Raw genomic sequence first — 72,089 nt, forward strand, 5'->3', positions numbered from 1 at the left:
TTTTCCTTTCTTTCCTCTCCTCCTTCTTTTTCTTTTTTTCTCTTTCTTTCTTCTCTTTTCTTTCCTTTCTTTTCCTTTCTTTCCTTTCTTTTCCTTTCTTTCTTTTCTTCTTCTTTTCTTTTTTCTTTTCTTTCCCTTTCCCTCTCCTTTTTCCCTCTCTTTTTTTCCCTCTCTTTTTTCCCCCTTTCTTTTTTCCCTCTCTTTTTTTCACTCTCTTTTTTCCCCTCCCCCTTTTCTCTTTTTCCCGACAGCAGCGCAATTTTACCGACAATATCCTGACAGGTGGGGGGGTGTCGCACCCCCCACACCCCCCCCCTTGGCGACGCCCCTGTTTGCTGGTACTATATGTTTTGGGATTGTTTACATTTTTCTCAAATAACTTGTGCAAAAGGGCTGCTTCGTTTGGGCATTTCGTACTCAACTAAGGAGGTGTAGCACTGCCGTTAACTGACGTCATTTTTAATGAATATTCATGTTTTGATTAAGAGGTGCTAATATTTGTTTAAGTATAATATTTCTGTTTATATGTATACATTTTTTATACAGAGTATTATCAACAAAATTATACTCTGAATCACCATTTATTACAATATACTATGTTAAAGGTATTACAAAGTTGTGGGAAAATTTGAAAAATGGGTGAATGTGTTTCTTTACAATTTTGATATATTTGGATGCCCCTGTGGATGTATTAAAAACACCAGAAATGTTAGCCCCTAAAACACTTCTGCTTTCGATAAAAATTGAATATAAAGATTTACCGGTGCTCCCGGTAAATGTTGATAAATTTCAAATAGCTCCTACGGCCGTACAATGGTAGCTGCGACCATGAAAATCTCAGAGTATGTAGTTGTGGTATATAATTTCCGAACGAAAATAGCTAATTGGTCGATTTTAGTCAATAAACATTGTTTTATAGGTTAATTAATATCTCGACCTTGAGAGGGAGCTATTCAACATAAAGTGTTTATTATTTACAATTTCAAAACAATTTCGATTTCGACCATGACAACGATCACTGAATATTGTAGGAACGTATATGCTTCCAATATGTTCATTTGAACCAAATTCATGACCCCATACCAAAACTTTGTATTACCTTTAAAGGTACTATGTCCCTTTTGCAGCCAACCTCAAATGCTGTAGAACTTTGCAGGAATTATGAATATGTCATGTATGTCCTATCTGTGAAATTTAAACGTTAGCAGTGTCCTCATATTCAAATTATGCAAGGAAACCCGTTTACTTGCTAGACTTCACTGTCAGACACTATTGAGTGACTGACTGGCTTTTTCTCTTCTTTGGTAATAACATACATGAAAAGAGTTGTAAAGGGTACATGAGCATTTGTCTACATCAATAACCCACTTCTTGTGATGGCCAAGATTAAACTGATTGAATCTTTGCGCAGCATGAAACGTATGACCGTTCGGTACAATAATGTCTGAAAGTCAAGACTATAACTTTTGGGCTCTATAGCCCTAAAGTCGATTTGACAACTAATAGTCGTTATTTTCCCAATTGAAGACATTTTCAAGCCCCACTTTTTTTTAGGGAAGTTCTAAATTAGTATTATCTTTCAAATGCAGTTGGAATTTAAACTTTTTCATTTTTTGGGCCTGCAAATGGGACATAGTACTTTTAAGGCATTAATGAGTATTTGATTTATGTTCTTGTTTATTTTCTAATTAGTATTGATAGTGCGTATAGAATGTAAACAATAACCACTTTTTCAGATTCAATGCGTTTTTGTGCATGTTTTTGGCACACCGTCCATCTCTTGCCAATAGTTGAGAGCCCTAATGTTTTGTGCTCTTGGTCATAATTGACTACTTTTTATGACTTTTTCAACTTATCAGTGCCCAAATTTCAGTTTACTACTTCAGTGAGGTGCATAGCAACTCTTGCTTGGGCTGATACGAGATTTATTCAGTTGGACATTTGATCTTCATGTTTTTCAACGCAACTTTTCGTCATAACGATTTCAACCAAGATCTGACTTCGCCTTCGCAAAGCCTATAGGTTATAGGGCCATAGCTTCTTGTCAGTTCTATGTGAGGTGGTTCTCGTTCAACAGTCACTTTGGGCGTGTTCACACCGCAAGGGGGGACCGTGGGCGGACCATGGATCGCGCTATCGTAGCGCGACCCACGGTCCGCCCATTGGCATTCGCCGGATCCACACCGCAGTGAGATAGCGCGGTCTAACTGCACCCCCTTTTTTGAGAGGTCCTGTTGTCATGACGCGTGACGTTCTGAATAGGCCATTTTCGTAATGTAACCAAATGTAATGCATACGTCTTTGTAAAGTGCCTCAATACAAATTATTTCATTCACCTGATAAGAATAATAGTATTTCAATAGACAGAATCCAAACTGCATACATTAGTTGTTGTCAGGTTGGACAAGCATTATGGCTTGACCTACCTATATAGCAACACTTAATATATGCAGTTGCATTCTGACTATTGAAATACTATTGTTCCTATCAGGTGAATGAAATAATTTGTATTGAGGCACCTCACAAACACTTATGCATTAAATTTGGTTACATTACGAAAATGGCCTATTGTACCGATTCAGATTCAGATCGCACCAAAATAGAATGAGTATAAAATTCCCCGCGTGTAGAACGATGAAATCCGGCGTGCTATCGTAGCTCGGGTTCACACCGGCAGAGATAGCGCGGTCTAGCGCGCGCTAGACCGCGCTATCTCTCGTGGACCACCCCAAGAGGTGCTCCAGTGTTGGCTCGCCGTGGCTCGCTGTTGGGCGGACCGAAACGACGTTGTACCTTCCACACCGCAGAGATAGCGCGGTCTAGCGCGCGCTAGACCGCGCTATCTCTGCCGGTGTGAACAGCCTCTTTGTGTGTAGACTTAACTGCATTGTAGCTACATACGCGTACGTGAACTTCATCCTGGGAAGTTTACCATTCAGCAATTAGTTTGTGCAGATTGCAGCTAGATCTACGTGAACTTCATGGAACCTCCACTTTCAACGACCAGAGTAAAGATCAATTAGTGTTTTTCTCCATCGGATTTTCTTCATCGGATTTTCTTCCAGTGTAGCGTTCGCCCAGAGTCAGAGCTTGAATACTTCACGTTCATTACGCTAGCAGCAACTCGTGGGACTACACGCGATCGACACGTCTTTACAGTATTTTACTTAGCGAGAACAATCAAGCCAGCCAGGTTTCTTCGTCTTCGACTACAGTTTGCTGGTTAGTATTAAAAAACATAACATTGAGTGATTCACAGACTCCTACCAGATCTACAGCTACATGTGAAGTAGTTACCATGGTTACACAGTGAAGCATTGAAGTTGACAACTGCTAATCTAACCTGGGTCTATTTTGTATAGACTACCATTGATTTTGTTCTTGTGCATGTTTTTATACCAACAATCACGTTGAATTCAAGTTTAGAACATCCTGATCTAGATCATTTTATGTAATAATCACCATCATTCACGTCAAGAAGAACTTATCTCGTACCCTTGTAATTGTACGTTCACTGTGTGAATCTTGGCATGAAAACTAGAGGTCTTGATTCTTTCTAGATCTAATATAGTTCACAATTCGTTTGTGTCCATTAATTTATTTCAAGGCATTAACCTTCGGCCATTTATATTATAGGCTGGTATCAGACTCAACCAAGGTTGATTTTGTTATTTATCGCTTTCAAGCACAAATTTTTGTGTAATAGTACATATACATTAGCATTGTCCTAGACAGTATACTTTGTATGTTTGCATCTTTTCTTTTACCAACCTGATATCATTAATATTTTCTAGCATTAAGAAAGTGCAACATCAAGGTAATAGTAGTCACTGACTATTGTATTAATATACAGCCATATTTTAAAGGACAGTTTTAGCTTTTTACTTTTAGGTAAAGAGAATATTTGTTTTTTCCTTTTTAGCGACAAGTTGTTTGATTGTTGTTGATTTTATACCACATCCCTACAGGAAGTGTGTCCTGTTATTTTCAAGTTGATGTTTTAGTACACAGATTTTGTGTCTATTGATTAAATATCAGTTATAAATTTCAGTGAAACTTTACATTTTTGTATTCTTTTGTAGTTTAATGAAAGACTACCTTGTATGGTTGAACTTGACTTAATTAGTATAACTTGAGATTGAGAGGTGATAAATGCAGCTTTTTAAATTCTAGTGAATGTTTAAAGATTGATTAGAGTGAGAAATTGGTGTATGTTTACCGGTACATTAATAATCATTACCCTGAAATTAGATAGATCCCCTCAACGCTCGTTTTACTAAAGAGGTAATTGTTCCAGATAATTGCACCTTCAAAAGAAAAGGTCCTTCTTTCATTTTCAGTTTTAACTTTTGGGATGACTAATCCACTAGTATAAGATATTCTATTTCTATAACGATGTGTTGTTGCAGACTGAGTAAACATATCTTGAAGATATGAGGGGGAATTACCGTTCACAATTTAAAACAAAAGTTTACATTTCTGGAATTGCCAACGTTTTCCCATGTTCATCCACTTGAGTTTTTAGAAAATCTTTGAACCTGGGGTAGGAAGATTGATTTGGAGAACTTTCCTAACCATCTATTTATGCAACTCAATCAGTGTATCCCGAAGACCTTGATTACAGTTTGACCATGAGGTGCAACAACAGTCAAACCATTGTAATACCAGGGAGGTGAGACATTATTTTGCTAATAACTTGGCACTGTCTATTGTTATATATTTCCCGAAACGTCTCAATAGTGCCAACCTTGAAGCAATTTTACTGGAAGTATGCTTAATGTGTTCATTCCAGTTAAGGTGCTGGTCCAACCACACCCCAAGATATTTCACATTTTGTTTGCAAGCAAAGACTCTAATTTGACACTCTTTACCACAATTATTTAAGTCTTGAGCAGGGCCTATAGATCTGTCAGTTTATGGTACGTAGCCTACACCGACTGACAAGGGATGTGCCTGCAAACAATCATATGATCGAGTAATATTTGCTCTTTACTATGAAACTAATTATTGTCAAGTTCACAAAGGTTTTTGTTTGTTTAATGAAGCCTTAACAAATAATCTTTTACATACTATTATAATTTGTTTTTATAATTATTTTATATTTTTACATGAAATGTATGCAGAACAATGTACTATATATGCGTTTACCAGAGTCAGAGAGATCGTTTGATACAGACGCGAATCCAGGATTTCTCAGGGAAGGGGGCCCAATTTTTTTGTTTTTTGTTGCTCCCGAAAATTTGAAAATCGCGCCGGCCGAAAAGTCGCTCAGTGGAGGGGGGGGGGGGGGGGGGGGGGGGGGTAGTGAGCTAATTTTTGTTGTTGTTGTTGTTGTTGTTGTTGTTGTTTGCTCTCGAAAATTTAAAATTCGCGCCGGCCGAAAAGTCGCTCAGTGGGGGGAGGGGGGGGGGGAGTGTAGTGAGCACATTTCTTTTTTTGGCCCTCGAAAATTTGCAAATTTGCACCCCCCCCCCCCTCCCCTTGAGCGCCAGGGAGGCCCATCCTCCAAAAAAGCTAAAAATCACGTGTTTTTACAAGTTTTTTTTCCCAGCCGCCCCCCCCCCCCCCCAGGATCCGCCACTGGTTTGATATTGTCATAGCCTAAAAGGCAAAATAACATCCACCAGATTTTTCCTTCATCACAAAACATTGCAAGTTACTTTTTGTTCTCACTATTATTATTTGTTAACATATTGAGACATATTATGTACGAGGGCATGTCACGGACTTTTGCTGTACATTTAAGCCTGTCATACACGATGGCATTGTGTATAGTTCAAATCGAGAGAAATGAACTTGAACGCAATACAAACACGGCTCAAAACCACTATCTCGGCGCAATTGCACAAAATTCATGTCGCACGTGTTTTTACTGTACTTACTAATAAAATAAACATATAATTATCAAGTTATGACGTTCTGTTTAATATATGAGGCTCATTCTTGAAAATAACAGTTATTCCACTGACCATGTCCTGCCAAATAATGAGAAATTAGCAAATACATGTGATGTAACAGTGAAAAACCACGTGTCGCAAGTCATATATTTCATATATTTCCATTTGTTGCAAAAAATGGTAACTGGCCACGGCCCAGAAACTCAATTAATTTTAATATAACTGATAGCTCCGCCAAATTCAAGTAAAATTTTTGGGATGAATTTCTTTTTTTTTCTTGTGAGAATGAAATGAAATGTGTCACCAAATCCATTGAAACATACGTTACCTTATTTCAGATCAAGAATTAATCTATTTCCAACATCATGATTTTCCTTATTTTCATTCATATTAATCACTGAGTATATCATAATAATAGACAGCCATGCAATTTTATTCATGGGTAGAAGATGGATTATAGAAACCGAAATATATATATTCTATAGAAACGTGCGATTTAAGAGATGTAACATACGTTACCATGATTAGAGTAATATGTACAAACCAGTGTTGCTGAAATGCATCCTCTAAGTTAGCGGCGGTAAAATGGAAGTCAGATAGTCCTTGAAATCACACTTACAAAGATTAACTTTTGGTCGGTAGCCATATATTACCCCCATCATGTAACATACGTGATGAAACATACGTTACTACTTGTGTAGGCCTGAACCTTTTTGGAGTTCAAAAGATATATTCTTAATTACAACGGGTGTGAGCCATCTACGGACATTAACAGAAAGCCTAACAACCACTTTCTATGACGTTAATGGCGGGATAGCCCTACCTTCATCTTTAGTTGCATTGGAAGCTGACCAGTATATCTAATTTCATTAACAATTTGTAGGGGTTTTACTCGACTTAATATTTGAGTGTATTCTAGGTGCATCAATGAGCCAGGGCTTCTTAAGAAGTGCTAGAAAACCAAGCAATAGTTTTAACCACTGTTACATCGATTTATTATCCCCTAAAAGTTACTACTAAGAGTAAATGGCAACGTAACGTATGTTTCAATCGTAGTAACGTATGTTTCAAAAGGGAGGTTGTTCCATAGAATGATGATACATGGCAGATTTATTTTGCAAATTGTAGATTGATGTTTATTATAAGCTAGTAACCGAGTTCCTTTCCTTATTAGAGGTGTAACTTTGTTAATAATTAGCTGTATAAATGTAGATCTGTAGATCAAACTATTAATCACTTCAGGTAATATTTATGATTAGTTCAAATTTATTTTCTTTAAATCCTATGAGATAGGAAAGCCCTTGTAAGGGTTGTATATTTTATGAAAACTATACCGTTTTTTTACATTAAAGCACTCCAGTAGTACTAACAATCTGATTGAATTGTAATTGATTGAATTTAGTTTATCACGAAATTCATAGGCTGATAAATATACACGTATGTCATTGTAACGTAAGTTTCAAATGACAGTAACGTAGGTTTCAGGATTCATTACCGAGCTTTGAATACCGGATAGTGATTTTACCCCCAGCCAATTAACCTTTTGTGTTTTCAAGATTTATGCGGGATGTGTGTCTGTTTATTAAATATATTTATTTTGTTTTTCTTTCATGCTTATCTTTACAAACTTTACTAAATCATATTGTTGACATTTTAACACTGGATTATTGAATGCCAACATTTCAAACGCAATTAAGATCTAAATTTATCGACTTAAAAATCACTTAGTGTTACTATTAAGGGTTTTTCTATTTCATTGAATCATTTTGAGAATGTATTTTACTCTTTCAATCTTTTCCATGCATACGATAGTACATGTACGCCAGTATATTGTCAGACTTTGAAAACATGTATTTTACGTTACCTGTTACGAAACCTACGTTACCGCGATTGGTGACACAATTGAAATATCACATGGTGTCCATTCTTAAACTCAATGACTGAAATTAAAAACTGATCATGAAAGGACTTCATGAATGTTAAAAGCATATCTCTGACTTTAAGATATATTGTTTAAAGTAAAAAGATACGATTTGTGATTTTGTCTATCATATTTCTGTGTACATACTGATGTTTTGAAAATTTTGATTTTCCAAAGTGATTTCGTAATAAAACTGAATGAACATAATTGATGACCTGCATTAAATTCGGGCACTATGTTGCATATTTTAAAAGTAACATACACTTACCATTCAATAGAAATATCTTTTACCACAACTTTTGAAAAAGTGTATCGTTCGGTAACGTAAGTTTCACACTCGAATTTACATGTCATAACGAGAACTTGCATATTAAGCCAATCAGCAAACATCACATGCCAACAATTGCAGGATATTGACTGGACCATGTATGCATTCTTTTCATAATAAAATGATATGTTTTGAGCAAAGTTTATTTTTTTGGTATTCTGACTTTCTAATTGCGCCGATATAGTGGTTTTGTAAATGCGTGCTTATCAGAGCGTTTCAAAATTATATGACGTCATCCATTCATGCCTAACAATAATATACAAATATGAACTCAGGGCAAGTCATAGGTTTGCAAGCACCAACGGTGATGCTAATAAGAATATAACGGCGTTATTGTGTGCATACCCGTTAGAAAAATGTACTATTAAGCGACCAGAACCAATTTGCCTTTGCCTATTACGTTACCATGGAAGCTGCGATATGAACCACATTAATTATTGTTGAGGGCATGCACATTCGCTGCAAAATTACAGTGATCGTCTCATCACGTTCATTCAAGTTTACGGCAACCATCCTCGGTATAAACATATTGTGCAGATCTGTTTATATATAGCCATGATGATCTTTTATGTGATTACTCATACTGGTGCACACAAATGATTTTATGCCATTCAACGCGAGGTTTTTGTGATATGACCCTTGGACAGCCTTCCTTTGATCAGGCAGCCAATGTGTGTTTAGTTCTCCATCCGAAATATTGTTGAAACTCTCATTGATGTTGGGACAAGGTATATTGTGCTTTCAGTCTTCATGATCGTGTGCGCCCAACCGAACAGCTTATAGGTCTGTTTCTCCTATGTTCGTTTCAGTGCCAGTGGAAAGTGATCATGGATACAACAAAAAGAATGCGAATCGTTTTAGCAAATACCCCAAATAAGGTAGGTAAAATGTTATTGTGTTATTAACTCTCTGCTCAATGTGAGGGCAATAGAATCTAAATAATATTACCACGTTTAATCGTGTGTCTGCTTAATTATCTGAAATTATTTACAGAAATGTATGCCCCAAATAACTCCCCAACGTCCTTGCCCATTAATTTTCATTCCTGCTCAACAAGTGGATAATTATAATCATGATAACAGAGGAATACTAAATGATCGCATCGCTGCATACCGGCGCGCCGGTCCCGGTGAGATCATTGAAATACATTCAGAGAAAATATTTTGAGCGAATATGCTGAGGATCGTGCATTGAAATAGCTTACTCAACGACTCGTATAACATGTCTTCGAGGGAAACTGCAGGTTAAATAATTAGTGACAATCCGAAAAATGTATTTCCCCATGCATATGTAGAGGTGTTGTGGTCGAGTGGATACGTCGCCGGACTGTCGATCACAAGGTCCGCGGTTCGAGTCCCGCCGCCGCACTAATGTCCTTTGGCAAGACATTGATCTACATTTGCCACACTCCACCCAGGTGAAGTAAATGGGTACCTGGTAGGAATTTATTCCTTGAAATGCTAGAGCGCCGTATGGCAGCCGTGCTAAGGCCAGGGTAATAATCGGGAGCGCCAGGAGGGTCAAATCTGACTGACATGAGCGCTATACAAGAACCCACTATTATTATTATTATATCATCGTTTTTTGCTGCAAAGTTTTAAAATTTGCTACCTACTATTGCTTCAAAACTAATGATGTTGACCAGTTCAAGTACCTTCCGAAGTCCAATTTTAATTTGCTCGAGAAGAACACTGGCCTTTTTAAAGTGATATTTGATTTTGAAGTGGGCCAAACATGTGGATCTATATGTGCAGCACATTGTAACTGCATATGAAAGGCACTTCATCAAAAAGATGTCGGTTTAAAAAGACATATAAATATACATGATTCAAAGGTCCAAGGACCAAAACTGATCATGTTTACAAGTAATACAATAAAGTTATATATACAGTAAATATACTATAGTGAGCCAAACGAACAGGTATGACAAGTACAAGGTGGTAATAAAGATGAAACTTTCCATTCATGCATGTTATATGCCTATTTAATTTTTGTCATTTTTTGCCATTTAATTCCTGTAGTTTTTTTGCCTGTTTATATTACCATATTTTGCTGTCGCTGTACGTAATCATAATCTTCAGCATATTATACTATGCCAATCGTTCCAAACATCTTGCTTCATAAATTGTTTTATTCATTGTGATTTGAAAAATGTACTATGTACAAAATGTTCATGTTGTTACTGATAATTATTGTATGAGGAATGCAGAAATCAATAAATCAATTCAACATCAAATCATTTTATATGGTCAAACCATTGAAAAAACAAATTGAATTCCTTTTTGTCCCAGGATATAATATTTGTTCTCAATCTGTTTATGTTTTAGCAATCTGGTAGAAAATTCTTTTTCAATTGTATAATCAGCGTCATGATAGCGCTCGAACTGTCGTCTTACTGTAAAGGTACGTATAAACTAAAAACGGTTAGATGAAGAGAACTGTATAATGATGATGATGATGATGATTATAATGATGACGAGAAAGATGATGATGATGATGATGATGATGATGATGACAATAATGACGTTGATGATGGTGGTGGTGATGATGATGATGATGATGATAATGATGAATTGATGATGATGTGAAAATCATATTAATCCAAGTGAGCTTGGGGATGTTTGTATACAAAATAAACGTTGTAGCAGTCTGGTAGAACATCCTTTTTGAATTGAATAATCAGTCATGATAGCACTAGAACTGTCGTCTCACTGTAAAGGTACGTAACCAAAAACGGTTTAGCATGACGAGGACGACTACGATGATGATGATGATGATTATGGTGATGATGATGATGATAATTATATGACGTTGATGATGGTGGTGATGATGATGATGATGATGCTGATGATGATGATGATGATGATGGTGATGTTGATGATGATGCTGATGATGATGATAATGATGAGGATGATGATGGTGGTGGTGATGATGATGCTGATGATGATGATAATGATGATGATAATGATGATGATGATGGTGATGTTGATGATGATGCTGATGATGATGATGATGATTATGATGATGATGGTGGTGGTGATGATGATGATGATGATGATAATGATGATGTGATATGATGATGATGGTGATGATGATGATGATGTGATTGAGGATATGACTGTGTTTCTGTTATGCTCTTCATTTCACAGCTCAGTGCTCAAATCCCGGGAAACATTGGAGTTTAATACAAGACCTCAACTACTGAAATCGACAATCTACCCGTGCTCGTGGAAGATTGCTGTTCCAGATGCAGAACGCACGTGGCTTATTCAAGTCCGAGTGGTGCATGTTGATTTAGAATGTTGTTGCGACAGTGACTATTTATTGATAAAAGACGGTAACCAGTCTCTCTCTCTATATTTATATGATTACGTTTCAAAGAGGAATTAGATTGTAAGAATGATTTAATGCATGTCTGGACCATTAAAATGTGGTAATACCACATGTTGAAGTGAAAATCGTAATGCATTTTTGTAATAAATAGTGGAACAATATTTGTAAAAGATGAAATGATAAGAAAGTCCTATAGCTTGGAAAGATCATGTTCACAATCGTAAAATATAATGATTATTTGAACAATTAAACAGTCTCAGATGCTAATCTAAATGGGGGGGGGGGGGGCAGAAAGCTAGGTACGTGTCCAATGCGCTACCTGAAGGGGAAAAAGATTAAATACTGCTATAAGAATAGGAAGGAAATGATGAAAATTAATTATCCTTCAGGTTAAAGCATACAATAAATGGTGTTTCAAAAGGCTTTAGATGCGAAATATTTGTAATAATAATCAAGAAATCACACACAGCTGACAACTATACAGTGCGTCCAAGCAGTGGCGGATCCAGGGGGGGGCCCGGGGGGCCCGGGCCCCCCCCTTGAGAAAAAAATCATGTAAAATCACGTGATTTTTACCTTTTTTGGGGGTTGGGCCCCCCCCCCTGGCGCTCAAGGGGGGGGGGTGCAAATCGAATTTTTTTTGAGGATCAAAAAAAAAAAATGTGTTCACTACCCCCCCCCCCCCCCCCCCCCCCCCCCCCCCCCCCCCCCCCCCCCCCCCCCCCCCCCCACCCCCCCCCCCCCCCCCCCCCCCCCCCCCCCCCCCCCCCCCCCCCCCCCCCCCCCCCCCCCCCCCCCCCCCCCCCCCCCCCCCCCCCCCCCCCCACCCCCCCCCCCCCCCACTGAGCGACTTTTCGGCCGGCGCGATTTTCAAATTTTCGGGAGCAAAAAAAAAAAAAAAAAAAAAAAAAAAAAAAAATTGTGCTCTGTACCCCCCCCCCCCCCCCCCCCCCCCCCCCCCCCCCCCCCCCCCCCCCCCCCCCCCCCCCCCCCCCCCCCCCCCCCCCCCCCCCCCCCCCCCCCCCCCCCCACTGAGCGACTTTTCGGCCGGCGCGATTTTCAAATTTTCGGGAGCAAAAAAAAAAAAAAGTTGGGCCCCCTCCCCTAAGAAATCCTGGATCCGCGCCTGCGTCCAAGAAAAAACGAAACCAAAAATTATCGATGATTTATCATTACTTAATCACATTTATAATTAATAAATGACAAGTATTTGTAAAGCTTAGATCCTCCTCTTTCATTTGATGTAACTCATATGATGCACATTTCACGCATGAGTGATTAAAAACAATTTGAAAAGAGGAAACCAACAAGTTATTTGGCGGGCGGTATCTGAATTTCAAGGAGAAAATCACATTTCTAGAAAGTTCCCTTTCATATGACACCTCAATCAGGAAAATCGAGCCAGGAATAACAAAGTTCTGTTTGTTTAAAGTAGTACTTGCATTTCCATAATAAACGAGTTCGTTTTCACTGGCTGCCTGGCGTAGCAACAAACAGAGTTGACAAAAGACTTAACTCCGTTTCGTTGACGATCAGCCATGAACAAAGATTCTCGGTTTCGTTTTTTCTGGGACGCACTGTATAGAGGTTTTACACGTGTCTGGTACAAGTTGATATCGTTAGCATTTTTCACCTCTCGTTTGTTTGATATGAGAAGAATATATAACTTCACAGCAGAGTATTGATACTAATAACTTGCTTACTTACTACTTATCAAATAGCTAAGATTAAAGAATTTTGAAGAAAAGTTTTGTTGGGGGTTAACCAAAAGTGTACTTGGTCTTGAAATTAGGAACATAAATAATTTAAAAACACCTTGACTTCTCTCTCTCTCTCTCTCCCTACCATCTCTCCCCATCCCTATCTTGTTTTCTACTCTAGGTTCCGATTCCGCTGCCAGATCTATTGTTGCATTATGCAGTGGCGGAGAACTAATTAACCCGACTACAATAACCAGCAGTGGACCCACTCTCTATGTGGAGTTTATCAATGATGGAGACATGACTGGATCGGAATACTCTTTGCAGTTCGTCTACTTTGGTATGCGATTTGGGTATAACTCGACTACTTTTTTTTTTAAAGAACACAATATCATGGGGGAGAAGCATCGAGGATCGATTAATCACATCATAATGACGTCATACAAATGCTGTTCATCATCATCATCATCATGTAGTTAAAATTGTAGAAGAACGTTTGAACATCTGAAAATTTCTGAGGGGGACCCTAGCTTGTAAAGTCGTTGAATGAAACCAACCAATATTATTATCATTTATGATGATGATGATGATGATAATGATGGTGATCTTGATCATTATTATTATCAGTAGCAGGAGTAGTTTTTAGTTCCTTCTTTCTAAACAGATTCAAAAGTGTTCTGTCCCGGCGGTTGGGTTAGCAGACGTGGTTTCTGCTACAAACTCTACCACGAACCAGTACCATGGCAACAAGCAGCATCACGATGCGGGTATGATGGAGGGTTCCTGACATCCATAGTTGATCGAGAAGAGAATGACTTCCTTCTAGGTGAGATAATATTCAACTGTTCTGCTGGTATAGCACGAATGATGTATTACCAGTAAGTTAGCAGCCAGTAATAGTCACGGGGTAGTAGTAGTAGTAGTAGTAGTAGTAGTAGTAGTAGTTGTAGTAGTAGTAGCAGCAGTAGTAGTAGCAGCAGCAGCAGTAGTAGTAGTAGTAGTAGTAGTAGTAGTTGTAGTAGTAGCAGTAGTAGTAGTAGTAGTAGTAGTAGTAGTAGTTGTAGTAGTAGTAGTAGTACTAGTAGTAGCAGCAGCAGCAGTAGTAGTAGTAGTATAGTAGCAGTAGTAGTAGTAGTAGCAGTAGTAGTAGTAGCAGCAGCAGCAGCAGCAGCAGTAGTAGTAGTAGTTGTAGTAGTAGTAGAAGGAGGAGGAGGTGGAGGTTGAGGAGGAGGTTGAGGGGAGGAGGAGAAGGTGGAGGAGAAGGAGGTGGAGGTTGAGGAGGAGGAGGAGCTGGAGGGGAGGAGGAGGAGGTGGTGGTGGTGGAGGAGGAGGAGGAGGGGAGGAGAAGGAAAAACAGGAGCATACAATACCCGACAAAACTTAATACACTCTTTAAGAGAGAAATATAAATACCCTATACTAGCAATGTACATGTATCTCTGGTGTTACTGAGCTGTTTTAATGGAGGTGTGGATGTGGATGAGACGTGTCTAGTTCATTGCTAAAGCCGGGGTAATTATAATTGAGCACCAGGAGAGGCAATATGCCAAACATCAGTCCACTATTATAATAATTATTATTATTGTTTATCTTTTGTTCAGAATCTTTTGGAAATGAGACATCTTTAGCATGGATAGGAATGAACTCCAGCAGGCGTTGGCTTGATGGTTCCAGTTCTCTTCATTACAACAAGTAAGTTGTGGTTTATAGGTTTAAACAGTAGCGGTTTAAGTAGTAGTAGTAGTAGTAGTAGTAGTAGTAGTAGTAGTAGTAGTAGTAGTAATAGTAGTATCAAGGTAATATTATTAAGATTATTATTATCTTTGTTATCTTTATTAGTAGTAGTAGAATTTATTGGATAATTTTGTTTAGCACAGGGCTAATCTGGCACAAGGTCTTTTTTATCATTATCATTATCTTTATTTTGTTTATCATCATTATTATTATTATTATACTTGTATAGTTTCAGATACCCGACGATAAATGAGTTACGATGTTACACTCTTGAACTGGATAAAAACGGAGCATGGTCTGATTCAAATTGTGAACAAGAACAGAACAACTTTATATGCAAGAAAACTCAAGGTTAGTATCACATTTGGCCAAAATCATTATTATTTTTATATTATTACTATTTCCTGTGGGCATCTGTAAAGTGAACCGCAACCTTTGACGTTCAGATATATGTATCTTGATAAATTATCGTTGTCGTTCAGAATAAGAAATACAAAACATCATAACCAACACAAAATATCCTATAAGGAAAAGGTAAGGAAAACGAAGTATCATAATCTCCTACTCGAATTGGTTGCAAAGTAGCATCTATAAGGAGTACGAATTAATTTATTTTTGACGACATCGGGCATAAAAAGAAGGAAAAAATCCCATTAAGATGGAAAATTTACATCATTATAACCCACCTTTCCATTACTCCCTATCTTCATCTGTTCCCTCTTCTCTCTCTTTCTCTCTCTCTCCTCTCTGTCTCTATCTCTCTCCTCTCTGCCTCCCTCTCTGCCTATCTTCCTCTCTGTCTCTCTCTATCTCTCTCCCTCTATATCTCTCCTTTCTGTGTCCCCTTTTCGCCTCTCTCTCTCTCTCGCTCTGCCTCTCTCGCTCTGCCTCTCTCTCTCTCTCTCTCCCTCTCTCCTTTCTGTGTCCCCTTTCGCCTCTCTTTTTTCCCCCTCTCTCTCTCTCTCTCTATCTCTCTCTGTCTCTCTCTCTCTCTGCCTTTCCGCCTCTCTTTCTCTCTCTCTCTCTCTGCCCCCTCTCTCACTCCAGTTTGGCCCGCTTTCACTTCATCTCTACCTCTATGCCTGGTGCTCCGACATATTATGCTCAGGCAACGAAATGCACACTGATTTATCTTATCAAATAAACAGGGATAAGGTTAGGGTTAGTTATAGTGTTTGGTTCGGGGTTGAAATTGAGAATTTATTGTGCAGGATATTGTGTCGGATCATGCGTCGTCCCTCTGTCTAGGTTTATTTTGCTACAAATCCATGTATTCTGTTTTAAATTAACTCTTAGACGGATCTGGAGGGAGATACTGGACTGCCCTTCATGGCCGAAAGGGCGACTCCTCGGGTATCAGCGATGTAAACAAAATCCTCATATGGTTCATCGTGGCAGCCATACTCCTTTTGATAGTTTTCTTCCAAGGCAGGCGGGAAAGCTGCCTATACCCGATCATGAAGGACTGCATGAAAAGCCCTAAAAACTCCTGCGTAGGCTGCATACGCGTAGTGTTGAAACCATGCTCAATATGTATTGAAACTATCCGCAAATGGTACCAGAGGCGGACGACGCGAACATCCTCTCCCTGCTCTAGCCAACCTACTGCTCCTGAACCAACCAATCGAGCTCCCCTAGCCCAGACCATATTTCGAAGAGGTTCGACGTCATCAGAAACGGACGATTATCCGCGCAGAGAGTTCGGGACAACGCAGTCGCCGTCGACCTATAGTGATGATGTGATTTCGGAGGCTCCTCCCCCATCCTACATTCATGCAGTGGACGATCATCCGCGTAGAGAGTTCGAGACAACGCAGTCGCCGTCGATCCATAGCGATGACCATGACGTGAAAAAGGAGGCTGCACCCCCATCCTACATTCATGCATTGGCGCCTACGTTTGACGTTTCATACAATGACCCTAGAGGTTCAGAAACATCGATTAATGCTAGAGAATCAATAGCGGCACCCTCATACGAGTTTGCAGTTGCAGGATTTCAAACTACCATTTGAACATTCATATTACGCAACATTGTTTTAAAGAGAGCAACACGATTTATCATCCATTCTACTTGGCACAAATTCATAATTGTATTTATTATTTGATTCATTTCGTTTTATTTCAACGGGGTAGCCCATCAGTAGTTCAATAAATGTAAACTCAGTAAGTAAAACAAAATCAAGAAAAAATCAAACATAAACAAATTTTGAAAATAATTCCTTTTATCGTAGTAACAGTGTGTCGAATCATAAGTATACATAATTTGTAACTTGTAGGATAATTGTGAGAGACACAGTAATCTGTAATTGGTAAGCACTATATATTCAAGTTTGTGACAGACTCCATATTTGCTTTCACTATATGTTTTGGGATTGCTTACATTTTTCTCAAATAACTTGTGCAACTTCTGCTTCGTTTGGGCATTTCGTACTCAACTAAGTAGATAATTGTTCCAGATAATTGCACCTTTAAGAGAAAAGGCCCTTCTTCCATTTTTAGTTTTAACTTTTGGGATGACTAATCCACGAGTATAAGATATTCTATTTCTATAACGATGTGTTGTTGCAGACTGTTACATTATCTTGAAGATATGAGGGGCAATTACCGTTCATAATATCGAACATAAGTTTACATTTCTGGAATTGCCAATGTTTTTCCATGTTTATCCACTTGAGTTTTGAGAAAATCTTTGAACCTGGGGTAGGAAAATTGATTTGGAGAACTTTCCTAGCCATATGTTTATGCATCTCAATCAGTGTATCCCGAAGACATTGATTACAATTTGACCATGAGGTGCAACAACAGTCAAACATGGTAATACTAGGAAGGTGAGACTTTTGCTAATAACTTGGCACTGTCTATCGTTATATATTTTCCGACACGTCTCAATAGTGCCAACCTTGAAGCAATTTTATTGGAAGTATGCTTAATGTGTTCATTCCAGAATAAGGTGCTGGTCCAACCACATCCCAAGATATTTCACAATTTTCTACATGTCTAATTTGCAGACCATCTTTCTTTATGTCGATTGGTGCCTCAATATGTCGTAGTCTTTTGGGTTTCCCTAGAAGTAAGAATTTGATTTAACCCTGTCTAGATCACTATTCAATGTACTCTCTATGTCCTTTGGGCTCTGGACACAATCGCCGTATCATCGGCATACAACGTCACCTTAATATGTTCAACGCTATCGGGCAGATCATGCATAAAGTGGGTGAACAATAGGGGTCCGAGTATCGAACCTTGAGGTACTCCTGACTGTAGACCTGTAATTCAAATGTTGCCCTTTGCACTGTGTGCACGCACTGATAACGACCTTTTAAGTACGATTCAAACCACGATAGTGTGTTACCAAGTACACCATCTGTGTATAACCTCTCGTGCATCTGGCAATGGTCAACGGAATCAAAGGCCTTCCGTATATCTAAAATACCATCCCTGTTAATTTACCACTATCCATATTCCTCTGCAGATTATCGCTAACATAACTTATGTCAATAATTCAAACATCATAATACTTAATTAAAGTTAATATAAAACTGTTTAATGAAATAATTTATTTGCATTTGGTACTTTACGCACATTGACCTTCAATGTTCTAATTAATGTACGTTATTCTGCTGATAATTATAAACCAATAAATAGTAACTGGAAACTCACTCGACAGTCATATGCTACGCGATTACTGTTGTGATTATTTATTAATATTAATGATCTGTGTACATGGTATTGTGTAAGAAATATACCGAAACAAAATTGGTTAAAATAGTTGGCCTACTCTTTTGGTAAAACCTACGTCCAATCTTTACACTTGTCCCTGTTTCAATAATGATTATAAGATTATGAACAGTCGTGTAAAGTTCATGACTGGTGTACTAGTTGGAATGTTTTTTCACTAATAAGAATGTAATTTGAGATTTGAGGCATCAGATGTTTTCCTCACAAACAATAACTTGTCAAACTAATATGTATCTCAATCCTTTCCTTGGTTGAAAAGTTAGGCATTCAGAATAATGTTTTGCTGATTTTTAGTTTCTCATTGAAGCACAAGATAAGACACAACATATTCGAACTTTCGTTTCTAACGTACTTTCTACATGTATGTCAAAGCTGACAATGTGAAATAAAAACAAAAAACAAAAAGCGATCAATAAATCTTCTGTTGAAGCCAGAAGGTCGTTAACTCATATCATTTTACATCGAAGTAATGCCCTTCTGGCTCTCAAAAATATGGCATGAACAAAGAGCAAGACAGTGTATCATCTGACTTTATGTGGTTTTGTTAGTTTATTGAACTTTGCTTCAGGCTAGCAATAGTTTAGCAAATTGTCATGTTATTTTGTCACCCCCATGTAGTACACACGTACACAACTAACTTTTGTTAATTACATAGGCTTTTATAATATGTTAAGTGGAATAAAAAGTTGACTTTTACAGAATATTTACATTAAGAGTTCAAGTACTCGCACACACTCGTTAAAATTCAAAAGCTACAATTGCTTGATCCGCCGTTGTTGACTTACTAATCAACAGTAGTTTGGTATCATCAAAGATTCGGACACTCAGACTTCAGACTATGAACCTTACTTCCACCACCTTCATTCCTCCATTGTGTACTAGGTCTTAAATGCTCATATTCGTAAAGATTACGTCTCGAGCATGCAAGGAGGACAGATTTCTTGATATCATACCAGTTAAACCCGCCTGGTTGAGCTTGTGAACTTCTATACCGGATAAGGTCGAACGATATGCTCAATGTTAACCACGAGTTCTTTTCATCTTAATTGTTTAAATACGGCACTATCCCTGGGTCTCAGTTTTGGGGAAGACAATAAACAAACTCTTGAACACTGAAATACCGGTGTAGAACCTTTTCATCTGTGGTTCGGATAGTAAAGGTAAGCTAAAGTTGTTTTGGATGTTGAAATGTGGTGGTGTACTTGAAGTGCGTATCAGGACAAATACCCTCTAGACAATCACTTCCCGGAAAATTACCCCCGAGGACAAGCTGAAGTCAGAGAAGGAGAAAAAGGAGAGCTTGAGAGATAGATTAGAGGATATAATAGATGTGGTGGAGTTTCGAAGAATGACGTTATAAAAAAGGTTGAACGAGATAAGGGAAGAAAATCACCTTGAACCATAATGCATGGCCCTACAGAGGAATTTATCCTGTTGGGGACCGGGGGAAAATGCAATAATTTATTGATAATTTTTTAGCATTTTCTTAGTTTTTTTGTATTTGTGGGGGCGACGACGCACAGTGGGCCAGGGAGGAACCAAAGTGCGCCAAAACTCATTTTGGGGGATTTATTTTTTATAAATCCAGAGGAAATGTTGGATTTCCAGGGATTTCCGCTTACATTTTATTACCAACATTTTTTCTGATGTCTAAGCTTTAAAGGTACTATGTCCCATTTGCAGGCCAAACAAATGAAAAGGTTAAATTCCAACGATATTTGAAAGATAATACTAATTTAGAACTTCCCTAAAAAAGTTGGGGCTTGAAAATGTCTTCAAGTGGGAAAATAACGACTATTGGTTGTAAAATCGACTTAGGAGCTATAGAGCCAAAAAGTAATAGTCTTGATTTTCAGACCATTGTACCGAATGGTCATACGTTTTATGCTGTGCAAAGATTCAATCAGTTTAATTTTGGCCATCACAAGAAGTGGGTTATTGATGTAGACAAATGCTCATGTACCCTCTACAGCTCATTGTATGTATGTTATTACCAAAGAGGAAAAAGGGACAGTCAGTCACCCAATAGCGTCTGACAGTGAAAAAAAGTAAATTGCTCGTTTTTATACTATAGTTTTGCTAAGGAATGTAATTTTTTAATACAACAAAACTTCGAAAACCTGTGAGAGGGAAATCACTTCCGTCACCTTCACCCCTCTCGTTCACTATGCTCCCTCGCACTGGCGTACTGATGGGGGAGGCTTGGGGGCAGTTCCCCCCCCCCCCCCACTCCGAGAACGGATGGACCCCATGCGTGTTACCAAAATGTCCTTTTCGTAACAAAAGAAAAAGGTCGACCCGTATTGACTTTACACACCGGACTTTTGCTGAAAGGGGGGGGGGGGGGGTGCTGAAAAAGGCTCGTATAACAAAAGAAAAAGTTCGACCCGTATTGACTTTACACACCGGACTTTTTCTGAAAGGGGGGGGGGGGTCGCTTGGAACACGCATATGCGTACCCTAAATAACACTGAGTGGGGGGGGGGGCGGCCCCCCCCCCCAATACAAATCAAACGTGGTTTATTTCTAATTCGATACCAGTGATTTAGAAATGTTGCTGAAATGGCATGTTTTTTCCTGGGCTTCCGTGTACTCTGCCCCCTGGATCCACCAAGGGCCCTAAGGCCGGCCCATGGTTGCTCATCTGACCGTAATTAAATGCCTCAAAACCCCTGAGCTTCTGGGGGCTCCGCCCCCTGGACCTCACTCCAATTAGTCACCTGCATGCCAGTGTCACAAATATGGTATCAAAGTTATGCTAATCTAACCGTAATTAAATGCCCAAAACCCATCAGCTCCATGGGGCTCCACCCCTTGATCCCCGCCAATTTACGCTTCACTTGCTTCGCTCGCTTTGCTCTATCTGATCGTAAATATGTTAGCCCCTCCCCTCCACTTTGATAAACGTTCCGCGAGGCCTGCATGTAAACATGTAAAAGTGGGGGGTGATGCGGATTTTTTCTTTTCCCCCACCCCCCGCCAATGTTTTTGCTCAATACGCCACTGCTCCCTCGTCCCTCGCATTTCGCCCCCTCTTTAATACCGACAGATGAATTAAACCTACATTAACTACTGTGTTGTTTCCTTTTCTTTTATCTCGTATTAATTCCTGTAGAATTCGAATCATGGCTGATGCATTAAAGAACGTCATTGGTCAGAGTCTGGAGTGTCCTGTATGTCTGAATACCTTCACCAATCCCAAGATCCTGTCTTGTTCTCACACCTACTGCAAGGTCTGTCTGGACAACGTCTTGGAATGCCATGGTAACGATCAGATGCTCCGATGCCCGGTCTGCAGAGCTGAAACCAATGTGCCAAACCAAGATGTCAGCAAATTACCGACAAATCTAGCTTTGAAGTCTCTCATAGAGGATGTGAAGAATCAACATCATTATTGCACGAATTGTAAATCCGAGGACAAACCCCAAGCTGTTGTCTACTGTCAAGACTGTGGTATGTATCTATGTATCACTTGCCTCAACGCACACTCTCTGTGGCAAAACTTCATCAGTCATGAGGTCTTAGCCATGAGTGAGATCGTATCAGGGAAGGTGTCAGTACGTAGATACCGTAAATGCAGGAATCACCCCAAAGAGGATGAGGAGTGCTTCTGTTCCGACTGCAGGAGATTTGCCTGTTTCAGGTGTGTTGTCATGGAACATAAAGACGAAGGACACCGGGTCACCGAGGCAGCTGTTTATGAACGCAGCCATATGAAGAGTATCGAGGACCTCAAATCCAAGGCGGATAAGAAACGCTCTTGCTTCCAGAAATACGTCGATTTCATTGATGACCAGAAGAAGCGTGTGATCAATGTTCAGAAGCAGCGTACAGATGATATCAACAAAGCATATGAAGAATCAGTCCGGCAGTTGACAGAAAAGAAAGAAATCCTCATTGGTGAAGTCAAGGGTAGGACCAAAGGAGTAGAGAAAGAACTGGACGAAATGAAGAAATCGGCCCAGGAGCACATCACTCACTTGACCACCATAGCTAACGTGGTAACCAATATAACAAAGATACCGTTAGATATGGATTCTTTGGCTGCACACGACACTCTATGTCAAGACCTACAAGAGGCCTTGAAACAAGAAGATCCTGATTACAAGCAGCCGATGCAATCGAGTAAGAAAGTAAAAAGTTTCACTTTTTAGAGAAACGCTAAAATGGACGAGCAAGGTCTTGGTAAGATCGTAAGTGCAGTTGCAAAGAACATCGCTTTGCCTACTAAGAATAGCACGAGTGCCATGATAAGTACACCAGACGGTAGGATGGCTGTGGGGTGTTGGACAGGTGGCATAGAGATCTTCTCTGCTGATGGTCAGCACCAGCAGAAAGTTTTCAAACACGTGGGGATTCTTGGAGTAGGATTCCTCTCTGATGAACGGTTTGTTATACTTGATGACTCAAACAATTATATCACGCCATACACACTAGCGTACGCAAAGTTGAATGTTAGGTTTGAGACTCTGGGTTGCGATGAAGGTGGATTTCCTAGCCTTACTGTAGACGGAGATGATCAGATCTATGTTAGCTACAGGAAAGCACAGAAGATCCAGGTATTCTCACCAGCAGGGGGAAGGGCGATCAGGGAGATACCATGTAATGGGTATGAAGTTGTGCAAATTACTAGTTATAATGATTACCTGATCACTGCATCTGGTAACACAATACGATTGATTGACAAACAAGGTGTTGTTAAATATGAATTAGCGAAATTAGGTGGTGATCTACGTGCTGTTGTGTCTCAAGGAAATACAATCCTGATAGCCACCGTGAAGCACAATGTAGGTTTGGTCAGCATTGATGAGTACACTAACGAGCTGAAGCATGTCCAGAACCTGATCATTGATTACAAGATTGAGAAGCCCGAGAGACAGTGGTACCTTCTCCAGCAGTACCGATCAGGAGAGATCGCTCTCTGCACTCCTGATAGACTCTATATATTCGACTGAATTTAACAGATGATGACTCCTTACTTGCATTGTATGACACTGCTAACTTCAAGCCCGAATAAAGACGGGTGGGGTGGGGGGCTGCGACCGAACCTTTTTATTTCACATAATATTTTGTTTTTTAATAGACCACTCCCCGCAGCCCCCCTTTTTTGTCGATTAATTTAGGGCAACACCCTGGCGGTCCCTATCACCATTTCAAATATAATAACGGCGCCCCTGTTCTCAAAGACACAGCAATACAACTTTCAAGACAATGCTCTCTGTATTGAAAAGGGAAGCCCTTTTCTGCTGGTATGTTCGAGCCAGGCCAGAAAAACAGGCCAGTTTTTTTGTGACTTCATAAAGTAAGGATATATAACATCCAGTGGAATCAGTTATATCTTGAACTAGATGAAATGGAGTTTTGATAAATGTTTTAGAAATGATATTCCTAGATCATGTGTATAGATCAATTTGAATGAATGAACCTTTCTTAAATACAAAAAGTAACCTTTCTTTTAATATCCTTCTAATGTGTTTATCTTTCAAGATTTTGTTGTTGTTGATGACTCTACATATGAATGTGACATTTTTGGTAGCTGTTGTAAATATATAAATGATGTAGACACAATTTCATTATTGTGGACTAAAAGATTATTTCACAGTAGGAGGTAATCATCCTAGTAATGGAAATTGTATATATTGCTGTTAAATACATTGAATATTTGTCCTTCATTTTCTACATTGAATTTCAGATCACTGTCCGATTATTCGAACTAGTTTCTATATTTTACCAAGAATCATGTGAGGAAAGCCACTTTTTTATTTTAATTTCTACTTCTAACAATTTATCTAGTTGTGTTTAAAGAGGTTTGTTTTTAAAGCCGACATATTGATTGTATGATATACGTTGCAAAAGTACTGTAAAAGCAAATGTCAAAAATAAGGGTTGATGTTTTCATCTGAAAGACTTTGATATGTTGTTGTCTGTTTTCTTTGTTTACTTTCCGTCTGGCAAGGAAGGGGGAGAAATAGCAGTTTACTTTTGTTTTTGTCAGTAAAAAGTTCATGTTATATTATGTCATGAACTGTGATGTAAATCCCATCAGCCATATTTGAACTGTTTACAAAAAATGACGCTATACACACACATACCAAACACGACAAGCAACACGTGCAAACTATCATCTTCCACTTACCAGGGCCCTGTCTTTTATAAAGAGTCGATATCAATCACAACTATGTACATAAGAGATAGGAGACTCCAAACTTGCGATTGATTGGAGGACTTGCGATTGTTTTGGATCAATCGTAACTCTTTGTAAGACGGGGCCCAGGACAGTTTTCGCCCAAAAATCTAATTCATACACAGGACCAAACTTCTGGACCACCATTGCTCCGAATCTCAAACAGCTTAAGAATTGTGGCAGCTTTAAAAAACATATCAAATTGTTATTATTGAATTCGTACGTGTAATGCACAACTATATTATTTTTTCCCGACCTTGAACATTCTATTCTGAAACTTCCTTTTCTCACTTCTCATTCTTCTTCTGATTCCCATTCTTTACCTTCTCTACCTATTTTTCTTCTTTCTTACATCCAACATCCATATCATTTCATTGTTTTTGTCTGTATACTTTGCTTTTTAATTATTATACTTCTACCTTACTATGAATGACAAAATTATTTTGAGGAACTTAAATTCTACAAGCTATATGCTTTTTATCGAGTTCCTTTTTTTCACATGTAATTTCGAAATTATTTAGTGTAAATGCCATACAAACTTATGCTGTGTAGATGTCTTTATTGTTCACGAATATCAATTTTGTAAATATGCTATGTTTTGTTAATGTATTGTATCTTTCTCATGTGAAATAAAAGAAACTAAACTAAACTGAAACTGAATTATATCTTTTTTAAAGCTCGGTCACTTATAAAGTTTACTGATAGCTACTACCTACCAAGCAACTTTGATATATTTGTTCAAATGTATATACATGTACTCTATTATTTTTGTGTAACATTGTATTTTTTCATGAACACGTATGTATGTTATTCTTTAATAGCAATGATAGATTGAATTGGATCGAATAACAAATATAGTTATTTATACGACGTTTTATAAAGTAAAAATATATGTATTTAAGACATGTATTTACAAAACAAAATATGAAATATGTGTCTACGAAAGGATTTGCAGGGGAGGGGAAGCACAAGTCAAATTACCTGGCGAACACCCCCTAAAAGTAATTTTATCAAATTTAATAGCGGGGGGCGGGGGTGGACGTGCAAGTATGTATTAAATGGGTACTCTAGAGGGAGCTTGTCCAACGTAGTATACCACTGTTATATATGAAATGTACTCCGGTTTCTTATGCAGATAATTATAATGTCTATTGTGATGGAGACGTGATCCCTTCTTCCTCAAAGCCAGCACGACTTTCAATCTTTCTCTTTACTACATGTAGATCCTTTTTGTACGGTAGCCACCCAAACTTTCATGAGTTAATGTTAATACTTTTATATTGCTTACCAAATAAATTTTGATTCACATCGAATTCAGTCTGAATTGTACATGAATTTCATACATCGCACAGTTGAAAGAGCTTTTGTGCAAGAGAGTCGCATTAAAGGGCAATCCAACCTTATAATAGTAAAAATCATATTTTTCAAAGCAAGATTTAAGAGAAACAGAATAGAGAACGTAGATGAATTTGATGTAAAAAAAATCAATAATATGTTAATTTCCCGTAAGTGCCTTCTCCTTTGGGATTACAAAATCTCTCCCTTACTATATCGGAAACGAAACTCCCAAGAAAGTTAAACAGTACAAAAAAGCTTTTCCCATACGCGGGGGCGGCGATTTCTTTTCATGACCGGGGGGGGGGGGACGAAATGCGAGGGACGAGGGAGCTGTGGCGTAATAAGCAAAAACGTTGGGGGGAGGGGGGGGGGAGGCAGAGAAAAATCCACATCACCCCCACTCTTACACATGCAGGCCCCGCGTAACGATTTTCAAAGTGTGGGGGGGGGGGGGAGGGGAGCTAAAGTATTCATGATCAGGTAGAGCAAAGCGAGCGAAGCAAGTGGAGCGTAAATTGGCGTGGATCCAGAGGCGTAGCCCCATCAAGCTCAGGGGTTTTAGGCATTTAATTACGGTATGATGAGCATATTTGTATACCTTATTTGTGACACTGGCATGCATGTCACTAATTGGAGCGGGATAAAGGGGGCGTAGCCCTCAAAATCTAAGGGGTTTTAGGTATTAAATTACCATCAGATGAACATCAAGGGGGCTGCCTTAGGGCCCTTGTTAGGGTCCAGTGGGCAGAGCCCCCGGAAGCTCAGGTTTTTGTATGCATTTAATTACGGTCAGATGAGCATCCAGGGGCCCCCTTAGGGCCCTGGTGGGGTGAAAGGGATGGATCCCCAAGAGGCTCAGGGAAAAACCATGCCCATTCCAGCATTATTTCTAAATCACTGGTATCGAATTAGAAATAAACCACGTTTGAATTTCATTACTGGGGCAACTGCCCCCAAGCTCTCCCCCGCCCCAATCATTACGCCCGTGCGAGAGAGCATAGTGAACGAGAGAAGTGACTACCCCCTCACAAGTTTTTGAAGTTTTGTTTTGGTTGCGATGAAGGTGGATTTCCTAGCCTCACTGTGGACAATTTAAGGAACCGCTATTTATGTAAAGTACCTTGAAGAAGGGAGTATACCATTTGAGAAAGCTGTTTCCAAATTTCATAAAGTTAAGAATGTTTTTTTAGAGGTGGTGTGGTCTAGTGGATACGTCACCGGACTGTCGATCACAAGACTCGCGGTTCGAGTCATGCTGCGGCACTAATGTCCTTTGGCAAGACATTGATCTACATTTGCCACACTCAACCCAGGTGAGAGGAATGGGTACCTGGTAGGATTATTCCTTGAAATGCACTGTGCGCGGATAAAGACTGCCGGAGCTAAAGCTAAGGTAATAATTTCCAAAACTATTCGGAAGCGCAGAGAGATGTTATTTCATAACGTATAATGCGCCATACAAGAACTGAATATTATTATTATTATTATAACATTTTTTTCCTGCATCAATTGAATCATATTAATTATTTTGATTATGACAGAACTTCAATAAACATACTATTTTTTTAAATACACTCTTGTGAATGATACTGTTGCTTACAAGGATCGACAGAATAATAATTGTTCACATCATGAATATTGTATTAATTCATGCTATTGTTAGGTACTCATACGTATTTAATAAATCAGTCAGGCGGTTGGTGGGTTCGAATCTTGATCATTTGGTTAAATACTTAATATTCCTCGACCCGATTAGGAAAATGTAATCTTTTACGAAAAGCCGTTTGAATCATCACCAACCGTAGAACATTTGAAACAGAGTTTATAAGCACATAGGCCTACATGTAGCTTTTCTCAAACCATGCATTCATATAACTCACATTATCACTGCCTGGTGACCATTGTTACTTGTAACTTGTTAATTGTTTTCCCTGACTGTGGAATGGCATATCCGAGCGCTCTCTTTCCAACGGACAAGGTGCTATGTAAATTGCAACTAGTATTATCAATCATTATGAGCATCGTTTGGTTAGCGTTGAAGGAAGATTGGTTGCTCTAGGCTGAAGATAAATCGAAAGGCCGTCTATAATGGCTTCCCGATCCTACAACAGATTCTTAGGACGGAGCTGCCGTCACCTCACCAATATTCAACGACATTCTCGATCCTCGAACGTCTCTGCGTGAAATATCAAACGTTGGATCTAACGCTTCAGAGTAGGATGGAGGCACAGGCTTCCAGTGGCAGATCTAGGGGAGGGGGCGGGCCCCAAAAAGGTAAAGTCTAGCTCGAATATCAACTTCCAGATTCAAATTAAAAAAAAATAGTCATACAGTATTAAAGCGCCAATCTTGCCATTTTATTGTCATACATACAGCTCAGTTATAGGCTAGCTTGTATGTAATTATTGCAGTACGTCTCCATATTCCTTATTCCAAATGTATTTTCCTTTTATTTCCATTTCCTCAAATTTCTTCGACTATTCTTTTTTGCTTTGTAATGTTTTAAAGGGCGTACCCGTTATGTTTTTATTATTTACGCCTTCTCTATTGTGTAAAAACCTAACCCCTTCTTCAAATGGATTGTGTATTATGTGTATTTACATTTTTGTTTAAAGAATGAAAGAAAATAAATGTTACTCTTAATGGAACTGAACTGTTTTGAAGTATTTGTTCAATATATTAGAGCTCCATCTTACGCAGAACCTTCATCCCTATGTCGTGTAGGCCTACAATTATGGAAAAACAGCCCGTTGACAACCTGAAACTTCTTAGCTCTATCCACCAGATGATGAGTAATCCAATAAATGTAAAGATCTATTAAAGATAATGAATATTTTTTTGGGGGATAATTTTCTCCCTTTTTATTTTAATGATATTTTATTTCCTTCCTCATGGATTCACATTACAAGAAATTATCACAATAAGTAATATAAAACATGATCTTCTATACAAGACCCTTCATGAATTACATCAATTAATTAACAATGAACGTAGACAAATCTCAAATTAGACATGTTTGTACATTTTTTCTTTCACATAACAGTTTATAATAAAAATAACCATAGAGGATGGTATGAATTTTACATAGTCCCACCCAATCACACACTCGCACATCCTCAACTCGCACCACACAAACTCATGACACCCCCTCCCCCTCTAGCCCACCGCCCACCCCACACCCCCTTTCACACCAACACACACACTGCATGCAACCTGTTCCGGTTCTGCTGATGTGTTTAGTATGTTTAGCGCCATCTCCGAGATCAAGTTTGTATTGGGCGATCACTTTTTGGACGATTAAAGTCTCAAGCTGCTTGTCTGTCAAAGGTTGTCGGGTTTTTCCAGTACCTAAAAATAGATTGACAAACTGAATACATACATGTAAATATTACTGCTTATGATCAGGGCACCAGTCCATTGTAGAGGCAAATAGCAGTCATGCTTAGTTTACTGATTTATAATAATACCTAGACCGATACGTAGTTACGGAAAAAGAGGTGAGTGAATTAAAATGTCTGTGTCATTAGTAAAAGACATTCGGTAATTGTTCGTTATATTTATGTGTTGCATTGACGTACACTGTATAATATACTACTAGGCCTATATTAGGCAGAGTCCCAGACACTTTGGAGGCTTTGTTTTTATCTGGTTTATAAAAATCATCATTTCCCTTAGACTGAAATAGTTAAACTGGGTCTACATTACTGAACTCTAGCGCTACATACTGTTGAATTCAGTGGTCTAGATGACTCAAAGATGATTAATGAAGAGCGATTGAGCTAAGACCAATATGAGAATGGCGTATGGGTGAGCTCCCTAAAACAAAACGGATCTTTGAAACCCGACCGTAAGACTTTAATGTACGTGATCGTGAACCCGGAAGTAACGTTGGTCGCATTATCATATTTGATTCATACGTATATTAACTTCTCAGTGTTTATTTGTCCTGGGGGAAAATGTAACGATTTGGGTATGTTTGATTTAACACTGTTGGGTCGGGGCAATTAACTCACGTTGTCCCCTTCCACAACTTAAAATTAAATTAATACAATAAGAAAATCAAGACGATTTGTTACTTTTTGATCCGAATTCGTGGTTTATTATACTCAACTCGAGCAACATCTAGTGTTTCTGTGTTTCTGAGTGGTCTAGGCACCGTGCGTTATAAAATTAAAAGATCACTGCGCACGCACGCCGAGTAGCCGAGAAGTCTGTTTCACATCGGGCAAAGCTAGTTTTCCATGCCATCGAAACCGGGCTGACCAGATTAAACTTTAAAAAAAAAAAAAAAAAAAGCAGAAACACGAAGTTGCAAACCATCCAGAGACTCCTAAAAAATTGCGTTACTTTTTAATTATATCATTACAAATCTTTATCCTCAGTTTTCTTATTTATAACTGATTTTCCTTATAAAATTAAAAATAATTATGGCGTATATATTCAACATTGAATGAACGCCAATAAACAATTACCCAACAACAACAACAACATCTGAAATTAGCATATCCCGAATCATCTCATTTGCATATTCGTAACAACACCTATTCTATTGGTTCAACAAGGAAGTTTTTATGCAGATAAAAGACTTCCATAGCAGCATTCATTTCTTGTAGCAGTCAATGAATATAAAGTAATCTTCCAACGTTCATCCATTTTCATTGGCGTCTTTCCAACGCACGTACTGGTCTTCCATACTTACTAACATAATTATGTAAATCAGTTACATTAATTATTATCATCATCGCTTTCCCCCATTATAATGTACATTGAATGAAGAGCGACAATATTATGAAAGAGGTTTTTTATTACTACATTCAGTTGATGAATAATATGATTTATTTTTAATCAAGATGCAATGTATAACGGAATATCTTATTTTGTACGCGTTATATTCTGCAGGGTAAAGACGAGATGAAAATGATAAACACTTTTTGTTAATACCATGAGATTAATCAAAGCTATATTAATCATTATGGGTTTCATTCCTTTTCTTTTATTTCGTATTCCTGTAGAATTCGAATCATGGCTGAGGCATTAAAGAATATCATTGCTCAAAGTCTGGAGTGTCCTGTATGTCTGAATACCTTCACCAATCCCAAGACCCTGTCTTGTTCTCACAACTACTGCAAGGCCTGTCTGGACAACCTCTTGGAATGCCATGGTAACGACCAGATGCTCCGATGCCCTGTCTGCAGAGCTGAAACCCAGGTCCTAAACCAAGATGTCAGCAAATTACCGACAAATCTAGCTTTGAAGTCTCTCATAGAGGACGTAAAGAATCAATATCACCTTTGCTCGATTTGTAAATCCGAGGACAAGCCACAAGCTGTTGTCTACTGCCAAGACTGTGGCAAGTATCTCTGTATCACTTGCAACAACACACACTCTCTGTGGCAAGACTTCATCAGTCATGAGGTCTTAGCCATGAGTGAGATCGAATCAGGGAAGGTGTCAGTACGTAGATACCGTAAATGCAAGAAACACCCCAAAAAGGATGAGGAGTGCTTCTGTTCCGACTGCAGGAGATTTGCCTGCTTCAGGTGTGTTGTCATGGAACATAAAGACGATGGACATCGGGTCATCGAGGCAGCTGTTTATGAAAGCAGTCATCTGAAGAGTATCGAGGACCTCAAATCCAAGGCGGACAAGAAACGTTCTTGCTTTCAGAAATATGTTGATTTCATTGATGATCAGAAGGAGCGTGTGAGTAATGTTCAGAAGCAGTGTACAGATGATATCAACAAAGCATATGCAGAATCCGTCCGGCAGTTGAAAGAAAAGAAAGAAATCCTCATTTTGGAAGTGAAGGGTAGGACTGAAGGAGTAGAGAAAGAACTTGACGAAATGAAGAAATCGGCTCAGGAGCACATCACTCACTTGACCACCATAGCTGATGTGTTAACCAATAGGACAAAGGTACCGTTAGATATGGATGCTTTGGCTGCACACGACACTCTGTGTCAAGACTTACAAGAGGCCCTGAAACAAGAAGATCCTGACTACAAGCAGCCGTTGCAATCGAGCAAGAAAGGTAAAAGTATAACTTTTAAGAGAAACGTTAGAACGGACGAGCTAACTCTCGGTAAGATCGTAAATGCAATTGCAAAGAACATCGCTTTGCCTAATCGCAAGGATAACATACATTCCATGGTTAGTACACCAGACAGTAGGATGGCAGTGGGTCGTAGTACAGGTGGCGTGGAGATCTTCTCTGCAGATGGTCAGTTCCAGCAGACAGTTTTCAAGGATGTTAATATTCTTGGAGTAGGGTTCCTCTCTGATGATCGCTATGTTATACTTGATGGCTCAAACAATATCACACTATACACACTAGAGTACACAAAGTTAAATGTAATGTTTGAGACTCTGAGTCACGGTGAAGGTGGAATTTCTAATCTCACCGTAGACGATGATGATCAGATCTATGTTAGCTACATGCAAGCCCAGAAGATCCAGGTATTCTCACCAGCAGGGGGGCAGGCGGTCAGGGTGATACCATGTGATGGGTATGTTCCTTTACAAATTACTAATTATAATGATAACCTGATCATCGCATCTGCTGATACAATACGATTGATTGACAAACAAGGTGTTGTAAAATATGAATCAACAAATGTAGGGTTTTTTCCAATCGCCGCTGTGTCTCAATGGAATACAATCCTGATAGCCATCGTGAAGCACGGTGTAGGTTTGGTCAGCATTAATGAGTACACTAACGAGCTGAATCATGTCCAGAACCTCGTCATTGATTACAAGATTGAGAAGCCGGAGCTACTTTGGTACTATCTCCATCAGTACCGATCAGGAGAGATAGCTCTCTGCACTCCTGATATACTATATATATTCCACTGAATATAACGGTTGACTCCTCCATTTCTTGCATTGTATGGTACCACCGTCTTCAGGGCCGTATGAAGACGGGAGGGGTGCGATGTGTGCGACCGGACCTCTTTTCCCTGGTCAAAACAGGCACGCTGACAATTTCTGAATTACATATATTATTTCATTGAAAGTGGACCCATCCCTGCCCCCTTTTTTCAAAAGCTTCTAACATGCCTTGTATTTTTGTGACTTCATGAAGTGTATTAGTAAAATTGCTGTTCAAGGGTTTTGGGTGCAAAATATCCATTTAATGTTTTTTAAATATTGCCTTCAGAGGTTTAGATGGCAATACTTTAACCTAAATTTGTAAAAAAGCAGAAATATATGCCCAAATGTTCAATGTTGAAGCGCATTCGCGATATTTATCCAGGCCAGATCGATATGATAATTTACCAAATATATCAATAAGTATAGGCGGTTTCCCGGCCAAATTTGTATCATCACGTATTAGTCAAAACTTATTCTTTCACATGATTGGTAATAGGAGCTTCCATTTCTTTTTGAGAGGGGGGGGGGGGCGTTTCTAAAACTGGTCTTTACCTTTAAAGGTAATATAAAGTTTTGGTATGGGGTCATGAATTTGGTTCAAAAGAACATATTGGAAGCATATGCGATCCTACTATATTCAATGATCGTTGTCGCGGTTGAAATCGAGTCTAAAGTTATGAAATTGTAAATAATAAACTATTTATGTTGTATAGCTCCCTCTCAAGGTCAAGATATTGATTAAGCTATACTAAAATGTTTCTTGACTAAAATCGACCGATTAGCTATTCCCGTTTGGAAATTATATATCAACTACATATTCTGAGATTGTCATGGTCGCAGCTACCATTGTATGGCTGTAGGCGCTCAACTTGAAATTTATCAAAATTTACCGGGAGCACCGGTAAATTTTTATATTCAATTCTTCTCAAAAGCAGAAGTGTTTTAGGGGCTACATTTTCTAGTGCATATAATACATCCACAGGGACATCCAAATATATCAAAATTGTAAAGAATCACTATCCACCCAATATTCCAAATTTCCCAAAACTGTGTATCACCTTTAACATCCAGTAGAATCAGTTATATCTTAAACTAGATGAAAAAAAAATTGTTGAATGTTTTTTTAAATGATGTTCCGAGATCATGTACTGTAGATCAATTTGAATGATTGAACCTTTCTAAAATATAAAAAGTAACCTTTCTTTTAATGTACTTCTGATGCCTTTATTTTACAAGATTTTGTTGTTAATGATGACTCTACATGTGAATGTGACTTTTTAGTAGCTGTTCTAAATGTATGACTGATAAACTGATTTACACAACTTTATTATTGTGGACTCAAAGATTATTTTACAGTAGGAGATAATCATTCTGGTAATGGAATTTGTGTATAATATATTGCTGTTAAATAAATTGAATGTTTTTCCCTCATTTTCGAAAATGCATTTCAGATCACTGTCTGAATATTCAAACTAGTATTTATATTTTACCCAGAAATATGAAGGAAAATCCATTTTTTCCAATTTGTTGTCCTTAATATATTGTTATTTGATATTGTTATCTATAATATGTAAACCCATACAAATGAAATAGTATGTATTAGAAAGGAATCTCACTAACTTTAATGAATGTAGAAACATTAGAAAAATCGGTCTTTATAAATTTTAGAAAATTCTAAATTCTAGTTTACAGCTACTCTATGTTTGCCTTGTACTAAACGTTTAATTAAACATCACCCAGCAATGTTCTTTGTCAAAGCCGAAATTTGAAATTGTAAACATGTTCGTATGGGTCCTCCTGTTTTTGAAAAAAAATACACTATTATCAAAACTTTTAAAAAGCAAAAGATATTTTGGGGACATTTACCATACAAAACTAATGCAAAGGCAATGGCATTTAGAGTTACCTATCTATATAATAGGGGACTTAAAAGCTTTACCATTTACATTCATTTTTTCTTATTGTTTTATATTTATTCCCTTTTTTTTACGTTTTCTTCATCAACTTTATGCATCCCTGTTATTTTGTCTCCCTCAAGTTGTGTATTTATTTTGCCTTTTTTAGATTTCTACTCATACCATTGCTCATACTTAATCTAACAGAATTTGAACTGTGAAAGTTGCTATACGATCATGACATTATAATTGTACATATACTGTATTTGATTCTTAACTTGAAGAATCTGAATTTTTTGTGAACTGAAATCGCTATACACAAAGGTAATTATACAATGCTGATTTTGTTTTAATTTTAACTTTTGGTTAGTATTATGCAGTGGACATCAATTATTGGTGGTTGATTTTATTTTTATTGTCAATAATAAACTCATTTTCCTCGCTAGGTGCACAAGTCAAATTACCTGACAACCCCCTCCCCTACAAAGTAATGTTATCAAATTTAATAGCGGGGGGGGGGGGGTTGGCGTTTAAGTGTATATAAAAGGGGCAGCATTTTTGTTATGCTAAAGGGAGCTTGTACAACATAGTATACTACTGTTATGCAGATATAATGTCTATTGTGATCGAGTCGTCATTCCTTCTATATACCTATAAATTCAGCACGACTTTGAACCTTTCTCCTTACTACATGTAGAATGTACGAAAAGGGAAGAGGTACTTATCAAAAAGCAAAAGGGACACTTGTCTTTGTTAGTAAAAAGGGCACTTATCAGAGGTAGTAAGGAGGTACTGCTGGCACCTGAAAAGGGGCACTTATGATACATGGAAAGGAGAATTAACTCAAAAGTAAAAGGGCACTTTTCAAAGTAAAATGGGCGCCTATCCGAGTACCGCCTCTGACTAAAAATACATTTTGAATAGTATGTTAGTATAGGTCTTCTTTACAAAAGTAGACCCCCAATCTTGTAATTTTTGTCAAATTTACGTTTTTACTCATTTTTGTGTTAAAAGAAATTGAAAAATTGTCCGGCGCTACATAATGTGATTACAACTTGAAATAAAATAATCATAACTTTCTTATATTTTGTCGGTTTGTATTCAAACCTTCATTAGCCTACTTGTCCGATTATTCTGCTTTCTTGTACAGTAGTTTGATATCAAGGTTGTATTGCCCTTTAAACTTGAATGTGCTTTTGGACTAACTAATAAAGTTACATGTTGAAAATGTTTCAGACCAAAAAATTGTCGGAAGATCATAAGAACTATGAAATGAATTCATTTTGTACAGCTTGTAGAGCCAACTTGAGATGATATAGACATAGTAAAAATTGAATATATATATTACGACAAAATATACAGGAGAATTTGAAGGAAAGTACGTGATGTAGATATAAAAAGATAGACTGAAGGAAATAGATCATTTAAGAGAGAAGAAATGGAAGGAGGGATGGTCGAAATAGTGGATGCGTAGAGGCTTTTATGAACATGTGTGTGTGTGTATTAAAGAGAGAACAATAATATTGGTCTATTGTGTACGAGGGGGGGGGGGGGGTACTCACATATTAGGACGTAAGGGTGAGTGCCGCTCCAATGGGTCACTTTTCCACACAAAAATCCTGAAAATGGGTCCCACTTTTAACAAAAATATCATTAAAAATGGGTCCGTTTTTCAAAATTTGCAAAATTTTGGGGTGTTTGCCATGCAAACCCCGATGATGATGATTATGAATGATGACAGTTATCATGATGTTAATAATAAGAATAACAGAACTGCTTCAATTTATACTAATTTAAGAACGACAATCGTTTGTGGCATTAAACCTTACGATTTTAAAGGAAACAAAGCGTAAGAAAAACTCAAGAGAAAAACTAAAATTCAATCAAAATTATTATGTCATCAAGTAAAATAAAAAATAAATATATTACTTTTTCTTCTATCCTGCCATAATGGGCAATCCAACCTTAGTAATAAGTTTTGTTCTTTTAAAGCAGAGAAATAAGAGAAACAGAATGGAGAAAGTTAAACTCTGTTGCTTCTACGTGAAGTAAAAATTCAGGACCAAGAATCCCTAAAGCTGCGCCTAAAATGATTATATTTAAGCCAGATATAACAATATTTGGGGCTTCAAAGTAAGTATAGGTTTACTGGCCCATTTTTCGACGGGCGGGTAGGGGGAAGGTAAAGTCTAGCTCGAATATCAGTCATACACTGTTATAGCGCCCATTTTGCTATTTTATTGTCATACATATAGCTCAGTTAAAGGCTAGCTTTTATCTAATTAGTGCTGTACGTCTCCATGCATATTCCTTATTCCAAATGTGTATTCCTTTTATTTCAATTTCTTTAACTTTCTTCGACTATTCTTCTCTGCTATGTTTTAAAGGGCGTACCCGACGTAAGGCTATGCTTTTATTATATACGCCTTCTCTATTGTGTAAAAACTTATTACGCTCTTCAAATGGATTGTGTCATTATATGTATTTACTTTTTTTATGAAAGAATGAAAGGAAATAAATGTTACTCTTATTGGAACTAAACAGTTTTAAAGTATTTGTTCAATATATCAGGGCCTCATCTTACAAAGAGTTGATATTAATCGCAACGATGTACCCAAGAGATAGGGGAATGCAAACTTGCGATTGATTGGAGGACTTGCGATTGATTTGGATCAGTCGCAACTCTTTAAAGGAAAGGGCCAAGGACATACAAATTAACTATGTTCATATAAATATAATAATAGGCTGTTTGAATTGTACGCAGCCGCCAGAGTCAGGTGACGCTTGCCCGTGTCCGAATACGTTGCTCGATATTTTCAAATTGGGGGGGGGGGGGGGGGGGGGGGGGGGGGGGGGGGGGGGGGCAGAACCTTCGTCCCTATGTCTTGTAGGCCTATACAATTGTAGAAAAACAGCCTTAAACTTCTTAGCTCTATCCACCAATAAATGTAAAGATATTAGATTGAATATTATTTTTACTTTTCTCCTTTCTTTTTTCAAACTTTGTTTAAATTATATTTTATTTCCTTCCTCATAATTTCACCTTACAAGAAATTATGCATGCATGCAACCTGTTCCGGTTCTGCTGAAATGTTTAGTATGTTTAGCGCCATCTCCGAGATCGAGTTTTTATTGGGCGATCACTTTTTGGACGATTAAAATCTCAATCTACTTGTCTGTCAAAGGTTGTCGGATTTTCCCAGTACTTAAAATTAGATTGACAAACTGAATACATACATGTAGTACTGCTTATGATCAGTGCACCAGTCTATTGTAGAGGCAAATAGCAGTCAGTCATGTTTAGTTTACTGATTTATAATAATACCTAGACGTTAGACCGATACGTAGTTACGGAAAAAGAGGTGAGTGAATTAGAATGTCTGTGTCATTACTAAAAGACATTCGGTAATTGTTCGTTATATTTCTGCGTTACATGGACGTATACATACTCTATAAAGCAGAGTCCCAGACACTTTAGAGGCTTTGTTTTTATCTGGTTTATAAAATCATCGTTTCCCTTAGACTGAAATATTTAAACTGGGTCTACATTACTGAACTCTAGCGCTACATAGTGGTCTAGATGAGTCAGGAGATGACTAATGGACAGCGATTGAGTTAACACCAATATGATAATGGTGTATGGGTGCCAGTGAGCTCCCTTAAACAAAACGGATCTTTGAAACCCGACCGTAAGACTTTAATGTACGTGATCGTGAACCCGGAAGTAACGTTGGTCGCATTATCATATTTGATATCGTTCATAGGTATAACTTCTCAGTGTCTGTTTGTCTTGGGGAAAAATGTAACGATTTGGGTATGTTTGATTTAACACTGTTGGGTCGGGGCAATTAACTCACATTTTCCCCTTCCACAAGTTAAAATTAAATTAATACAATAAGAAAATCAAGACAATTTGTTACCTTTTGATCCAAATTCGTGGTTTATTATACTCAACTCGAGCAACATCTGAAATTAACATATCCCGAATCATCTCATTTGCATATTCGTAACAACACCTACACTGATCTATATGTAATTGGGGGGGGGGGGGGAGATGAGTTAATTAAATGTCTGTCATTTGAAAAAGAAATGCGATGACAATTTGCAGTATTTTCGTTTTACACTGCTGTATATAACTCTATTAGGCTGACGCCTAAACATTTTTGAGGCTTCTTATCTGGTTCATAAAATCATTTTTTTCCTTCGGCTGAAATAGGTGGGTCTCGGTCTAAATGTCTTTCAGTTGATAAATGGAGAGCGAGTAAGCAAAAGCCAAGACAAACCAAGTATAACTATTACTTCTTACTGTTCGTTTGTCCTGTGGGAAAACGATGATTTATTTTGGTATGTTGCAGTATTTGTCATGATATATTATTCTTACATGTTATATTGATATAAATGCACATGGTAATTACTTCAGGTTATAATGTGTTTCTGAACATAGCTACTAGAAAATATCAGCTAGAAATTTTGCCAACCAAGGGAAATCTATATTTTTTGTATTGCTGTTGATACTGTTGATATAAAATGTTGCCAACTAAGATTTGGAGTTGTTCAAAGCCTAAACCTCCATGCTAAAAATGATGTATGTTTATCTGCATCATATCTAAAGGTAGATCACGGATCATATTTGTTTTTGTTCAAAGGTCACAAGTTTCTAATACACTGTTGGTCATAATGGTGGAATAATTATGTATAACCCAATTTTTTGAACGATTTTGATAATGATTTATTCCTAATAGATCTAGATAATAATAATATACATTCTCAAATTGCATTATGTCTCCGCTACAAAGTAGCCAGAGGCAGTATGTTTTCGGGTTGTCCGTCCGTCCGTCCGTCCGTACGTCCCGTTCTCGTGATCGCGTTATCTCAAGAACCGATTGCTGGATTCCTGCCAAGCTGAGGTCATGTATGTATCTTGCTGAACCAACGAACTGATTAGATTTTGGGGGTCACAAGGTCAAAGGTCACAGGGCTCATTATGTATGCACAAATAACTTGAGATCGCATTATCATGAGAACCAATAGATAGATTACTATCGAACTCAAGACATGTATATTTATCTTGCAGAGCCAATGAACTGATTATATTTTAGGGTCATCAGGTCAAAGGTCATGTGGCTCATTATGTATGCCTATAAATAGCTTGTGAATGCATTTTCCTTAAACACCGACAGATGGATTGCAATCACAAATTACGTGAAATTGACTCATGTCTACATAAAAACAACAATCAAAGGGCTAGTTGTCGATTACTGGTATTAAGAGATTACAAAACTTTATAAGATACAACCAGATATAAACAAAGCTCATCATAAGGGGAAAATATACAAAGAGCAGACACCTGGCCAAATGAGGAAAAAAAATATAAAACGTAACCTCTCATTCCTACTGACCCTTTATGGTGTTCACAATGCTAAGTTGCTAAGCTTATTGGTAGTATGGATGACTAATTTGTTTGTGCAATGTAATTTTCGACAGATTCGAACGACAACATTTTTTACAAAAGTGACTGAGAGTAGGCTTGTAGCGTCGCTTTGACACCTGAAAAATATATTGTTTCCCTACCAGCAGTTCGAGAGATAGATATTTCTAGACCTACGAGGCTCATAACTACCACGGAAAACATGCATTTCTATTAAAAAGTCAGAAAAAAGCCAAAAAGGGTGCTAAGGTAATTCCAGAATATTGTAACGACATGACACGAAAAAGAAAAGGTGTTCCAGGGTTTCGTGTAACCTTTTACAAAAGGGACACTTTGTATATGTAATTTTGTGAATTCGGAAAAGCCAAGCTTTGGTAGAGATCAAATCATTAAGGATTTTGAATTGTAAAGCTCGTAGCTTTGTATCTATGGTAATACGAAACGGAAGTTTTAAAGATCTATTTGTCTATTTGTTCATGTTGTAGTCCGGAATTTTCAATTAAACTTCAGAAAAAATGAGTAATATACATTCTTCGGAAAATCGGCTGCTTCTCTGGAAATGCTATCGATAACAAACATTGGGATTGATCCTATTAATTTAACGAGAAAGTTTTTATGCAGAAAACAGACTTCCATAGCAGCGGTCATTTCTTGTAGCAGTCAAGGAGTATAAAGTAACCTTCCAACGTTAATCCTTTTTCTTTGGCGTCTTTCCAACGCAGTGGTCTTCCATACTTATCTAACATATGTGAAACAGTTACAGTATTATCATTATCATCATCGTTTTTCCCCATAACCATATACATTGAATGAAGAGCGACAATATTATGAAAGATGTTTTTTTTTTTTTACTACATACAGTTGATGAATAATATGATTTATTTTTAATCAAGATATAACGGAATATCATATTTTGTACGCGTTATATTTTGCAGGGAAAAGACGAGATGAAAATGATAAACACTCTTTGTTAATACGATGAGATTAATCAAAGCTATATTAATCATTATGGGTTTCATTCCTTTTCTTTTATTTCGTATTCCTGTAGAATTCGAATCATGGCTGAGGCATTAAAGAATGTCATTACTCAAAGTCTCGAGTGTCCTGTATGTCTGAATACCTTCACCGATCCCAAGATCCTGTCTTGTTCTCACACCTACTGCAAGGCCTGTCTGGACAACGTCTTGGAATGCAATGGTCACGGCCAGATGCTCCGATGCCCTGTCTGCAGAGCTGAAACCCAGGTCCCAAACCAAGATGTTAGCAAATTACCGACAAATCTAGCTTTGAAGTCTCTCATAGAGGATGTAAAGAATCAACATCAGTTTTGCACGAATTGTAAATCCGAGGACAAACCCCATGCTGTTGTCTACTGTCAAGACTGTGGCAAGTATCTCTGTATCACTTGCCACAACGCACACTCTCTGTGGCAAGACTTCATCAGTCATGAGGTCTTAGCAATGAGTGAGATCGAATTAGGGAAGGTGTCAGTACGTAGATACCGTAAATGCAAGAAACACCCCAAAAAGGATGAGGAGTGCTTCTGTTCCGACTGCAGGAGATTTGCCTGCTTCAGGTGTGTTGTCATGGAGCATAAAGACGATGGACATCGGGTCATCGAGGCAGCTGATTATGAAAGCAGCCATCTGAAGAGTATCAATGACCTCAAATCCAAGGCGGACAAGAAACGCTCTTGCTTTCAGAAATACGTTAAATTCATTAATGATCAGAAGGAGCGTGTGAGCAATGTCAAAAAGCAGTGTACAGATGATATCAACGAGGCATTTGAGGAATCAGTCCAGCAGTTGACAGAGAAGAAAGAAATCCTCATTGGTGAAGTCAAGGTTAAGACCGAAGGAGTAGAGAAAGAACTGGACGAAATGAAGAAATCGGCTCAGGAGCACATCACTCACTTGACCACCATAGCTGATGTGTTAACCAACAGGACAAAGATACCGTTAGATATGGATGCTTTGGCTGCACACGACACTCTATGTCAAAACTTACAAGAGTCCTTGAATCAAGAAGATCCTGACTACAAGCGGCCGATGCAATTGAGCAAGAAAGGTAACAGTGTAACTTTTAAGAGAAACGTTGGAATGGGCGAGCTAACTCTTGGTAAGATCGTAAATGCAGTTGCAAAGAACATCGCTTTGCCTACTAAGAGAAGAATTAATTCCATGGTTAGTACACCAGACGGTAGGATGGCAGTGGGATGTCACACAGGTGGTGTGGAGATCTTCTCTGCTGATGGTCAGCTCCAGCAGACAGTTCTCAAGGATGTGGGGATTCTTGGAGTAGGGTTGCTCTCTGATGACCGGCATGTTATACTTGATCGCTCAAATAATATCATACTGTACACACTAGAGTACACAAAGTTGAATGTAATGTTTGAGACTCTGAGTTACGATGAAGGTGGAATTGCTAACCTCACTGTGGACGGTGATGATCAGATCTATGTTAGCTACAGGAAAGCACGGAAGATCCAGGTATTCTCACCAGCGGGGGGAAAGGCGATCAGGGAGATATTATGTGATGGGGACCCACCCGTGCAAATAACTAGTTATAATGATTACACGATCATCGCATCTTGGGAAACAATAAGATTGATTGACAAACAAGGTGTTCTAAAATATAAATTAGCGAAATTAGGGTGTTTCCTATTCGCCGCTGTGTCTAAATGGAATACAATCCTGATAGCCACCGTGAAGCATGATGAAGGTTTGGTCAGCATTGATGAGTACACTAGCGCGCTGAAGCATGTCCAGAACCTCGTCATTAATTACAAGATTGAGAAGCCCGAGGTACATTGGTACAATCTCCAGCAGTACCGATCAGGAGAGATCACTCTCTGCACTCCTGATAGGCTCTATATATTCCACTGAATATAATAGATTCATTTTTTGCACTGTATGATACCACTGTTTTCAGATCCGTAGGAAGACGGGGATGCGATTTGTGCGACTAGACCCTTTTTTATTGAAATTGTTATGCCTCCGTTACGAAGTAGCCGGAGGCATTATGTTTTCGGGCTGTCCGTCCGAACGTCCATCCGTACGTCCCGTTCTCGTGATCGCGTTATCTCAAGAACCGACTGATGGATTCCTACCAAACTTTGGTCATGTATGTAACTTGCTGAGCCAATGAATTGAGTAGATTTTGGGGTTACGAGGTCAAATGTCAAAGGGCTCGTTATGTATGCAAACACAGCTCGTGATCGCGTTCTCTCAAAAACCGATTGCTGGATTCCTGCCCTACTTAGGTCATGTATGTATCTTGCATAGCCAATGAATTGATTAGATTTTGGGGTTACAAGGTCAAAGGTCACAGGGCTCATTGTGTATGCACAAATAGCTCGTGATCGTGTTATCACGAGAACTGATTGATGGATTCCTGCCAAACTTAGGTCATGTAGACCTATGTATCTTGCAGAGCCAATTAATTGATTAGATTTTGGGGTCACGAGGTCATAGGTCAAAGGTCACAGGGCTCATTATATATTCAAAAATAGCTTGTGATCACATTATCATTAGAACAGATGGACATATTACCATGAAACTCGGGACATGTACATGCATGTATCTTGCTGAGGCAATGAACTGATTAGATTTTGAGTCATGAGGTCTAGGTCAAAGTTAATGGGGCTCATTATGTATGCAAAATTAGCTTGTGATCGCATTATCATTAGAACCGATTGATAGATTACCATCAAACTCAAGACATGTACATGTATGTATCTGGCAGAGCCAGTGAACTGAGTAGATTTCGGGGTCATGAGGTCAAAGATCAAAGGGTCATACATGTTTATGAGAAATCGCTTGTAATCACAATATTCTGAGAACCTGTTAAAGGATTACAATCGAACTTGTTTTAGTTTGTAAAATTGCTCTATGACGAATATTTCATTTTCGACTGCGCGCAGTTGAAGTTCCATCTAGGTTTTCTTCATGATTTTTAAGAATAACATAATATTTTCGTTGAAAATGGACCCATCCCCCCCCCCCCCCATTTTAAAACCTTTTCACAGACTTGTTTTTTCTGTGACTTCATGAAATATGTATCCAGTGGAATCAGTTATATTTTGAACTAAATGAAATGGAGTTTTGTGGAATGTTTTAGAAATGATATTCCTAGATTATGTATAACAATTTGAAAGATTGACCCTTTCTAAAATATAAAAAGTAACCTTTTAAAAAAATACTTCTGACGTCTTAATCTTTCAAGATTGTGTTGTTGATCATGACTCTACATGTGAATGTGACTTTTTTGGTAGCTGTTGTAAATGTATAAAAGATGTAGACACAATTTCATCATTGTGGACTAAAAGATTATTTTACAGTAGGAGATAATTATTCTAGGAATGGAATTGTTGTATATATTGCTGTTAAATAAATTGAATGTTTTTCCTTCATTTTCAACAATGGATTTCAGATCACTGTCTGAATATTCAAACTAGTATTTATATTTTACCCATAATCATAAGAGGAAATTCCATTTTTCGATTTGCTGTCCTTAATATATTGTTAATAGACATTTGTGTCAATCCTATCTAACTCCATATAAATTAAATGGTGTGTATTAGAAAGGAACCTCACTAACTTTAATGAATGCAGAAACATTAGAAAAATTGGTCTTTATAAATTGACAATTCTAAAAATGTGTGAGTTTTCAGCTACTCTATGTTGGCCTTGTACTAAACGTTTAAATAAACATCACCCAGCAATGTTCTTTGTCAAAGCTGTTGCCGAAATTTGAAATTGTAAACATGTTCTCATGGGTCCCCCTGTGTTTGAAAAAAAAAATACACTATTATCAAAACTTTTTTTTTTAAATAAGATATTTTGGGGACATTTACGACAAAGAACAAATGCAGAGGCAATCGCATTTAGAATTGCTCATTTATAGGGGACTTAAAAGCTTTAGAATTACATTAATGTATCTTATTGTTTTAGATTTATTCCCCGTTTCTCACACTTTCTTTATCAACGTGATGTCAGATGGGCTTTACCTTTCATTATGCATCCTTGTTATGTTGGACAGAGTATGCATTAGTGTCCATCAGGAATGCTGTTCTTTCCAGAATGTTCTTATATCCCTATATTCGTATTTAATTTAATCTTTGTCGCTATGTAATTATGTATTTCATGTACCTTTCTACTCGTGCCATTGCTCATACTTGCTCATCTAACAGACTTGGAAATGTGAAAGTTGCTATAACGATCATGACTTTTTAAATGTACATGTATGTTATTCTGCACTTAAGAAATCGCTATACACAAAGATAATCATGCAATGCTGGTTGTTATATTTTAACTTTTGGTTATTATTAAGCAATAGACATCGGTTACTGGCAGTTGATTTTGTTTGCACTGTGCTATAAGTTCAAATTTTAAAAAAAAATGTTTAGCGTCCTATTTTTTGATAAATAGACAGGAGGAGGCCCTTTTTTTTCTTTCAAAATGGCCACTCAAAATGGCCGCTCGGTAAATTATACCTGACAGTCGGGCTATTTTTCAAAATGGGTGGGGGGGGGGGGGGGGGACGTGTTTAAAAAGGAAAAACGGCCAGCAGTTTTAACTCGAGAGGGAGCTTGTGAAACATAGTTGTACCACTGTTATATATGAAATGTACTCCGGATTCTTAGGCAGATAATATTGTTTATCGTGAGCGAGTCGTTATGTCATCCTCCTCAAAATTTAGTAAGATGTTTGAATCTTTCTCCGTACTAGATCATTTTTCTGTTTTCTGGATATGTTAAAACTTACAACAACACAAGAGCCATCCACACTTTTATGAGGTATCGCAATAGTTCATTTTGCTGTACAAATAAATGTTGAGATTTACTTCAAATTCAGTCTGACGTTGAAAGAGCTTTTGTGCAACCGTCGCATAAAAGGGCAATCCAACCTTAGTAATAAAAATGAGAGAGTTCCGAATGTTTAAACTGATATAAGCTCACTAAATCTGTGCAAATCAGCTTGGTCAGTGGATTTGGACAATGACATAGTCATAGACAATTCCCCCGTTTGTCGTTTACAAAAATATCAATAATTTCTTATTTTCTCGTAAGTTCCTTCGCCTTTGGGACACAACTCAAAACAGGGAGCACTTATTAAATAGTAAAAGGGTATCTGAGAAAGTAAAAGAGATACTTATTATTAGAACTGTCCAAGACATTTTAATGTATACTAACTTTATTATGTATTCAAAAATGAAAGTAAATGAAAAAGCAATCTGCAAACTAATCAAATGGCATTTTTCATACCTCAAAAGGGGCACTCATCAGAAATGAAAAGGTGCTCTTCTAAGAAGAGGAAATGCACTTATTAAGGGTAAAAGCGGCACCTGTCATATTTAGTTCACACAGAGGCAGACACACTGAAATACTACATACATTATGATTCAGCTTTTCTAAGAAATACTAACAAAACTAACCGTTAGCATTAATATTATTGTAGAGAAAATGCAGATTTATTGTGATAGGTCTGTCTGACTTTGAACAATGCATAACACATTGCCAACATGACAGAACTGGAATTGAACGCATATTTTGAAACCAATTTTCACTCCACAACATGTTTTAAATAAGAATGTATACTATGTTTATAAAAGCCTCTTACTCTTAAGTTCTCAACAACAAGTAGAGGGGTCAGTGAAACAAAAACGTAACTCCATTTTGGCCATTTTGAGAAAAAGTGGTTTAGGTGTCACTGAGCACTTGGGCCTTCAGGAGTTAAGTCTATGCTTCACTAGCCATTGACTCCAATCGGGGTGTTGGGTGGAGTTAAGTATTTGTGTTAAGTGGAAAGCCCACATTTATCTGAACGTTTTGATATCAAATACACATTTTTGCAAAATAAGGAGTTACGTCTTTGTGTCACTGAACCCTCGAAGTAAAGAAATGGAAGTTATCAGGTTGACATCATTCGTGAATGTATATAAATGCTCGAAACATGACTACCATCACGATCATGACTATGGTACAGACAATTTAGGAAGATTAATGAGATAAAAGCTGTCTCGCCCTTATTCGAAATGGTAGTCGTAACAACAATAAACAAAGAATTACACATTTAAAAGCCAGGTCCATGACGGGCGGTGCCATGAAGAATACAAGTGTGTAATCGGCAGAATGCACATAACAAAGACAAGATATACATTAATTAAATGGAACATGATCGTAAGCACAAGAAACACTTTAAGATGTTAAGGAGAAAGGAACATTAATTTTGAAAGCCATCAACGGTTACAAGCGAGCCGAATCTTTGCACTTTTGTTGATATAAACATTTCGTCAATTTAAGAATGTAAAATTAACTTGATCATGAGTAATTGCAATTGTGCTGTTTATTTTGTAAAATTGGAATTGCCATAGTACTTTCTACCTGCTCATTATTTTTTGAAGAAATGTTCTTCTTCTTAACACTAGTAAAAGAAAGGGAACGGTAGGGGTAATTGATTTTCATAAATTTCGGTTTTAAATCAGACATTTCATTAGGAATATTACCTTTGGTATATGGCCTCTATGAGACAACGACAGCAAAGTGTCCAATTAAATCGAACAGTTATAACATGAAATATTACATCAATTCTGCAGTGTTATTTCTTTATACTTTATAGCAATTCCCAGGGCCCTGTTTCATCAAACTTGTTATCAGTAACAAGTAACAATAGCTGTTATAAGCTACTGAAATCGATACATTTAATTGGCTAAGAGAATATTGGTCATAGAAATTTAGCACTAGTGTTATTGTTAACATGTTACATGAAGCAGGGCCCAGGTACCAACGTACACATGGATACTAGAGATGAAAGAATAGGGACTTTAAGATTTGCACGTCGACATATAGTGGACTGCTACGGGTGACATCCGTTTAGTGTCTTAAAAGGACGTCACACGTAGCAGTCCACTATGTCGACGTGCAAATCTAAAAGTCCCCAATATGTGGCAAAACACAGGACCTCTGGTATGAGAGTAGTCCCTTGAACAATGTACATGTACCACAGTGCTCCCATGCATGGAGGATCGCAACGTCTCTTGGTGGATTTTGGCTGATTGCAATTAACTTTGAGTTATACAATTACATCTAAGACAAACTTCGAGAACTCAAAGCCAGATTTGGAATAGATTAAAGGCATCTTTTAACAATGTTAAATCTGAGATACATGGCCCTACGTGTCAGCAGTGTCTGTGATATGTAATATTGAAGCCCTGAACAAAATTGCGCTTCAAAATGATCATGAAGTGCCTCAAAAAAGTAGAAATCTTTGAGGGACCGGTTTTACCACACTCATTTCCCCCAATAGACTGTAGTGTTATAAAAACCGTTAGGAAAACGAAAAATGAAATTTCGATTTCCAATCATAAATATCTTGATAGTCAGACAGGCGATCGGCTTATAAAAGTCATGGGATTGGGATTCCTGACTGGCCTTATAATGTGATTGCAGCATGAGCTAAATCCAGGATTCTGTTTGAGAACCTGAGGCAATGTAACCGAGTCACTTTAAGTAGTGGGACCCCAATGTTTGGAAGTCTTTTGTGGGCCAAAGACGGTCCTCGATCTTTAGCCTCTAGTTCATCTTTGGAAGATTCTACTCTCTTGATGCATGATAAGTAGAATCCACTTTTTGACGAGTCATAATTTTTGGGAACACTTCCTTCAGAATTAAATCCACTCCAAAAAAATAGTGGATTCCACTCCAGCTATTGGCTGAATTACTCTTTGAAAGTGGCTTTCCACGCCAGTGAAGTGATCCATAATAATAATAATATAACTCCCCAGAAAGTTGATCTCCTCTCCTAAAGAGTAAAGGAAGCTCGAACGAACCGTATAGGTCCTGGGGGTGATTCGCAAAGATCCTAAGTTGAACTTAACTCTAAGTTGGACTTAAATATTATGAAGAGCCTTTCGTAGCCTTAAAATTAAATATATTCAAAGGCACAAAATTAAGTATTTTAGACTTTTCATAAACTTCACATCTAGAACTTGAAATCTCCTTGAAAATACAAAGTATGAATGATTTGAATCAACATTTTATGCGTTTTTAAATAACTTTTTTTACTAAATATTTTCAAAGATGCTAACGGCTTTCCATAATTTTGAAGTCCAACTTAGAGATAAGTTCAACTTAGGATCTTTGTGAAACACCCCCCTGGAGGAACTATACCATCTCTAGGATGAGACGTCCACTAAAATCTATGAAATTATCAAATTATTATAAACTGCTTTAAGATCTAGCTACTGACTCGTAGGATGGGGTTGCTGTCGTCTCATCTCTAATGTTTGTAGGTCGAATATCAAAAGTTGGATCCAAAGCTGCGTCATAGGACGGAGGCGCAATTCTGTTGTCAGGAGGCGGTGACGGCGGTGGAGCTGTTGGCGTACTTTGCGGACGATTAGATGTGACGTCCCCATACGCTGGAGGCGGGTCTGTGTGTGGCTCTGCCGGCGCTGATGGCGTGGCTCGTGATTGATCCTCCGGTCCTGTTTCGGCTAGCGGAGGCCAATTTAACGCTTCTCGAATTTCAGGATCACTGGATGACACACTTTCCGTTCCTTCCTGTCGCCTTTTGCACAGCCCTGCACACTTTAGACATCGATAAAAGCAATTTAACGCTCCTCGAGGTTCAGGATCATACTCATAGGATGATATACTTTCCGCCCTTTCCGTTCCTTCCTGTTGCCTTTTGCACAAGCCTCCACACCTTAGACATCGATAAAAGCATACCTGGATTGCAAGTCCTATAACGCATAACCATTCATATATCCACCCGCACAAACGAGTCGGAATTTTGATTATGCAGCCACACAATCCAGCCAGCATATCGATAAAGCAGCTACAAAAACACTTTCCCACCGCGCCATTTCCTGCCGAGCAACTAGCGATGACCACGAGGGCCACGGTGACGCCAATCCACGTGAGCACAGTTTTGAGTGTGGTATTAGACTTTCCTGATGATCCCTCCACTTCTTCTTCATCGTCGCCGTTTGTAGGAGCAGGAGAGTCTCTTCCACCCGAAACATCTGTAATGTTAAGAAAAAACAGCAGGGCATGCTAATAAATGAAATTAAATAGACAAAACAGTTAAAATCAGTAACCATGTTACCAAACACAACCTAATCAATTGGGAACAGGTATGCTAAAAGCTATGTTTCGCAAAAGGAAGTAGGGGGTAAAATTTACCCAATATTGGGTAGAAACGTATTTACACCAGCTTGAGAAAATGGAGTAGTTCAAACCAACATTAGGTAAAAATGGACAATGCATGTGACCTTTCTACCAATGTTTTTTTGGAATAGTTACCAAACATTGGTGTGTTTGTAGCATGTTTTCTACGTTATCGAAAACAATTTTCCTAAAGGTCATAACCTTTCCATATCGTTTTGTGAAATTCAAGACGTTTTATTTACTACCCCACAACTTAAATACATGACAATATATTTGAATCAGAACTATATTTGTATATATAGCTAAATATGTTTGTATTATGATCGTTTTGAAAATGGATGGTAGGCAAGTCCTATAGGTGATCTGTCCTATAATGTTACTAAGCATTGTGAAGTTATGAACATAGATTGACATCAATTATAACCGATTACTTCATATTTGGTCTTTTTTAAGATCCATCGCAAGCGAACTGGATACAATGATTGGATATACAAATAGAATATTAGATGTGGTGTGTAACTTATGAGACAATTTGGCTTGAATTTGCCCAAATTTCTTCGACACTCCTTTGCAGTTCCGTATGCTATTCGATTTGAATTGTATCGCCTACGTCCAAAGTAATTCCTTTTTTATATACTACCTTGATTGTGTTTATGTTGTTGTTGTCGTCGTCATTTTTGTACTAGGAAAATTGTAAAACTGTAGATTACTTGGAGAGAAAACCTAAAAAAAACGTATTGGCTATCTGCACTTGTTTGCCAGGAGGGATTATACCACCCTGCATGGTCACCGACAGGTGGTTACATCATCAAATCAAGCCCACCATTAACATAAGAAAAAAATTGGACCTTTGGGGAATAATGGTCTCCAATTAGGCATTATTTGCTATATAGAGGGCGCAAATAGCTATCAGTAGTGCAGTGGGGCTTTAAAAACAAGTGTTTTTTTAAAGCACTTTCAGAGTATTTTGTTATTACATTTAATCTGTTTATTGTAAGCGCCTTGAGCACAATGGGTAGATATATGCCAAACATTGTAAATGTCTGCATCATCATTATTGTTATCAGGTGCAATCACCAAATGAAATAAGGATATCTTGATATTTTCGGACAGGTCGGAATGAGGTCATTCCAAGATATTAATAATAATAATAATAACAATAATAATGATAAATATTCATGAAGCGCACTTATCTAATAACTTACTCAAGGCGCTATACAAAACAAAATACACAAATCTCTCTCTGCAGAATGTTAACAACATTATATCATTTGTAACTCTGGGTAAATAAAACCGTTTTAACATGTTTCTGAAAGGTTTCTAGGCATTGAGGCCCGAATTCACAAAGCAAGGTTTGAGCTCAGACCAAGGTTTGAGCTCAAACCTCCATTTGTTTCGCCAAACCTCCCTTTGTTATTTACAAACCAGGTTTGTAAATAACAAAAGGAGGTTTGGCGAAACAAAAGGAGGTTTGAGGTCAAACCTTGGTCTGAGCTCAAACCTTGCTTTGTGAATTCGGGCCTGAATGTTTCGAATGTCACTAGCAGCTTGGTGCACTTGGTGCAGCATGCACAAATGCACGGTCCCCATAATGGGTGGTTCGGGTTCTGGGGACTTCTAGGATGGTAGAGGCAGAAGGATGGAGTGAGTAATGGGATTGCTTTATGGTGAGGAGATCTTGCAGATATTCAGAACAAACCTTTATTCTTCTTGCAGATAAAGTCGAGTCTAGAATCTAGACAGCTTGAGACGTTCCATCTTCCGTTTCTGTCCAGGTCAATCACTGGACAACTATGTGTGTTTAACGTCTCATATCTAAAGCTGTACAAATAGATAATAAAGAAATACAATTCGTCATTCTTCACTGTCGTTAACAGTGTATATTCGCCCATAGAATATGTAAAACATGATCAGAGTCTAAGAAAATAGAGAATAGGAGACCTAAAACCAATCCTATCTATATTAGACTAGGTATTTAAACAAAAAGATAGGGAAATGTGTATTCCGTAAACGGATAATTTCACCGCAATGTTTATATTACATGACATTGTTAGCTAACTAGTTTAATATATTTTTTTCTAATGGAGAGACCTGTGATTCTATAGAAAGGTATCCAAACTAATTAGCAATGGAATGTGATCATAAGAGGGAATTGTCATTTCAGTGATTTCACTTGAAAAATACTCTCAAGTCAATCCAATTCATATTTATTCAATTCATATTGATTTCATTTCCAACAAAAAGATAAACAAAGGTATTTCATATATTATTCATAAAGTATCAACAAAATGCAGGTACATAATTCATTTTTTCTTGGTAACTATACATATACATATACACTATACACATGATAAAATTATTACAAGAAAATTTTGTGGAAATGTACTGGAGTGGAAATAGGGATCACTTTGTTTGGAGTGGAATCCAAAATATTTAAATCCACTCTAAACAGAGTGATTCAATCACTACTATCGAGTGGACTCCACTATAATGTGGAGTGGATTCAACTCCAAAGAATCCCTGATACGCCTCCTACAAGTCGTTTTCCACTCCTCTGCATTCAACGATAAACTTGACTTCTGGTCAATATAGTAAATAGAATTTTACCAAAAACCACCCCGACGTACGTTATCACTAGCCCTTTCAATGGAACCCTCATGTCTCATTGACTTTTGAAAGTTCACCCACCGTAATTTGATCAAAATAGGTTGCAAGCTCGCCATTGCCTATATAACACATGTGAAACAAGTCGAACTTGGGACTCAGTTAGCCAAGCGATTGTAAGGTTTTAGGTCAAGCACACGAAGGATAAGAAGCATGAATTATAATAGATCAGTTCTGATCGGTCCATTATGTCCATTTCAACCAACCCCCACCGTAATTTTTCCATTGAAGATAAGCAAACATTTTGCCGAGGTAATCAAAAACATGAATATTCGATTATTTACAGAGGGGTGCAATTATGCACCACATCAAACTCCCCTACTTTAAGTCAAGTATTTCATTGTATTATGTAATTTGGTAGGTTCATTTTAATAACTGTTTAATTATCAGATATCAATGATAGTTTAAAGATATGGAAAAAGTTCTTGTATTTTATATTTAGCAAAGCAATCTCACATACAAATTCACTACCAAGTGTCGTCTAATCCGCCAATTGTCGTCTACTATATACGTCCAGCAAGCGAAAATGAGACAACCGGAGCAATATGAAAAACCAATTTACGGCAGGATAAACAATCCAGAAAAAATCATAGCAATCTTCTCTCAGAATACGTTTCCCATACCAGAGCTCAAGATTTGCTTTAAAGGTAATACAAAGTTTTGGGAAATTTTGAAAATTGGGTGGATGGTGATTCTTTACAATTTTGATATATTTGGATGCCCCTGTGGATGTATTATGAGTACTAGAAAATGTAGCCCCTAAAACACTTCTGCTTTCGAGAAAAATTTAATATAACAATTTCCCGGTGCTCCCGGTAAATTTTGATAAATTTCGAATAGCGCCTACGGCCCTACAACAATAGCTGCGACCATGAAAATCTCAGAATATGTACTTGTGATATATAATTTCAACACGGGAATAGCTAATCAGTCGATGTCAGTCAAGAACCATAGTTTCATAGCTTAATTAATATCTTGACCTTGAGAGGGAGCTATACAACATAAAGAGTTTATTATTTACAATTCAATAACTTAGTATTACCTTTAAGATAGTAATACATGAGAAGTAAACACTAAATTACACACATCGACTTACTTATTGTAAAAAAGCTGAGAACTTGACCCATCTAACCAGCGCCCTCTCGAGTCCATTCCTATCCATGCTAAACTTGTCAGGTTTCCGAAGGATTCTAATTGAGAAGATCCCAACAAATATATATTTGTATTGATTTATTTTATCTTTATTCGTTCGTTTTTATGATGCGTATACATTATAGTTGGTGTTTAATAAGTAAAGTTTAAAATCATTAAGAATAACTTGTAAAATGATGAATTCAAACTTTCACGATTTGAGTAATCGCAAACTTGAAGGATATTTCATATTGGTATGTAACCTGATTACGGCCTATGTATGTATGTTGAAAATTAATGACGTACACTCCGTCGTCTTTAAGAGGAGTCAAAGTGTAAAATAATTTAAATGATTATTCATATAACTATTACTCGTGTTACTGCAGCTGTTACTACTACTATACTACTACCAATACTACAACCACTAGTATTACTACTACTACTGCTCATCCTCCTCCCCCTCCTGCCCCTCCTCCTACTCTTCTTCCTCCTCCGCTTCTACTCCTCCTCACACTTCTCCGCATCCTGCCCTCTTCTCCTCCTTGTCCTTTTAATATTACATACATTTCCCCTCTTACGCCTAAATGTTACTTGTCGAAGCTCCCAGCAGCAGACCCCCCAAAAAAGTTGAACATCACCTTACCTACAAGAAAGTCATTCTCCTGTCTGTTCACTATGGAGGTCAAGAAACCGCCATCAAAGCCACATTGCGACCCTGCGAGTCGCCATGACAACGGCTCACTATGGAGTGTGTAGCAGTATTCCAGTCGGCCAATCGAACCACTAGGACAGGACGCTTTGAAATAAAGTAGAAAGGATGAAAGAAGGAGGGCAAAATAAAAATCTGATTGTAGAAACTCACTGATCTTCTGTGGTATAGTAAGAGATTGAACAGTCATAATTGAGGAATTAATGAAGCTGAATGAATTCATACCATATCATTATTGGATTCCCTAAAAATTACCAATCTTTGCGACATTCTAAACTTGAAGAAAAAAAAATGGAATAAAACTATATAAATTCACGACATTGATAAGCCATTACCAAAGAGCATCTGGGCAATTAATCATTTTTAATTTTAATCAAGCAGTAATATTGTAAGGCTAATATTAAAATATTGAATTTTGATAAGGTGTCTGTACTATGGTTACTATGGCTAAGCCTGCCGCTCATTATACAATCCTCCTGCGATCCAACTGTGATCCGACTTTACAGGAATGCCAATTATTATAGATCTCGAAATCTAAATCAACATTACCATCTTTTCTTAAGGTTCTAAATAATGATAAGAATACTAACGGCCGGAATTGTACTTCATTTAAGCATTCCAGTCAGAATGAAAGCCGTATCGCCTTTCAATCGTAGACAACCGCACTATTGGTATGATGTCACTACGATTCTCCGCCGATTTAGCTATTCCTCCTCCAAGGAAGCTTGAAATCCCTTGGAATTTATATTTGCTTAAAGATCATAATGATTAGTCAGATCCTTCGTTATTATGGGTGGTATTCTCGAAAGCGAACTAACTTTAGTCCATGGTTTAATCCACCGACTAAGTATGGAATGCAAAGTGTCCATATATGAATATGTTTTTGAATAGTTTAATTTAACAATAAATTAAAATAAAATATAATAACATAATTAATAAACAACAATATAACTATGATATCGTTATTTTACCATGATAATTTAGGGACATATTAATTTAATCAAAAATATATTCATATGGACACTTGGCATTTCATACTTAATCGCTGGATTAAACCATGGACTAAAGTTAGTCCGCTTTCGAGAAAACCACCCTTAGATTTTACATGGGCGAATATTCGTATCAAATGCTATTGCTAATTCTGCTAAATTTGTATCGTAGTAAGATCGTAGTCACATCGTAGTCGGATCGTAGTCAGTGCAATCGGGATTTACATACCTTGACAATGAAAGGCCGGAGCCAGTGTTATTATAATGCATGCAAGGAGGAAGGGTGTCCAAGGAACCTAAACATTATAAATAAAGGTAACAAAGATAGCGTATACATTATGATCGACGAGGAAGTGATAGTTTGCCATATTCTAAAATTAAAAAGGTGATTATTTGCTTTATATTCCACATCTAAAACATTTTAACTACAAAAAGAAAAGGACGTGTATGCATCTATATAAAAGACACCATACCCAAATTCACACCAAAAAGGTTAGTTTAACCCAACCCCTTGAGGGTACGGTGCGCGCATGTGTTTGTTTTAATTGCGCTCGTTGGTAATATAATGCGCGCTTAATTACGCCTGTTTTAGTGCGCTTTTGGATAATCTTCAGTGAAAGTGCGTTGCCCTTTGTAGATAGTACCTCTATCTTCAGTGAAAGTGCGTTGCACTGTGTAGATAGTAGTACTATCTACACAGTGTAACGAACTTTTTGCTTCTCCCATCAATAATGGGCGATCTATCTTTCATCACGTGATTTACTTTTGACCAATCGTAGAGCAAGATTCTTAGTATGTGGAATATAATGCATGAAATGAAGTATAATTGAAATTGTAATATTCCGTTTTCAGACAGTCAACAACAAAAATGTGAGTCCATGTAATTATATTCATTCAAACCTGCTTTATTGACCACCTGTCTACAAAGACCACATTCTTTGTTTCCCTAGCTTGAAAATGGTTTTTCATTGAATCATGTACTGGGAACCTGTACAAAGACCACCTGACTATAAAGACTATGTCTTGTGTCCCTTGGGTGGTCTTTATAGACATTTTTCACTGTACAACTTTATTCTTCATTAGATTTTTGACAGGTCTAAATATTATTGTCGTAAAGCATTAGCGTCACGCAAGCCTATTGTGATTGCGTTACTGTGTACAGTTTGTTCTTGCCCTGGGGTTGTTGCTAGACATCTCGTAAATGTTTCACATTCAATTGTTTCACGTTCAATTTTACATGCCCCTCGATCTCCATAGTGATAATAATGATATGAATGATGATAAAATGATGATGATGATGGTAATGATGACGATGATGATGATGGTGATGTATACTACTACTATGCTACTACTACTACTACTACTACTACTACTTACTACTACTACTACTACTACTACTACTACTACTATATACTTCTACTACTACTACTACTACTACTACTACCACCACCACTACTACTACTACTATACCACCACCACCACTACTACTACTACTACTACTACTATACTACCACCACTAGTAGTACTACTACTACTACTACTACTACTATACCACCACCACCACCACCACCACCACCACCACTACTACTACTACTACTACTACTATACTACCACAACTAGTAGTAGTAGTAGTAGTAGTACTACTACTACTATACGACCACCACCACTACTGCTACTACTACTACTACTACTACTACTATACTACTACTACTTCTACTACTACTACTACTACTACTACTTTACCACCACCACCACTACTGCTACTACTACTATACCACCACCATTACTTCTACTACAACTACTACTACTATACCACCACCATTACTACTACTACTACCACTACTACTACTACTACTACTACTACTATATACTTCTACTACTACTACTACTACTACCACTACTACTATACCACCATCACCACCACTACTGCTACTACTACAACTACTACTACTATACCACCACCATTACTACTACTACTACTACTACTACTACTATTAATAATAATACTATGGTGTAGTTAATTAAGTATATTATCTTCATGCATGCCCTGCAATCATTCCTAGCAATGCATTGCCTGGTAACCATGGTAACCATTTAATACACTTAGGTCGATGATTTGAGAGAAACATTACCTCAGGTCGTGCTATAAATATACCTGCAATCATTCAGACCATTGATAGACTTACAATGAAAATACATAATTATCGTACATAATATCCACACCGAGCACTCACGCCTATACCTGAATGACGATTCCAACAATAGATCGTTTTCCCTCCATATTTCCATCCATGTCGCAAGCACAAGCTATCATAGACAGGCGAAAAGGCAAAGCGGCTGAGAGAAATTTCAGCTACCCAAATCAGCAAATAATTATTTTAATGACAGTCCATTTTTTCAATGACGTTCCTAGCTGAAAGTGCTGGAGACTATAGGCCTATATAAGCCTCATAGTTTGGCATATGGCTGCTGTCATGTAAAATAAAGGTGGATTTGTAAGTATCCACACGCGGGCGAGTACAAGCGTCGCTATCAATATGGATACGCTGTTGCGATCATGAGCAAAACGGGATCAAATTATATCCCTTTTGAATCTAATCTCATTGTTTTATTCCGATTAATGGCTGCAAAATCCAACGATGCGCCACTCTTTATCCGCAACGCGCTTAACACGTATTCTAACACAATAAGCATGTACAGTCTTTTTCAGCGCTTGGTATTTGCACAATACCTACCAGTTTTGTGCTTCCTATTTAAGTCGCTCTTGAGTCATACTCATATATATATATCATAGGGGAAAAAAATCCCTGTACTTGCATATTTGCCCTGTATTAATATTTACAAAGTCCTATTTTTGGCAACACGTCATAACCACGCAGTACCTTGAAAGAGTTTATAAAAATCGAGCATTTTTCCCCTCTCAATTTAATACATGTAATTACATGTAGCATATCGCACTGTGATTTAGTTTCATGCATGAATGCATTGGCCTACCATTTATTTTCCAAGACTATATCTGTGGTGTCTATAACTTACAAGCGGTGCTTAATTTGACCTTTGACCCCTCCATATTTTCAATTTTTCTTTCATTCAATCTTTTCTTTTCAAATCAACACTCCGTGCAATTTAGTAGATATGAGATACGTATCTTCTTTTCTTATATTTGACAATAGAATTCATGTTTGTTCTTTGTACCTTTTATTTTATGTAAACATTGTAAAATTCATTCATGTGTATTATGAAACATAAACATAAACTGAAACTGTAAAGTAAAACTGAAACATGTAAATAGACATTGCTAAAAATGTGTTGTATGATGTATTGCCTAAAAAACTGCCCAAATTTTTCCACTAAACAACGGAATTTGATGTAACAGTAATATGAGTCTTTACTTAAGTCGAGGAATACATATCATTAATCATCTCCACAACAAATTTGACTCTCAGAAAAATAGCAACGATCCTACCGTAATCTGTCTATATATCAAAATGATGCAGAGAAAGTGGTAGGGAGGAGGGAGTGCGTGGAGAAAATTTTTTTTAATAAGGGGGGGGGGGTTGTCGGAGAGATTAGCGAGGAAATTTAATAGTCGAATAGTTCAAACGAACAGAAGCAAATAACTTCGCATTAATCAAATATTCGCCGACATAAGTTTGTCTTTTTTTGCGGCAGGTATATACTGGCGTCTAATTACTATGTAAAAGGCGGCTAGGCCATGATTAATAAAGACCCCTTCTTTGTTTATTCAGATATCATCTCCTTGAAATCAAGGATTAATCTGATGTAGCTGGGGAGTGTTTCACAAACACTAAGATTGACTTTAGGTCGAGCTTAACTATGGCAGGCTGTTCATGCCACGAGTTCATTTAACCATTCCTGGCATTGGTTTCTCACGGGACGTGCAAATCGTGGTCACAAATCTACAGAATTTACCTTGTTGGATAGTTCATTACTGAAGGAAAAAATATTATCTAAAGATCGTAAATGAGAGACCAATAGTGAGAGCATGAGTGGCAAGAACGCAACGACTCAGCCAGCCGAATCCAGCTGAATGCGCTGAATAAGCGGGGGGGGGGGGGGGCCTTGAAATGTCCAAATTTGGCCGACCGATATTTAGTTATTTAAAAAAAAAATTATTAAAAAAAAAAAAATTAGGGGGGGGGGTTTCATCAAAAATCACACACATAAACAAAAATGAGCGCGGGGGTTCAACCCCCAAAACACCCCGCTGCGTAAGCGCCTAGCGATTGATATCAACTCTTTGTAATACAGGGCCCAGGAGTAAATAAATTTATAAGCAGATTTGATTGATAAACGTTTGTTTAAAAAAAATAAGTTCACACGCAAATATACACACACAAATACCACTTATGAATCAGTTTTTCTAAGAAATACCAACAAAAATAAGCGTTAGCATTAATCTTTTCTTAGAGAAAATGGAGATTTATTGTAATAGGTCTGTCTGATTTTGAAGAATGCATAACACATTGCCAACGTGACAGAACTGGAATCGAACGCATATTTTGAAACCAATTTTCACTCCTCAAAAATTTCTAATAAGAATGTATACTATGATTATAAAAACCTCTTACTCTCAAAGGGCAAGTCCGCTCCAAAAATAACTTACTTTCAATAGAAACCTTTTTTGATTGGTTTGTCTTCATTTTCTGCTTCTATTGTGAGTAAGTTATTTTTGGAGTGGACTTGCCCTTTAAGATCGCCTCTTACACAAAGATCACAAAGATCGTTTGAATGAACACTATTTCATTTTAAGTTTTACCTTAAGATTATTTTTTTGAGGCCGCCATCCTAGTCAAGCATCGCTTATGATTGCGGTCTCCTTCACCTTTTCAACAGATAGCTTGGATAATACTTTAAATTTATAATAATATGTTATAGAAATATTAAGCCTCGTTATTATTTGTACATATGTAAAAAATGAAAAAAAAAGACAAAAGTTATTATAGTTTTTATATTTTGTATTATACCTTACGTTTACATGTTCTTTGATATTAAGTTATTATATTTGTTAAAAAAATGCAGAAATCAAATGAAATCAAAGTAATCAACACCAGGATTCAAGATTAAAGATTCAAATAAGGTTTTATTCACGACTTGTCAAAAAGTCCAGAGACTAAAAATGCATGTTTACATCAACCATACAATCATATAAAAAAAAGCATTCAAAAATATATATTTATATATATAAAGAAAACATAGCAAATGGGAAAGAAAAAAAAAATATATATATATATCAATGAAAAAATGTTTACATCAAAACATCAAAGCGGTATAAAAAAAACCGAAACAAAACAAAGTAAAGAAATAGAAATTATCAGGTTCAAATCATTTGTGTACGTGTATAAAATGACTATCATCATGATCATGACTATGGTATAGACAATTTATTAGAAATATTAGTCGTAACAGCAGTACAAAAAATAATTAAACATTCGAAACCGAGGTCCATGACACAGTGCCATGTAGAATTCAGGTTCTAGGACACCTACCCCCTGGACATCCACCCCCAGTCAACAACTCCCCCCCCCCCCCCCCCCCCCACAACTACCCTCTAGGACAAGTCTCCCCCGCACAACTACCCCAGGTGGATTACCCCTTAGGATAGTTGCCCGGGGGGAGTTGTCCTAGGGGTAGTTGTCCTAGGAGGTAATTGACTGGGGGTGGCTATCCGGGGGCGTCTTTTTTCCTAACCTAGCCATCCTAGCGCTCCATATTAATATTAGAATATAGGAAGATTTGCGTTGGCCAGATTTCTGACTAACTAGTATGTTGCAATGATTATGGACAAGTTACGACCTGTGTAGTCTTTTGTTTACGGTACAAGCCTCCAGATTTTCTCGGAATGTCATTTATTTAAAAACATAGCTGTTGCATTTGTAATTTTGGTATGAAATTTCATTATTTTATAAATTATCGCATCAGCTTCTGTGTGAGAGCGTATCATGAATATTTATGATTAGCGCATGACGTATAGATTCCTATTGAGCCAATCGAATGCAGCGGTAGGATGGCTAGGTTAGGAAAAAAATGCATCCGGGGGGTGGGGGATGTCCGGATACGAGAATACAAGAGTGCAATTGGCAGGATGCACATAACAAATACAAGATATAAATTACATGGAACATAATCGTTAAGCACAAGAAACACTTCAATAAGGAGAAGGCAAAATCTGAAAGCCCTGAACGGTTACAAGCAAGCCGAATCTTTGCACATTTTGTGATAGAAACTATTCGTCCATTTAAGAACGTAAAATTAACTTGATCATGAATAATTGCAATGGTGGTGTTTATTTTTTTATAATTAGAATTGCCATAGTACTTTATATTAAACTGCTCATTACATTTTAGAATGTTTCCTCTTCTTAACACTAGTAACAGAAAGGGGACGGTGGGGGTATGTTCACGTCTTCTACTAAGAATATAAAGTAATTGAATAGCATTTTTCGTATAGTAAGGTATGATAAGTATGAGAAATTTATTTCATTCTCACAGACATGGTTTTAAATCAGACATTTCATTACGAATATTACGTTTGGTATATGGCCTATACAAGACAACGACAGCAAGATGTCCAATTAAACCGAGCAGTTATAACATGAAATATGATATCAATTCTGCAGTGTTATTTCTTTATACTTTACAGCAATTCCCAGGGCCCTGTTTCATCAAACGTGTTATCAATAACAAGTAACAATAGCTGTTATAAGCTACTGAAATCGATACATTTGATTGGCTAAGAGAATATTGGTCATAGAAATTTAGCACTTGTGTTATTGATAATATAGTAATATTTACTGCTTTGAGAGACATAGTTGTTTTTATTAGCTCAAGGGGAGGTTACAATCGAGCTAATGCCCGGGGCTTCCCGACGGCAATAGCTCGATTGTAGCCTCCCCGAGAGCGTATAAAAACAACTATTTCTCGAAAATTAAAGCCGTCATTGTTACTGTTATATACTGAAAAAAGAGTCAACTGATGAAACCACCTTGACGTTTCTCTAGTTTGTTGAATAAAATATATAATGGGGTCTTTGACAGCAGACTGTGCAGTGTAAGGGCACAAGGTATACATGCAAATACGTGTGTGGGACTATAAACGGGCTGGATTTTTTTGTGTTACTGAAATGTGCTCAGAATTCAAGTAATTCATCTATTAAATTACTATAACAAGTCAAAGGTAAGGACAAGAATCAGTGTTTATAAGTATAACAGAAATTTTGCATGAAACACCATCAGGAAAGCTATCTAAATTTGTCAGAAATTAGCGACAAACACACCAAATTCAGCGCTGCAATGACGCACACAAAACGGCGTAGAATTCAACTTTTCATCCACCAAATGAATTCAAACACTTGCATTATACAATTTTCAATACCTCTATCACCGTTATCGCAACCAATAAAATCACAATCTAGATCTATAAGACTAATTTACGTACCTTTTGGTGTTCTTGCTGTCTAGCGACCAATTCGCACACACACAATGTATGGTATACGCGCTCGCTCAAACCAATGGGTGTTGCAGCAAGACTGAACTACTTTCCCGGTAACTGGAATTTTGCAGGGATTTTACCCTAGAACTATTACATGGGTTTGGAATTTTTCGTTTATTTACGGCAATGGCTAAAACCATGACTGCAATTTCGACCAATCAGATGGCTGGATTTCTTAAGTGAGGTCTATAACAGGTTATATGAAACGGGGCACAGGTACACCTAGCCTTTTGACGAGGCCTCGTTGACTCTGGCTAAGCGGCTGAGATGAGTCTAGATACCCGGATTGAACGCGCGACCGAATGACACAGGTCTGGACAATTCGCACTGGCGTTCATTCAGGTTTTCGCGATTAGTCTCTTTTTAGTCGCTCGGCGTCTACCAGGCATGTGGCCTTGTTTAAAGGCTAAGGTACACCTGGGTACTAGAGAGGAATTAATGTGTCAAAACACAGGACCTCTGGTATGAGAGGTTAAACCCCCCCCCCTTGAGTTTTTTTTATATGTATATTTTGTGTAAGTTTTTTTTAGGAAACCTCCCCTCCCCCCCCCCTTTTTGACTTTTTTTTTCAATTAAAAAAAAAAAAAAAAAAAAAATTATGGCAATGACTGACCACAAAAGGTGACCTTACCCCCCCCCCCCCCCCCAACGGAACAAAATGTCAAATTTCAGCTATTGGTTGAATCTTTGAAAGTGATTTTCTACGCCAGTGAAGTGATCCATAATAGTACGACTCCCCAAAAAGTTAATTTCCTCCTGGAGGAACTATATATACACCTCTAGAATAAGACGTCCCCTAAAAACTATAACATTATCAAATTGTAATAAACTGCTTTTAAGATCTAGCTACTGACTCGTAGGATGGGGGTTTTGTGGTCTCATCTCTAATGTTTGAAGGTCGAATATCAAAAGTTGGATTCAAAGCTGCGTCGTAGGACGGAGGCGCAGTTCTGTTGTCACGCGGCGGTGACGGCTGTGGGGCTGTTGGCGTACTTTGCGGACGATTAGATGTGACGTCCCCATACGCTGGAGGCGGGTCTGTGTGTGGCTCTGCGGGCGCTGATGGCGTGGCTCGTGATTGATCATCCGGTCCCGTTTCGGCTAGCGGATGCCAATTTAACGCTTCTCGAATTTCAGGATCGTCGGATGACGCACCTTCCGTTCCTTCCTGTCGCCTTTTGCACAGCCCTGCACACCTTAGACATCGAAAGCAATTTAACGCTCCTCGAGGTTCAGGATCATACTCATAGGATGATATACTTTCCGCCCTTTCCGTTCCTTCCTCTCGTATTTTGCACAGGCCTCCACACCTAAAGCATCGATAAAAGCATACCTGGATTGCAAGTCCTATAACGCATAACCATTCGTATAGCCACCCGCACAAACGAGCCCTTATGCAGCTACACAATCGATCCAGCATATCGATTGTGCGTTTACACAAACACTTTCCCACCGCGCATTTTCCTACCGAGCAGCCAACGGTGAGTACGAAGAAAAAAAGCACCGAGAGCACAGATGTGAGTGTGGTATTAGAATTTCCTGATGATCCCTCCACTTCTTCTCCATCGTCGCCGTTTGTAGGCGCAGGAGAGTCTCTCCCACCCGAAACATCTGTAATGTTAGGAAAAATCAGGCAGGGCATGTCAATAAATTAAATTAAATAGACAAAACCGTATCCAGACAACTACCCCCTGGACATCCACACCCGGATAACCACCCCCAGTCAACTACCCCGGTCAACTAACCCCCGGACAACTACCCCTAGGACAACTTCCCCCGGACAACTACCCCTGGACAACTACCCCCAGACAAATACCCCCTAGGATAGTTGTCCGGGGGTAGTTGTCCTAGAGGGTGGTCGCCCTAGGGGTTAGTTGTCCCGGGGTAGCTGTCCTAGGGGGTATAGTCCCGGGGGTAGTCGTCCTAGGGGGTGGTTATCCGGGGTTGATGTCCAGGGGTATAGGTGTCTTAGAACCAGACAAAACAGTTAACATGTCTACAACTGTATAAGATGCTAATGCAGATACAATGGAAGAGTAATCATATTACCAAACACAACCTAATCAATTGGAAGTTGGGGGTACAATTCACTAAAATTGGGTAGAAACGTATTCCCACTATATAGCTAGAGAAAATGGAGTAGTTCAAACCAACATTGGGTAGAAAAGGAAAATGCATGTGTCCTTTCTACCAATGTTATTTTGGAATAGTTACCAAACATTGGTGTGTTTGTAGCATGTTTTCTACGTTATCGAAAACGATTTTCCTAAAGGTCATAACTTTTCCATATCGTTTTGTAAAATTCAAGACGTTTTATTTACTACCCCACAACTTAAATACATGACAATATATTTGAAGCAGAACTATATTTGTATATAGCTAAATATGTTTGTATTATGATCGTTTTGAAAATGGTAATGAATGAACGAATGAAGGGTTTATAGGGGGTGTAGCATGACGAGACTACGTGTTTTTCCCAAGGCCTGACTCGAGGCTACTCAGGTATACGACTACGGACGACGCGATTACCCTGCTCAGATGTCTGATACGGTTAATAATTGTATATAGCTAAATATGTTTGTGTTATGATCTTTTTGAAAATGGTAATGAATAATGATAAATATTCATGAAGCGCAATTATCTAATAACTTACTCAAGGCGCTATACAAAACAAACTACACAATATACAAATCTCTCTCCAGAATGTTAACATTATATCATTTATAGAGTAGGCTTGCGGGTTCACCATGTGAGAGAGAGGGAGGATTGAGGAGTCTCTCTCACATGGTGCACCTGCAAGCCTACTGTATATTTACATCACCAGGCAAGCCGACACTTACAAGCACCATTATATCATTTTTAACTCTGAGTAAATAAAACCGTTTTAACATGTTTCTGAAAGGTTTCTAGGCATTGAATGTTTCGAATGGCACTTGGCAGCTTGTTCCAGAGGACTGGTGAAAAAACATGCACAAAATAATGCACGGTCCCGTTAATGGGTAGTTCGGGTTCTGGGGACTTCTAGGATGGTAGAGGCAAAAGAACGGAGTGAGTAATGGGATTGCTTTATAGTGAGGAGATCTTTCAGATATTCAGAACAAACCTTTATTCTTCTTGCAGATAAAGTCGAGTCTAGAATCTAGACAGCTTGAGACGTTCCATCTTCCATTTCTATCCAGGTCAATCACTGAACAACTCAGTGTGCTCAATGTCTCATATCTAAAGCTGTACAAATACATAATAAAGAAAATAAATACAATTCGTCATTCTTCACTGTCGTTAACAGTGTATATGCGCCCTTAGAATATGTAAAACATGATCAGAGTCCCAGAAAATAGAGAATAAGAGATATAAACCAATTCTATCTACTATATAGACTAGATATATAAACCAAAAGATAGGTAAAATTAGTATTCCATAAACAGACAATTTCACCTGCAATGTATATGACATAGTTAGCTAAATAGTGTAATACATATTTTTCTAATGGAGAGACCTGTAATTTTATCGAAATGAATCCGAATTAAGCAATGGAATGTGACCGTAAGAGGGAAATATCATTTCAGTGATTTCACTTGAAATTTCACTTGAAAAATACTCTCCGAAGTCTGAATGTATTGGAGTGGAAGTCCACTTTTTGGAGTGGAATAGGAATCACTTTGTTTGGAGTGGAATCCAGGCAAGAAATATTTAAATCCATGATTCAATCACTTCTTTAGAGTGGACTCCACTATAATGTGGAGTGGATTTAACTCCAAAGAATGTGGTCCCTGCTACGCCTCCTACAAGAGTGATTTCCATTCCTCTGCATCCAAAGATAAACTTGACTCCTGGTAAATATAGTAAATGAATTTTCACGGAATCCAACGAAACTTCCACTGAATGTTCAAGATTACAAATGACATGTGCCAACTATTTTGTAAGGAAATATATAGTGGCTTAATAATGAGAGAGACATATGATTCTATAGAAATGTATCCAAACTAAGCAATTGAATATGATCGTGAGCAAAGAAAGATATAAGAAAATACGGGTAAGTAGGCCCGACACCATGTACTTAACACATGTCACTATAATGGAAAATGGGGTGTTATCCGGAAGATGGTGCTCAGTAAGCTTTTGTGCGTTTGTTTTTATTTCAATCTTTATAATCAATCTACTGCAGGATAAACAATCCAGAATAAATCGTAGCGAATTTCTCTCAAAATACGTTTCCAATACCAGAACTCAAGATTAGCTTTAATATAGTAATACATGAGAAGTATACACTAAATTACACACATCGACCATGGAGTTACTAGCCTAGTAACTACATGCATCGACTTACTTATTGTAAAAAAGCTGAGAACTTGACCCATCTAACCAGCGCCCTCTCGAATCCATTCCTATCCATGCTAAAGATGTCAGGTTTCCAAAGGATTCTAATTGGGAAGATCCCAACAAATGAAGAGTTTAATTCCAAAAGGAGCTAAATCTATTTTTGTAACTTTAGAGAAAAAAGGAAATGTTTACCAGATTGTGTACAGTCAATGAGGTAAAAGTGATATTAGAAGGTTCATTTTTTCATAATTGCTCCCAAAATGTAGGTAAATCATTTTGTTAAAAGACACGTACTTAAGTGAACAATGTTAACTCAATTTTCATCAAAAATGGATTTAGCTCCTTTTGGAATTAAGCTCTTCAAATATATATTTGAAAAATACAATGTATTGATTTATTTTATCTTTATTCGTTCGTTTTCGTGATGCGTATACATCATTGTTGGTGTTTAATAAGTTAAGCTTAAAATTATTAAGAATAACTTATCCGTCTTGATAATCCGTAGTCTTTAAGAGGAATCAAAGTGTAAAATAATTTAAAAGATTATTCATATTGCCGTTACTAGATTTGCTGCGGGCTCCTGCAGCTGTTACTACTAATATAGTCTATACTACCACTAATACTACAACCACTAGTATTACTACTACTACTGCTCATCCTCCTCCCCCTCCCCCTCCTCCCCCTCCTCCTACTCTTCTTCCTCCTCCGCTTCTCCTCCTCCTCACACTTCTCCGCATCCTGCCCTCTTCTCCTCCTTGTCCTTTTAATATTACATACATTTCCCCTCTTACGCCTACTAATGTTACTTGTCGAAGCTCCCAGCAGCAGAACAAAAAAAAAAGTTGAACATCACCTTACCTACAAGAAAGTCATTCTCCTGTCTGTTCACTATGGAGGTCAAGAAACCGCCATCAAAGCCACATTGCGACCCTGCGAGTCGCCATGACAACGGCTCATTGTGGAGTGTGTAGCAGTATTCCAGTCGGCCAATCGAACCACTAGGACAGGACGCTTTGAAATAAAGTAGAAAGGATGAAAGGAGGAGGGCAAAATAAAAATCTGATTGTAGAAACTCGCTGATCTTCTGTGGTTTAGTAAAAGATAAATAGTCATAATTGGGGAATTAATGAAGCTGAATGAATTCTTACCATATCATTATCGGATTCCCTAAAATTACCAATCTTTGCGACATTCTAAACTTGAAGAAAAAAATTGGAATAAAACTATATAAATTCACGACATTGATAAGCCATTACCAAACAGCATCTGGGCAATTAATTATTTTTAATTTTAATCAAGCAGTAATATTGTAAGGCTAATATTAGAATATTGAATTTTGAGGTGTCTGTACTATGGTTACTATGGTTACGCCTGCCTGTCAAAAATCTAATGAAGAAATAAAGTTGTACATTAAAACATGTCTATAAAGACCACCCAATTACCCCATGATACAATCCTCCTGCGATCCAACTGCGATCCGACTTTACATGAATGCCAATTATTATAGATCTCGAAATCTAAATCAACATCACCATCTTTTCTTAAGGTTCTAAATAATGATAAGAATACTAACGACCGGAATTGTACTTCATTTAAGCATTCCAGTCAGAATGAAAGCCGTATCGCCTTTCAATCGTAGACAACCGCACTATTGGTCTGATGTCACTACGATTCTCCGCCGATTTAGCTATTCCTCCTCCAAGGAAGCTTGAAGTCCCTTGGAATTTATATTTGCTTAAAGATCATAATGATTATTCATTCAGATCCTTGATCATTAAGAATTTACATGAGCGAATATTCGTATCAAATGCTATTACTAATTCTGCCAAAATTAGATCGTAGTCGGATCGTAGTCAGATCGTAGTCAGTGCGATCGGGATTTACATACCTTGACAATGAAAGGCCGGAGCTAGTGTTATTATAATGCATGCAAGGAGGAAGGGTGTCCAAGGAACCTAAACATTATAAATAAAGGTAACAAAGATAGCGTATACATCATGATCGACGAGGAAGTGATAGTTTGCCATCGCCTAAAATCAAAAGGTGATTATTTGCTTTAATATTCCACATCTAAAACAATTTAACTACAAAAAGAAAAGGACGTGTATGCATCTACATAAAATACACGATGCCCAAATTCACACCAAAAAGGTTAGTTTAACCCAACCCCTTGAGGGTACGGTGCGCGCATGTGTTTGTTTTAATTGCGCTCATTGGTAATATAATGCGGGCTTAATTACGCCTGTTTTAGTGCGCTTTTGGATAATCTTCAGTGAAAGTGCGTTGCGCTTTGTAGATAGTACCTCTATCTTCAGTGAAAGTGCGTTGCACTGTGTAGATAGTAGTACTATCTACACAGTGTAACGAACTTTTTGCTTCTCCCATCAATAATGGGCGATCTATCTTTCATCACGTGATTTACTTTTGACCAATCGTAGAGCAAGATTCTTAGTATGTGGAATATAATGCATGATATGAAGTATAATTGAAAATGTAATATTCCGTTATCAGACAGTCAACAACAAAAATGTGAGTCCATGTAATTATATACATTCAAACCTGCTTTTTTGACCACCTGTCTACAAAGACCACATTCTTTGTTTCCCTAGCTTGAAAATGGTTTCTCATTAAATCATGTACTGGGAACCTGTACAAAGACCACCTGACTATAAAGACTATTTGTCTTGTCTACCTTGGGTGGTCTTTATAGACATGTTTCACTGTACAAGTTTATTCTTCATTAGATTTTTGACAGGTCTAAATATTATTGTCGTAAAGCATTAGCGTCACGCAAGCCTATTGTGATTGCGTTACCGCATGTGTACAGTCTTTTGTTGCCCTGGGGTTGTTGCAAGACATCTCGTAAATGTTTCACATTCAGTTGTTTAGAATTTTACATGCCCCTCGATCTCCATAGTGATAATAATGATATGAATGATGATAAAATGATGAGGATGATGGTAATGATGACGATGATGATGATGGTGATGTATACTACTACTATGCTACTACTACTACTTCCACTACTACTACTACTACTACTACTACTATATACTTCTACTACTACTACTACTACTACTACCACCACTACTACTACTACTACTATACTACCACCACTAGTAGTAGTAGTAATACTACTACTACTACTATACCACCACCACCACCACCACCACCACTACTACTACTACTACTACTACTACTATACTACCACCACTAGAAGTAGTAGTAGTAGTACTACTACTACTACTACTATACCACCACCACCACTACTGCTACTACTACTATACCACCACCATTACTACTACTACTACTACTACTACGACGACGACGACGACGACTACTACACCACCACCACCACTACTGCTACTACTAGGCCTACTACTAATACTACTACTACTAATACTACTTCTACTACTACTTCTACTACTACCACTACTACTATACCACCATCACCACCACTACTGCTACTACTACAACTACTACTACTATACCACCACCATTACTACTACTACTACTACTACTATTAATAATAATACTCTGGTGTAGTTAATTAAGTATATTATCTTCATGCATGCCCTGCAATCATTCCTAGCAATGCATTGCCTGGTAACCATGGTAACCATTTAATACACTTAGGTCGATGATTTGAGAGAAACATTACCTCAGGTCGTCCTGTAAATATGCCTGCAATCATTCAGACCATTGATAGACTTACAATGAAAATACATAATTATCGTACATAATATGCACACCGAGCACTCACGCCTATACCTGAATGACGATTCCAACAATAGATCGTTTTCCCTCCATATTTCCATCCATGTCGCAAGCACAAGCTATCACAGACAGGCGAAAAGGCAAAGCGGCTGAGAGAAATTTCAGCTACCCAAATCAGCTAATAATTATTTTAATGACAGTTCATTTTTTCAATGACGTTCCTAGCTGAAAGTGCTGGAGACTATAGGCCTATATAAGCCTCATAGTTTGGCATATGGCTGCTGTCATTTTAAATAAAGGTGGATTTGTATGAATCCACACGCGGGCGAGTAAAAGCGTCGCTATCAACATGGATACGCTGTTGCGATCATGAGCAAAATGAGATCAAATTATATCCCTTTTGAATCTAATCTCATTGTTATATTCCGATTGATGGCTGCAAAATCCAACGATGCGCCACTCTCTATCCACAACGCGCTTAAACACGTATTCCAACCCACTAAGCATGCAG

General features: G+C 37.8%; 6 protein-coding genes and 1 long non-coding RNA gene across 7 annotated transcripts; 5 read left to right on the forward strand and 2 right to left on the reverse strand.

Annotated features, from left to right (window-relative positions):
* The first annotated feature begins 8,481 nt into the window (after window positions 1–8,481).
* On the forward strand, window positions 8,482–11,315 carry LOC115923715. The gene is made up of 3 exons (XR_004064061.1): window positions 8,482–9,024; window positions 10,474–10,549; window positions 11,296–11,315. It is a non-coding gene; the product is annotated as an uncharacterized LOC115923715 (long non-coding RNA).
* A 2,296-nt stretch (window positions 11,316–13,611) lies between these two features.
* On the forward strand, window positions 13,612–16,925 carry LOC115923771. The gene is made up of 5 exons (XM_030985065.1): window positions 13,612–13,651; window positions 13,844–14,005; window positions 14,781–14,871; window positions 15,143–15,264; window positions 16,210–16,925. Exons 1-5 carry the CDS (start codon window positions 13,612–13,614, stop codon window positions 16,923–16,925), a joined length of 1,131 nt encoding a protein of 376 aa, XP_030840925.1.
* A 4,851-nt stretch (window positions 16,926–21,776) lies between these two features.
* LOC115923778 (E3 ubiquitin-protein ligase TRIM33-like) lies at window positions 21,777–22,805 on the forward strand. Its single transcript, XM_030985070.1, has one exon. It carries the CDS (start codon window positions 21,777–21,779, stop codon window positions 22,803–22,805), a length of 1,029 nt encoding a protein of 342 aa, XP_030840930.1.
* Window positions 22,806–31,195: 8,390 nt separating this feature from the next.
* LOC115923782 (E3 ubiquitin-protein ligase TRIM31-like) lies at window positions 31,196–33,025 on the forward strand. Its single transcript, XM_030985077.1, has one exon. The coding sequence runs from the start codon at window positions 31,196–31,198 to the stop codon at window positions 33,023–33,025; it is 1,830 nt and encodes a 609-aa protein (XP_030840937.1).
* An 8,399-nt stretch (window positions 33,026–41,424) lies between these two features.
* On the forward strand, window positions 41,425–43,251 carry LOC115923786 (tripartite motif-containing protein 51-like). Its single transcript, XM_030985086.1, has one exon. The coding sequence runs from the start codon at window positions 41,425–41,427 to the stop codon at window positions 43,249–43,251; it is 1,827 nt and encodes a 608-aa protein (XP_030840946.1).
* Window positions 43,252–49,475: 6,224 nt separating this feature from the next.
* On the reverse strand, window positions 49,476–58,802 carry LOC105440084. The gene is made up of 6 exons (XM_030985277.1): window positions 58,273–58,802; window positions 56,260–56,326; window positions 54,976–55,128; window positions 54,298–54,391; window positions 52,237–52,358; window positions 49,476–50,392 (listed from the first exon to the last, which is right to left on the reverse strand). Exons 1-6 carry the CDS (start codon window positions 58,342–58,344, stop codon window positions 49,596–49,598), a joined length of 1,305 nt encoding a protein of 434 aa, XP_030841137.1. The 5' UTR covers window positions 58,345–58,802; the 3' UTR covers window positions 49,476–49,595.
* Window positions 58,803–64,376: 5,574 nt separating this feature from the next.
* LOC105440086 lies at window positions 64,377–71,853 on the reverse strand. The gene is made up of 6 exons (XM_030985095.1): window positions 71,633–71,853; window positions 69,750–69,816; window positions 68,720–68,872; window positions 67,869–67,962; window positions 66,645–66,766; window positions 64,377–65,152 (listed from the first exon to the last, which is right to left on the reverse strand). The coding sequence occupies exons 1-6, from the start codon at window positions 71,681–71,683 to the stop codon at window positions 64,377–64,379; spliced, it is 1,263 nt and encodes a 420-aa protein (XP_030840955.1). The 5' UTR covers window positions 71,684–71,853.
* Window positions 71,854–72,089: the final 236 nt, after the last annotated feature.

This window comes from Strongylocentrotus purpuratus, unplaced genomic scaffold, assembly GCF_000002235.5.
Source record: "Strongylocentrotus purpuratus isolate Spur 01 unplaced genomic scaffold, Spur_5.0 spur5_contig_835, whole genome shotgun sequence".
In the NCBI taxonomy this organism is placed as follows: Eukaryota; Metazoa; Echinodermata; class Echinoidea; order Camarodonta; family Strongylocentrotidae; genus Strongylocentrotus; species Strongylocentrotus purpuratus.

Bases quoted from the DNA above. Each gene is read 5' to 3' on its own strand.
- LOC115923771 (XM_030985065.1), top strand. From the start codon at position 13,612: ATGACGTCATACAAATGCTGTTCATCATCATCATCATCAT. The intron at 13,652-13,843 runs GTAGTTAAAATT...CTTTCTAAACAG, and splicing joins TTCATCATCATCATCATCAT to ATTCAAAAGTGTTCTGTCCC. The intron at 14,006-14,780 runs GTGAGATAATAT...TCTTTTGTTCAG, and splicing joins AGAGAATGACTTCCTTCTAG to AATCTTTTGGAAATGAGACA.
- LOC115923778 (XM_030985070.1), top strand. From the start codon at position 21,777: ATGGCTGATGCATTAAAGAACGTCATTGGTCAGAGTCTGGAGTGTCCT.
- LOC115923782 (XM_030985077.1), top strand. From the start codon at position 31,196: ATGGCTGAGGCATTAAAGAATATCATTGCTCAAAGTCTGGAGTGTCCT.
- LOC115923786 (XM_030985086.1), top strand. From the start codon at position 41,425: ATGGCTGAGGCATTAAAGAATGTCATTACTCAAAGTCTCGAGTGTCCT.
- LOC105440084 (XM_030985277.1), bottom strand. From the start codon at position 58,344: ATGATAGCTTGTGCTTGCGACATGGATGGAAATATGGAGGGAAAACGA. The intron at 54,392-54,975 runs GTAAGGTGATGT...CTTCTCAATTAG, and splicing joins GGAGAATGACTTTCTTGTAG to AATCCTTCGGAAACCTGACA. The intron at 50,393-52,236 runs GTTTGTTCTGAA...TTAACATTACAG, and splicing joins TATCTGCAAGAAGAATAAAG to ATGTTTCGGGTGGAAGAGAC.
- LOC105440086 (XM_030985095.1), bottom strand. From the start codon at position 71,683: ATGGATGGAAATATGGAGGGAAAACGATCTATTGTTGGAATCGTCATT. The intron at 69,817-71,632 runs GTATAGGCGTGA...TATAATGTTTAG, and splicing joins TTGTTGGAATCGTCATTCAG to GTTCCTTGGACACCCTTCCT. The intron at 67,963-68,719 runs GTAAGGTGATGT...CTTCCCAATTAG, and splicing joins GGAGAATGACTTTCTTGTAG to AATCCTTTGGAAACCTGACA.